General features: G+C 36.2%; 1 protein-coding gene and 1 pseudogene across 1 annotated transcript; both read right to left on the reverse strand.

Moving 5' to 3' along the window:
- Positions 1-10,540: 10,540 nt before the first annotated feature.
- LOC149828293 (fasciclin-like arabinogalactan protein 4 pseudogene) lies at positions 10,541-11,890 on the reverse strand (annotated as a pseudogene).
- An 18,515-nt stretch (positions 11,891-30,405) lies between these two features.
- Positions 30,406-55,553, reverse strand: LOC149828294 (uncharacterized). The gene is made up of 11 exons (XM_090016808.1): positions 55,492-55,553; positions 55,311-55,378; positions 55,152-55,200; positions 50,507-50,613; positions 47,662-47,707; positions 34,282-34,416; positions 33,979-34,068; positions 33,690-33,824; positions 33,532-33,615; positions 33,333-33,397; positions 30,406-31,083 (listed from the first exon to the last, which is right to left on the reverse strand). The coding sequence occupies exons 1-11, from the start codon at positions 55,540-55,542 to the stop codon at positions 30,897-30,899; spliced, it is 1,017 nt and encodes a 338-aa protein (XP_089872934.1). The 5' UTR covers positions 55,543-55,553; the 3' UTR covers positions 30,406-30,896.
- Between the last annotated feature and the right edge of the window lie 16,536 nt (positions 55,554-72,089).

The following is a 72,089-nucleotide window of genomic DNA, read 5'->3' on the forward strand; positions in this document are numbered from 1 at the left end:
ACCGGCTTGTACGAGTGGTGGAGTCTGGGTCGATTTCAGTGAACAAAAACTACTTCATATTCAACACACAATCTAACTACGATTTATTGTCTTGAAAAATAAAAGAATTAATTAAATAAGATAACTAAGAGAGTGTTGCCCTACAAAGAGCTTAAACAAATAATAAAGTGCCTTATTACAACCCCAAATGAATTGAATTGAATAAAATAAAGCTTATTCTAAAAATAAAAGAAAAGATCTTCAGTGCTCTGAGTCCTTAGTAGTCCCCTCCTTTTGCTTTGCTTATTTTCATATTACTTTGTGGTCCCTCTGAAGGCTCCCTAAGGGAACTTTTGAGGGTTTGAGGGAACCTCAGAGGGTACTTTGAGGGCACAACAAGGGTTGTACCGCACATTTCAACGCTCCCTTGCAAAACATAAAAACAAAACACACAGCAGACAAAGAAATCTACGAAAAAATCAAAGGTAAATATGAAGAAAAATAACAAAAACATGAACTACTTAACAAAAACTAATCTGCTAACATGAACTAACTAATAACAAACGACACTAAAAGACAAAATAGCAAAACAACTTAACTAGCAATCAAGAAACTAAATTGCTAAACAAACTAAAGAAATCAAGAACTAATACTTTCAGCTGAACCTAACAAATTACTTAATGACTTTACTCTAATATTACCAACTTGATAAAAACAGTTAACAAAAACTAAGAAGAAAAAAAATTGGCTAACAAGAAACTATGCTAATCGGCTAGCCCGAGTTAAGCAAAACGCATTATTAGACACATGCAAGATTCAAACTACTAACTAATTTAGTTACCAAATTTGAATTGAAACTAACCAAACAACTAGATCTAAGCCACTTAATTAAATATTGAAAATAATAACTAACTATTTAATAAAGACTAACTTAAACAAGTAATGATTAATGATGTTGATGTCTAATGCAAGAAGAACAAAATAAATACAGCATGATAACTTAACCTATCTAATATATTATAATCAACTAACTTATATACTACGTTGACTAACCTATCTAATATACTACATACTAACTAAAAAAATCAATCAAGAAATAACCAAAAGAAAAATGTTGCAATCACGAAACTAAAAAAACTATAAACATTGCTTGAAAGAAGCTAATGACAAGACTAAAAAAAATGTTGGTTAAACCGGCTATTACTAAGAAACTACAAACTAAAAAAAAAACACTATATGATAAAAATAAAAAATGCATGGATTGAATGAGGTAAGACGTTGAACTACTGATGAAAATAACTATAGACTAAATAGAAAAATAATAACATGCAGTAAACAAAACCCGACTGACAAAAAGGAAAAAAATGACTAATAAGAACACTACTAACGATAAAAAAAATGCTTTATATGATCTAAAGACAAAAAATGAATATAAGAACTTGCTGCGGTTTATTATAAGCTAGATCTATCCTAAATTTGATCAAGAACTAATAAAAAAACACGAAAAGAAATATAAAACCCACAATCTACCAAAATCAAGACTATGCTATACTTGAATCAATAAACAGCTAAACTACTTAAAACAAAATATATTTTTTTCTTTTTATTTTATTTTCAGATGCAAGATATGAAATAAACTATATTAATATGCAGATGATATGAAGATTTAACAAAACTATATGTGATGCAATGCTTTATGCGATGCAAAACTATATCTACGATGAAAAAAGTTTGAAAGAAATGATCTGTCACAGATCGCCTCCGATGGAAGGGTTGAGGAGAGAAGATGGTCAATCCAGTTGCATCCACGTTGTTCTGACGAAGAGGAAGAAGTTGCCGATGACGAAAGGGTTTGAAGCTTGAAGAAAAAGAGAAAGAAGAAGAAGAAAGAGAGAACAAAGAAAGAAAGAAATCGGCAAAAGAGCGAGAGAGAGCAAGGGAGAGAGAGAAGAGAGGGGCAAGAAGGAGGGGGCGTGAACTCTAATCTGAAAAAAATGTGTTTCAACCCTTGAACATAACTATTTATATTAAAATATTAGGTTAAACATATTTTTCAAAAAGAGTCTAATAGTTTTCAATAATTTCCAAAAAGGGTCTTTTAAAAAATATGTTTCCTAAAACACACATTCCTAAACTAATTAAAACCTTTACTTAAACCTTTTTAAACTAATTCAAACATTAATTAAAAATTCCTAAACTAAATAAAACATTGAAAAATGCAGGGCAAGCTTTGAAAAACAAGATTGTCTGATAAATTTAATTTTAATGCGATTTCTCAAAACTAATAATAAAAATGGGGTTTTAAAGTAATTTTAACACGGATCATGCATAAAATAAGATAAATAAAATGTCAAATGTATGCATGATCAATGTACATTAATTGAAACTTTATATATTATTGAAGTTGTTTGAATTTTGTTATATACATTAATTAATAAATGTGTGTTATGCATATTAGTTAATTAATTAAGGTTGCTTATGGATGAAGTTGTTTGAGTCTTGTTTTTGGAGGAGGATAAATTATGTATATTATAGAGAATGAAGTTGTTTTTGGAGAAGGTTGAAGTTGTTTGAGTATTGTCTTTAGAGGGAATGAAGTTTGAGTGTTGTTTTTGGAGGGAATGAAGTTGTTTGAGTGTTGTTTTCAATGTTGCTTTTGATATGTGTGACTTTTATAAAATGTGTGAGAAAAATAAGGAATGAACAAGTGTTTGTAACTGGCAAACTTTTGTGTGAGAAAGGAATTTCGTAAGGTGTGTGTGAATTTTCTTTTTGGTGTTGTTTAAATAACTTGTAAATTTACTTTCTCTTTTTGAAAAAAATAATAAAAATTCACATGCACCTTGCGAATTTACTTTTGCTTTTTGAAACTAAATAAATGGAAAATCACATGCACCTTGCGAAATTACTTTTTGGTGCAAAAAATCGTTAGTTACAAACACATGTTCATTCTGTATTTTTTGCAAATTTACTTTCTCATTTTAAAAAAATAAACAAAAATTTGCACACACCTTGTGAAATTACTTTATGGTATGAAAATTTGCCAATTACAAACACATGTTCATTTTTGTATTTTTTGTGAATTTACTTTCTCATTTTAAAAATAATGAACAGAAATCGGCACGCGCCTTGCGAAATTCCTTTCTAGTGCAAAAATTCACTAGTTACAAGTAAAAATTCACTAGTTACAAAAACAACACATATCTAAAAACTACACTCAAACAACTTCATTTATAAAAAACTTTAATTAATTAAAGTACATAACAAAATTTAAAGAACTTCATTTATAAATAGGTTAAAAAACAACACTCAGACAACTTTACTCCCTCTAAAAACAACATTCAAGTAACTTCATTCATGAATAAGTTCAATTAAGTAATGTACATAACAAAATTCAAACAACTTCATTCATAAACAAGTTCAATATAAATTTCAATAATATACACAGATCAATTAATGTACACAAAATTCATCGCTTTAAATGCTTGATGTAATTTTGCAAATTAGTCATAAGAGCACCTTGAGAGATAAGCATCTCCCTTAAACAGACAATTTTTAAATCCGCCCTAGTAGCACTTATTGTAGCCCCAACTTTCTCTTGGGCGTGAGCCTCATCTCTCACTTCATCCCTTTGTACATCAGCCATGAATTCCATGTTAATGTCTTCCCCACTATTGTACCAATCTTCCATTTCGTATTCAAACTGAGTAAGGTAATCCTTCATTGTGCCATAGATTGTTTTACTAACTACTACATGGAAACAATGTTTTGTTGAATAAAGCTAAATTGGCAGACCACTCAGTTGGCCAGTTGTGGCTCAACTTTGTTCATGTTGTGAAACCGAATGTCACTCCTTATAAGGTCTCTCACATGCACAACTACATCATCATGATCCTTATCTACCACGTGTATGTAAGGGCACCATGTTACCTAAAATATAATAAACATCACGAATGATTCTAATAAAAGAATGAATACCTCCAATAACATAATGAACACTTCAAATAGATTATTCGAAAAAAACATATATGTGTTTCAGTGATGTTTTGTATTTGTGCTATGCAAGATGCCCTATTGATATTATGACCCATCCACTTTGATCATTTATATCATCATTGTCACATGTTTGTCTTCACATTGCAACAAGTGAAAATTTAAGAAAATGGTTATGTTTCAAGGGCCTTCCAATGGATATGTGCTCACATATTCAAATATGTAAGGATCAATACAAGGATTAGTACCACATCAACAATTTATAGATAACGAATGCAAAGAAATGTCAAATAGGAAATATAAAAGAATGAATATCTATAACAAAACCAAAACGCCTATAATATTTTTTCTACAAGTCTTGCACTCAGACAAACATGCATATATGTGTGCAAGAACGTCAGTTCTCCATGCATATTCATCGATGGAAGTCAATGCTTTTATCAATTTCAAGTATGATCCATAGATCATCTTCACACTTGAGTTGATAAACAAGCATGCACTAAAATTGTAGAGCAAGAATGCTCTGATGTCGTTCTACATATTATTTTTACCCTTTCTACCATAACTTTTTGTCAATGTGGGGTTATAGTGCTATCTCAACCATGATAACTTGACTCCAGTATCGTCTCATGCCTCATCATCCGCATCTATAAGGACATGACCCAAATCCTTGAATGACCCCAGCGACGTCCGGTCACTGGCTTCCCATGACACTTCAATCTGGCGATTAGTGTCACGTTCTCCATCGTAATTGTCATCTCAATGTCTCCGAAGATAAATATGTTTGAAGATGAAGTCCAAAATTGCACAATAGAATCTACAAGACTATGGCCAATGTTTTATGGAATGATCTGTAAGAATTTTCAGAAATGCATATGATCTAGCAAATCTTTGTGGGACTCTGTCAGAGCTAGAAACCACAAGTGTGTCTTATGCAAGATGAATCAGTGCATGCGGGTTGGTGGAGACTGATATAGTTGCAAGTATACATACAGATATTCAATAGTTATAACATTTTCACTTATTGAAATGCAAGTACAAAAACCCTTACAAATATTGAGTGGTTCCTCAATGTTATATAAACCATGACTTGAAGATGTTGTTTTAAACCTTATTTTTATGAATTAAGCTTACACACACATACACAAAAATATCAAGTGGTTCCTTAATGCTTACAAACATCAAGTAGCAATTATATACAAAATAAATGTAGAAAAGTATATGTCCCTTAACATTAGACATTGTTTGTTGTTGTGACCTCCTACTCGAATGAGAGAGAGAGAAGGAACCTTCTGTGCATTAAGTAGTATTACATTGCTCTCCTCTGCCTGACCCTCACTCTGGGGTCATAATCACTTCTTTTACTTGAGAACCCTCCATAATTGCTCCAACCGCAACCTCACTCCCATCCATGTCTGAACGATTACTCTCCTTCAATTCAAAGACATCCTGAAGAACTACCTCAATCTCCATCTCGCCACTACCACTAAAAGTGATAATGTCTCCATCTTGTTCAAGCCAAGTATCGAGGTTGGGTACAACCTCACATCGAGCTAATGGCTTAAACTGCTTCACCAATGAGTCCTCCTCCCCTCCATTCGATACTTTTAGGATGAAAGACAAATATTTGACCGAAATATCATCAACTTTTTTTGCAGATTCAACAACATTTTTGGGTCAGTTTGAAAATTTTAGCATCTCATTTGTTGGAATTGCATCAATGAATTGGATGAGTGCAGATCGTTGAGGCTGTATTTTTTATAGATAAGATCTGATAGACAGTTTTTTGGTGTTGGGGCAGGATCCCTCTCTATCAAAGTGCCAAGCATATTGTATGTGTCAAGATATGTGGCATGAAACATGTAACCATCAAATGCTAAAGGTCTTTCGGGCTCATTCTATATATTAGGCTGATTTTTTCTGTTATTTTTCTTTTTTGTGTTGGCAGGTGTAACATGTATTTTTTTTCTTGTTTGGTGTCATCCCGTAACAAAAAACTTAATTATTATGATAATAATAATAGTAAACTCGACAATATACATGCAAAAACTCATAACACCTATACATACAACAAACTTTAGTGTCATCTTGTAATAAAAATGATAACAGCTCAGTAAACTAGATAATATACATGCAAAAACTGAAAAAAAAATTTAAAAACTAACATGCAATATTCTACACACCGAAAAAATTAAAAACAACTTATTAAACTGGATAATATACATGCCAAAAATAAACTGAGGGATGTAATTGACACATACAACCAATTTAAAAAAAATATATTTTTATCTCAAGAACAATAGTGGAAAACTATTCAGCGAAAAACCTAGTCGTCGGTAACCTTACCAAAAAAACCTTTTTTGAGGGACACCGATGAAGTCATTGCCAATGGTTTTATCAGAATATTCGAAGGAGATTCGCTGAAAAATTCGTCAGAGGAAGGTCAAAATTTGAGGTTTTCCATTGCAGGTGAACCGTTGTCGATGAGAATTTTTGCAAAGTCGTTGCTCGCCCAAATGTTCTCCTGAATATCATCAAAATGTCATCAAAAGATCATAAAAAAGATTGGCGACCATTGGTTGGGGACCACAAAATGAAGGGATTGCAAAAGTAGGGCATTTGGATGAAAAAAGAGTTGTGAAACGAAGCATCATTTATATAGGACAAAATTTCGCAAGAAAAAATAATTTTGCAACACGGGTGTGATTCGAATAAAAGATTTCATAACTATTTTATAATTTTGCAATACTTCATGTGATAATCATCAACATTTTCGCAATTATCAGACTTGCAAATTTTAAGATTTTTCGTTGGTGATCGCTTGAAACTTGTCACAAGTTTCACAAATTGTTTGAAATTTTGCAATCTTTTTTGTAATATCACAACATCCGATACGATTTTGTTAACGAGTTCTGTGAGTGTATTATTTTAACGTCATGACATGAGAAAATAAAAATTTTGCACATGTGAGGGATAAAAGCGATAAAAAAAATTGGAAACCTGCAATATTGCTCATTCTCACTTTTTTCTCGTTGTTTTTTATTTTTTTCGCTTTCTTCTCTCTTTGCTCTTGTTGTTTTATGTTTCCTTGTTTGCTTTTCAAACGTAGGGGTGTCAACCAGTCGGATTTACCCGGACCCAACCCAAAGCAAACCCTATAGGGTCTGAGTATGGTGAGAAATAAGATGACCCAATTAAGACCCAGGTCTGGGTCCGAAGGTCGAATTAACACATGGATCCAAACATATTTTGTGAATTTTTATACCAGTCCCGGGCCCGACCCGAGTTTTGATTAAGGCCTGCAATTTTTCAATCTAAAAATGATAAAAAATATTATTTTACCGGGTCTGGTTCATGTAGTTCTTATCGGGTCCGAGTATGATTTATCTTATAGAAGACCAGATTTGACCTAGGTATGGATCTGATACCATGCCCGAAAATCTGGTTCAAGTCGGGTTCTACCTGGGTCCGAACCAAACCTGACCCGTTGACACCCCTACTCACATGCTGCCAAAGTGAATCCTGCTTCCTGCTTCATGCTTCATACTTGTTAACACTTGCTTTCCTGTTTCCGCTAAAGGATCCGTATCCATTTAGTTATTGGTTTGGACAATTGGAGTCCAACATATATGTACTTTAGTCCGAATTGAACACAAGACATCTAGTTATTAGTGAATCTGCTTATGATCAATTGGAGATCAGATTAATGAAGTTTGGCTCGTGGATGGTTCCAAATGAACATAGTGCCCCACATATATGTACTAGCTTAATAGGACTGCCAATGAGTTGGATCCAGCCAGAGTTATAGCTTGTGTTCTATCTAGATCCAGATGTATAACAAATAAAAGTGGTGGCATTGTACCAAATTCTAATGTGGTACGAGAGTTTAGAGGGTAGTGCATGTTGCAAGAGGCAGATCCATCTTCTATTTGGTTCACCCTTGAGAGAGATTTGTGACTGAGATCCATATCCACTTTAAACCCAACCTCTTTACAGGCCTTACATAGCACGGCAATTATTTGGCCATGAATTTTAGAGATTTTAAAATTTTTAGTTTCCAATTTTTTATTGGGAAAATATCAAAGAATAGGCAAGTTTCAAAAAATTAAAGTTTTAAAAACATAAAAAAAAAAACTTTTTTGAGATTTTCTGAAATATTGCAATAAAACCATGATATCTTCATTTAAGAAATAATATCATAGCATTTTCAAAATATCTTGATATATTAAGCGTTTGAAATAGATGGCATTATATAGTTTTGGCCAAATATGGTCAGTATTTCTCAGAGTGTGATAGCATCATCAAATTCATCGGACCTTCACATGGAATTGCATTCCAACTGTTGTTAATTTCTTGTAGTCAATCAATCAAAAGTGAGGATATCATAGGGATGGCAGTGGACCGGGGTGGGTCAAAGGACAAGGTCTCTACCCCTGCCCCAACTCGAAATCCTGCCCTCCATCCCTGATCGAAACAGGGCAAGGCAACGCCCCCCCCCCCCCCCCCCCATTTTCCCTAATATCCATTGCCATCCCTAAAAGAAGGATTAGGGATAGGGCGGGGCGGGGCAAAGCAAGGATCGGAATGGGGGCGGGGCGGGGCAAAGCGAGGATCGGAATGGGGGCGGGGCAGGGCAAAGCGAGGATCGGAATTGGGGCGGAGCGGAAAAAAGTATAAGTTCATTCCCGCCTCCATCCCTGCACCGGTTTTGATTTTAACCTCCATCCCCAGTCCAAACAGGGCGAGGTGGGTCCGTTCTACTGCCATCCCTAATCATATCCACTATCAAATTCAAATTACGATCCGGCTTTCGAGTTTACATCAGAATCTCAATCTGGCTTGTCGGATTAAGATATGGATTCAGTAGTAGTTTATTTAATCAGAATCCAGCTCCAACCCGATTATGTCGGATTCAATAATATGCCCAAAAACCAAACCGAATCCAACCCATGTGTCCCTATCAAGACCGATCACTGAATATGAATGCCTTTTAATGTGTCTGCCCCCTGCTTCTTTATTGATGAGAGTGAAAACTAAAAGCATGCCAGTTGGATCCGGGTCCACATCCACTGGACCACAAGCGATGTAAAATCTCGTTTGGTCCATTTTCTTGTCCGAGGAGAAGGTTTTCCGATCAAAGTCGGATAAACCTTGAGGAGTGTTTGGCAAGACATGAGAAGTAACCGAGTTCTTGAGAACAAGTGCGAATGGCAAGTGTCATATACTTGAAGTTCACAACCTTGATCATGCTTCATTAATAGCCAAACGCACTCTAAGGGGCGTTTGACTTGGGGACGTGCATGGACATGATAGCGAGTCATGGACGTGCTGTCCCACCCTGTCCACGTGCTCTGTTTCTTTTTAATGTACCGGTTGTGTCCCATTCTCGGATGTTCTGCGGAGGGGCACGAAACAGCAGCGGACAGAGAAATCATGTCCACAGGATGCACCCAGCGCGCATCCGCACGTCCTGTGTTTGCGTGGGTGCACAGATGCAGGCTGGATATCCAGCAGACATGCGCGGACGGCCATTCGAACGCCTAAGGGCACACTTTACCTGTTCATGGTTGTGTTGTCGTGCCCTAAAAGCATTCAAGGTCACATAATCGGTCTGATTTGATTTTAACAAAACATACTAAAAAAAAACAATTTCATTAAAATGTAAATTTAAAAAAATACAAAATAAATCTCAACAAAGCAAATACAATTCTTTTAACATGAAAAAGATATTTTGAGGACTAGACGGTTTGGTTGCACTCACTTAACCCAAAGGTAAAAGAGTCGAGCTTGGTCTGTTCGGGCTGAGCTCGTTAAAGGTGCACCCATGCTCGGGCTCTGCTCTTGAGATTTCACTAGCCGAACCGAGCCCGAGCTCATTACAAGCCCATCACGAGAACGCTCGTTTTATAAAAAAATTGCTTTTAAGTACTTTTTAAAAAACTTTATAATATATCAAATTTATGTAATAATACATATATATATATATAATACATATAAAATATACATATATATGTATACAAAATTTTAATACATATAGGAAGTGACATATAAAAGTTTAAATAAAATTTTAATACATATAAAACATACTACCATTTATACAAAAAGTATTTTTCTTTACCAAAAATACTCGTCATATACTTAAATGTAATCAAGAAACATAATTTAAAGTTTATAATCTTTTTAACATAGAAATGTGCACGCCCAACATCCGATAATAACTCATAAAAAAAACAAACTCCTCTGCAGAGCAAAGTTATAAAGCCCAAGGGGTTGAGGCAGTCAAGGTTCGATTCCCATGGGCGTCGCTCCTATGTGCAAACCAATGGGTAGCATAGGGTTATAAATAATAATAAAAAATAGAGAATGTTATAAAGTTTTCAGAAAACTTCTCATGTATACAAAAAATGATACTTCAATTCCACACAAAAATCTTCCAAAAGAGAAACAGAGTGACGTTCTTTCTTTTTCTTTTTCTTTTTATATTTTTCTCGTCACTATTTGGAATACAAAATATCAGGAAAACCGCTACTCCCCAAAAAAATTCACTGCTTTTTCGCAGCGTGTTTAATAAAATTTTAATAAAAAAGTGACCTAAAATGGAAAAAGAAACAAAGAAAAAAAAGAGGAAAAAACAGAACGCTTTTCACATGGCGATCCACCACAACCCTAAAACCCCCAAAATCATGGCGAGACGAAGACTCATTCCTCCTCCGCCACCACTCGATCCGCCGCCGCCACCGCCGCCGTCGCTGTCGCTCCCAGGCGGAGGCGCGAACGGAGTAACGCCGGCAACCGGCGACTCAGCCGTCAGCTCCGGAGACGGCGGCGCGCCTTCCGTTGCGCTCTGGTCGACCTTCCCGGGGCCGAAGATCTCCCTGGGGAGGAGCACCGCCGAGACGCCGAAGATCGCCACCGGGTTCTGGTCGAACACCGTCTGCGTGATCGTCGCGACGACGGTCCCGGTGTCGATTGCGACGGAGCCGTTGGCCCTCGTGATGTTGAGCGTGAAGCTCCCGGCGCCCCGCTCCTCCGTCGCCAGCGTCGGCTGCATGGGGTTCACGATCGACTGCAACGAGCCCAAGGGGTAGTAGGAGTGGAGAGCGTGGTACCTGAGGACGACGGCCTTCATGTCGGCCGGAAGGCTCTGGATCCGGCGGCCGGCCAGCGAGGAGAACGCGTCGTCCGTCGGGAGGAAGGCCGTGATCCCGGCGCCCCGCTCGTCGGCCTCGAACTCCGCCGTCACGCCGGACGCCGCCAGCATCGATCCGACGACGTTGAAGTCCTTGGCGTCGATCAAGACCCTGGTGATGTTGATCGGAACCGGCGGGCCGCTCTGCGACGCCGAGAGGTCGAACCCCGACGGGAGCAGCAGGCCGTCGACGGCGAAGACGGAGGCGACGTACGGCAGGGCGCGGACGAGCGAGACGACGGTGGCGTTGGACGGGGCGAAGGGCCCCGGCGACCGGACTGTGACGTTTCCGGTGATCGGGTCGCAGGTGAGGTTCACGGCGCCGTGGTCCGCCTCCGCGCGGCCGGTTGTCTGGAAGAGCGTGGTGACGAGCTTCCCGGCGGACGGGATCTGGCGGAGCGCCGGCCAGTCGAGGTACTGGAGGAGGACGTGGTAGCGGAGGACGTCGGAGATTTGGGAGGCGGGGGTGTTCCCGAGACGGGAGGCCTTGAGCGCGGGGTCGAGGAGGCGGTTGGGGACGGCGAGTATCGTGAGGGACGATCGCTGCGCCGTTTCTCCGGCTACCCCCGTGGCGGAGAGGAGGCGGTTGAAGGAGGACAGCTCCGGGAAGGACGAGAGAAATGTGGTCACGTTGAAGCCGAGAGCCGGCGAAAACGAGAGGAGGAGGAGAAGCGGAAGGAGCGCGGCGGAGAATCGTTGCCGGAATCCATTTTCCGGCGATGGCGGCATTTTTCCGGCGAGACAGCCCAGTGGTTTCCGAGTGGCGAACAGACTGAGGAGGAAGGGCGAGTTTTTAATTTTTATCATATTTGTTTATTTATTCGCTGTTTCAGTCGGCGGGGAGAAGAAACTAAACAAAAAGACGTATTTATCCTTGTGTTTTCCATCAATGGCGAGGTTTTCTTTTAGATTGGATCAGATGAACGGTGGATCGTTGGCACTCGTGCGGAAGAGAGGCTTACGTAAGTCATTTTGGTAAATGTTCTGGTGTATTCCGTGCTCGTGATCTTTCATTCTTGTCAGTCGGTCGATCTAGTATCTAGTTTTACTACTGATCCAGATGACAGATTTGCCCCTACGATTGTACTCAAAAAGCTGGATCCGTAACATTTTGTGTCGGGGAGACTGGGAGGGTTTTTTGGTAATTTGGAAAGCGTGAAGTTGATGCATGGATAACACCTGGTTGGTGGTGTTATTAATTTTAAAAAATAATAATAATGATCTGTGAGGGGTAAAAATGTAAATTGAGTGGACAAATAGTGGATGGGGTTTAGCATTTTAATATTTGGTTAATTGAAGATTTCAATGTCATTGTGGGGTTTTATTGAGAAGAAAATTATGAATAAGGGCATTTTAGACCTTTTTCAAAAAAAGAAATTAGTCTTTTTCTTTTTTTTCTTCTGTCAGTCAAAAAGAACGGCCAACATCGGAGCGTAGTGACCACCACTGACACGCGTCACTCTGCAGTGTTCCCTCGTGTCTGTCTCAGGCTGACTCTTAGAGTTTGTCCTCAAGATTCTTTTTATTGACTAAGATGTCCTTCCGTTTCTCCGGAACGATGGTTACCAACTCAAGAAGAAAAGTGCTTAAAAAGTAAACGATAAAAAAGGTGCAACGGGCAACGTACAAAAAGTTTCTATAGCTTGTTTATTTTATTAAAAAACATAATTATTGAATCTTTTGCTTCAAAATACATAGCTTACATATTTTACCAATTATACAACTGAACCATTTGGAAGGATTGGGGATGGGGCGGGGTTTGGCGGGGACGGGGGGAGGCACGGAAAAGTGTAAGTCCATCCCCGCCTCCATCCCCAAACGGGGATGAATTTTAACCTTCATCCCCGCCTCCATCCTCGTTTCATACCCTTCATTCCTTGTTCAAACGGGGCAAGACGGGTAGGGCCCCGCTTTCCCTTGGTCTACTACCATCCCTATCAGGGTGGGGGCGGGGGACAAGGTCTCCACTCCTGTCCCGTCTCAAAATCCGAACTTCCATCCTTGCCTTCATCCTCGCGTGAGGATGGATTTTAACCTCCACCCCCGCCTTCATTCTCATTTCATGTCCTGCATCCCCAGTCCAAACGAGGGCAAGGCGGGGCGGGACATTGTTTCCCCTCGGTCTATTTCATCCCTTAAAAGGATTGGGGATGGAGCGAGGCGGGGATCGAGACAGGGACGGGGTGGAATGGGAGAAAGCGTAAGTCCATCCCTGCACAGGGATGGATTTTAACCCTCATCCTCGTTTCATGCCCTTCATTCCCGGCCCAAACGGGGCAAGGTGAGGTGGGGCGGGGCTCCGCTTCCCCGGGTCCACTGTCATCCCTAGATGTAAAGGCGTTGAGATTAGGGCACCCGATCAAACCCAATTGGCACATGAGTGTGTCCGTAGCTTTAGGAGGTAGGCCACGTAAGCTGATGGTCATGGGGCCCCACCAGAGGTTTTCCTCGCTTAGCCAAGGTTCTTCATAAAAAAAAAAAAAGCACACGACATTGGAAATTCGCAAATATACAACTACATTCCACCTAATCTTTCCTCGGAGCGACTGACAGGGCACTTTCATAATTAAAGAATTTGCATAATAACACAAAGTACACTCACAGTCTTTCTGCTTCTCAAAGGTATTGGCAATCACCAAAATGACCTTAGGTCCTCTTTTTTTAGCGACGGACCTCATGAAAGCTATGTTATAGGTACTTCAATTTGCACCCGTGTAGCATCGCTTTATACTGTAGCTAATGAGAAATTGCACATGAAATGACGTGTTTTCTTTCCTTTTCAGTGTGTCCATGTGACATATCATGAAAGAGCGTTAGGCGCAATGAAAGTGATCTTCCATGTCTTTCTCTTTCCTTAACGTGGGTAGTTTAGTCATTTAAGAGAACTATCCTCTTTTAGGGACGCAAACGCTCTTTAAGCTCTGTTTGGGAGAATGTCCTTGAGGATTTGGGACGAAAGAGAAATTCTCAGCCACTCCAACTCTTCCAAAATACACATTTGAACTCATCTTGTATTTGCGATTACTGAATTCAATAGGATTCAGGTGAGTTCAGGGAAAATGCCTACATTCTCTCCGGTGAGTCTCGAAGGATATGGTTGGTATTCTTAAAAAGAACAACACCATCATCGATTTGCTTTTTTTTTTTTTTTTTCATTCTCAGTTTTCTCTTCCTCCAATAAATGAAAAACAAGAAAACAAAAAATATTATATAATTTTTCTTTTTTCAAAAGGCTGTGCTAATATTACAATGTATCAAGTATGATTATTAGGGAAAAGTTTAACACACAACCAACATTTCATAGGTCGTTTTACATTGTAAACTAAGTTAGCTAGTTTACACACTGGATATTATGCTAGCTAATGGGAAAGTGGGTTCTGCCAATGTTACATGGACACCCTTAAAAGAACACTTAAAGGGGGCATGTCATTTTTGAGCAAATTCTGGTTAAGAATAGTATAAATAGGGATAAAGAGTAAATTAAATATTACTTTTTGATATTTATGTGTAATTTAAATATTACTTGTTTGTCAAAAAAATTAAATGTCAGTGATGCAATTAAATATAATATAACTTTTCTTTACATTCTTTGATACTCAAATACCATGCTATGGGTTTTCAAACAAAAGAGTTGTTTATGCTTCCAAACAAAAGAGGGAGTCAAAAATCCATTTCTCTTGAAATCCAGTAGTTGTACTTTCACTGACGCTTATGCGAACAGTCGGAGGGATGGCTGGATGTTACTCTTTTGTTTGATGATGTGTTGTGCGGGACGAAAAAGCTGCTTAAAACATGTTTTCTAACAAACTTTGAATGCAGTGGATGCGCAAAACGCTGTCTGTCGGCGTTCATAATTGGGGCGCAACAATGTTGCACCTAGGGGTGGCAATCGGGTCTGGTTGGCGGGTCAACCCGGCGGGTTGGCAGGTCAGCATACCTCAACCCGAACCCGAACCATTTATTAAACGGGTCGACTGTGGCAAACACGAACCCGACCCGTTTATTAAGCGGGTAACCTGACACGACCCACCAACCCGTTTAATAAACGGGTTGAGTCGGGTAAATGGGTTGGTGGGTTGACCCGCCCGCCTAACCCGTTTATTAAATGGGTCAGCCGGGTTGGCATACCCCTAACACGAACCTGACCCGTTTAATAAACAGGTTAAGAGGGTTGACCCGTTTATTAAACAGGTTAATTTAAGCCCAACCCGAACCCGCCTAAGAGGCCGGTTGGCCGGTCATGTCAGGTTTTGCCACCCCTAGTTGCACCCTCCTGACACTAAAAGAACATGGATTGAGAACAAAAATGCAAAATATATATATATATATATATATATATATATATATATATATATATATATATATATATATATATATATATATATATATATATATATATATATATATATATATCATCCTACCCCATAGTTCCTCTCTCTCCCTCCTCTTCCTTCCCAAAAGACGATCATTGCTTCCACTTCTTTCTATCCATAATGTCCCGTTTGCTATCCGTCTACCATCGTAGAAACATGTACTCAGGTTCTCTTGAATTTCCATAAAAAACAATCAGGTGAAGACCCTTTTCCCCCTGTACCCATATTGTCTTCACTCCTCCATTGATAGGGGGTTTAGTGCTTTTGGTAGAGGCTATTAGGGTTTTGGAGGATTAAATACATCATTAGAGAGGGTTTGGACTCGGAACATGTCTTAACAATTTGAAGGGCTCGTTTGGTTAAAATTCCCGGAATTTAATTTTCCGGTTTTATATTTATAAAGATTTTTAGAAACTGATTCTTTTAATTAAAAAAAAAAACTATGGTGTTTGTATGTATTTTAAAATCTGGAAAATTTATCCAGCTTCCAGTTTTATCATGTTTGGTTAGTTTTTTGAACTATGGTGTTTTGGATGTATTTTAAAATTTGTCCAATGTTTGGTTAGACGCCGGATCTTCGTGTTTTTCTGGCTTCTGCCATAAATTTCAAGGTTTGTCTGTCGATTCTGTGATTCTTCACCTTTGATCACAAATTTTTTTTTTTTGAAATTTTTATGGAATTTAGAGTTTTTCAAGTGTGTCCATGCTATCACATAAGGAACACAGGGGACGAGTATAGTCAAAACAAACATTGGACCAGTACAGTTGTTACAACAGACAAAACATGTGTTATGTTTGTTCTTTCCATCCTGGACGAGGACCCGCTTCTTTTAAGGGAGCATTAATGAGGTGATCACGTCTCTCACCTAGTTTTGCTAGCACAAAAATATTTCGACCCGAATCCGAATTGGAAGTCCTTTCGGATTCCATTGTTAGATCTGAATTTGAAGTATATGTGAGATTCGGTTGGAAGCCCAACTGAATCCAGTCCATTTTGAATTGCAGTCATACCAATGTCATCAGTATCGTCTCGGGCTCTGAATCAATTTCAGGTGACTCGGGCGATACCGATTTGGAACTAAATCGATATGTATCGCCCAACTTTTAACCTGAGAATGACACGTAAAAAAACTAACATAATATATATATATATATATAATTTTTTTATTTATACAAAAATTAGTCGATTTAGGCCTGTTCCGTACCTATTTTCTGGCGCTATTTTACGTATCGGACGATTCAACCCAATTCAGGCCGATACTGGTAACAATGCCCCCTACTCCAAGATGGCAATTATTCGGCTGAGAATTTCTAGTGAGATTTTCAAAATATTTTTTTTGAATATTCCTATCAATAGAAAAATGGATTCAAATTTTGAAAAAATATGAACCATCAAATTTAAAAGATAAAAAACAATTTTAAAATTTTAACTATAAATATCATGACAAAATTATGCTACATTCCATCAAACAGTGATGTCCCACTAATTTGGAAAATACCATGTTAAATCAAACATTTCAAAGGGGGGTAAGATTTCTCATTTTTTTTTTGTGAAACTTTTGAATAGATACCTTATCTTTATCAACTATAATTATACGAAAAATGATGGTATTGTACGACAAAAATGAAGTGTTTTATAAAATATCCTACAGTTTTTTAAATTCACGTGAAGTGCAAATTTGTAAATTTTTGAATTTTAAAAGACCTTTTTACCCTTTTCTGAAGCGAACTTCTTGCATACATGTGAATTTCTACCTAAATATGAGATTTTCTCTTAAATATGCAATTTTTTTATCAAATATATAGATTTCTTCTTAAATATGTGATATTCATCATAAAAATACAATAAAATAGTACATATAAATACTTACATGCGAATGTCCCTTTGTATGTGCCTATTATGAGATTTTATTAAAAGGAGGCTCATATATTTTGAGAACATTCAAACCATGAGTTGCGAAGGTCCTTAAAATGTATGCACCTTTTTTTAACTAAATAACCTTTGCACACGAATGTCCTCGTATATTTGCCAACGCCCGTGCCAATTATATGGTTTTAGCAAAAGGAGGATCACAAATTTTAGGGACCTTTGCAACTTATGGTTGGAGAATGTTGTATTGTATTTACGAATGTAAAGTAAAAGGATTCATGCCTGGTATTTGCAAAAGTGTCTCTAAAGCCTTTAGTGATACTTTAAAAGTGAAAAGTGCATTATGCTTGGTATTTGCAGAAGTGTGGCTATAGCCTTTAGTGACACTTCAAAAGCACCACTAAAGCTTTTAGCTATGCTTTAAAAGTGTAAAGAGCCTCCAGCTTGGTATTTGCAAAAGTGCTGCTAAAAGGCTTTAGCGATGCTTCAAAAGCATTGCTAAAGGTCCTTCACCTTTTAGCGTGCACGAGTCCACTGGCATCTCTCTCTCTCTCTCTCTCTCTCTCTCTCTCTCTATATATATATATATATATATATATATATATATATATATATATATATATATATATATATATATATATATATATATATATATATATATAGTCATACTTTTTGGTTTGTGAATGTCCTCATACATGTGTGAAGCTTCCTAAAAAGACAGAGTGATTGTTTATTTCTTGCAAAAAGTAGCCTTATGAAACTAAGTTTTCATAAAAGGATATTCCAAACAGCTTGGGGCATGGCATAAATGCACCCATAGATCTTTAGGGCGCATTTGGTTGTCATGGAAGAGGGTGTTGGAGCAGCACCTGCCGCGACACCTTCTTCGCAGAAAGTGAATCAGTTCCCCCCCGGAAGAACTGATTCTTTGGAAAGAGGGGTCCAACATGTAAAATGGGGGCTGCTTTCCGGGAGGAACCCATTAGGATCGAGGGCTGCCGAACAACAAACCAAACAGGACAAGTTCGGGCTCAGCTTGTTTACCAGTGGATTCAGCTTGTGACTCGGCTTGGGCTCATGTTTAGTTGCGCAAAGCTCGAACTCGAACTCGAGCTCTGCTTATCCTTGAACGAGACAATCCAAACAAGCGCTAGCTCATGTAAAAATATTTTATATTATTTATATATATATATATATTTATTGCCCCTAATAATTCATATTTTATATATGTATATATTTTCCATGCAAACTCTTTATGTGTGTGTTAGAGAGAGAGAGAGAGAGTTCATACAAACTGCGCTGAACACCCTGTGTTTGAACTCAGCTCGTTTAAGCTAAATGACCTGCTCATAAATAGGCTCACTGATTAGGAACGAGTTTGCGATGAGTCAAACCGAGCCAAGTCATGAGCTGCTTGATTTGTTTACCAGCCCTAGCTTTAGTTGGATTCAAATGTACTGGTAAACCTCATCGGATCAGATCTGTAGTGTTGTTTCATATCTATCGCAGGGCAATCAAACTCACCTGACATATGGGGGCCCTGACCAACTGAGTGATCAAACGGGGCACCATTTTGTATAAATAACATAAATGTTTACCCTTTAAATCTTGGACATGTCATCTGTCCTTTTAACGTTTCACTTGGGAAACTTAAATTGACCTCTTTAAGATATGTTTTCCCTGCACTAGAATATGAGAACTAAAAATATTAGCATTTCCAACACTTTTTTTGCAGATGGAACCATGTGCTAAGAATCAACCACTGGATCATGTATTTTCAATGAAAAAAATGTGATTTTTGAATGGTTGAATATTTAAGAAGATTACCAGCCATGATTTTAAAGCCTTAAAAAGAACTGGTTCATGCATCAAAATGGGATGATTCAAGACCACTGCATTGTGTATTTTCCATGAAAAAATATGATTTTTGAATGGTTGAATATTTATGAAGATTACTAGCCATGATTTTAAAGCCTCAAACAGTGTTGTGAGAGGCGTACGCCTCAGTACCTGAAGCGTACGCCTCAGAGACGAAGCACACGCTCAAGGTACTGAGGCGTTGGAGTGATGCGCCTAAGGTAAATATAAAAAAAAAATCTGATTATGAGCATTAAACAAAGGTCGTTCTGAACTTCTGATGCAGTCGAATACGCATTAAATTCAATCCATTAACATCCCTACAAAAATGCCACATATTTTTACGATATTTTAGATATACCTCGGATACTTGAGAGTCTCATGTTGTGAGAGGCGTACGCCTCAGTACCTAAGGCGTACGCCTCAGAGGCGAAGCGCAGGCTCAACGCCTCGCTTCGCCTCATCGCATTTAACAACCTTGGCCTCAAAAAACTAGTTTATGCATCAAAATCGGATGATTCAAGTGCTGGTTCATATAAAACCAATAATGTAGATCATATCCGTACGGTGAGATTCACACATTAGTTCTCATATTCTAGTGACTCCATCATATACACATTTTCAAGACTAAGAAATAGTCATCAAAACTGGTGCTGTCAACGGGTCCGGTATCCAACCCATCAAGATGTACCCAAACCTGTTCAGATAATTGGTTGCGGTATTCAAGTTCCGGCTTGGATTTTGTCAGGTCAAAAAAATATCTCAAACCAAAATCCATATAATTTCAGGAGCTTACTTTCTCTAAAAGTTTTATATAAATGCTGGGTTCAAGTTGGATCAAGCCCGATATTTGACAAAGTCATAACCCAATTCTGACTTGCATATTATTTGAGTAGGGTTCAGGTCGACCCAAATCATATTTGGGTCAGCATTTTCTGTCCCCAAACCCAGTAATTCAAGTTTGGGTCAAGTTGGGTACCCGATACAAACCCAATCCATTGACAACCCAATTCAAAATCATAACTAACGAGACAGGTGGAAATACTCATATACGTTCAAAACAAAATAGGATAAGTCCTCTCACTTCTCCGTAGAAGTGGATGCACCCAAACAAACTTTGAAAAGTGGGTGCACCCAAACATACTTTGCATCCACTTATGCAGAAAATGAAAAATGATTGTACTGTATTGGCTAATTTGATGTATTTTTCTAAAAAATATAATTTTTTATATTCTTTTCATATCCAAAATCATAAATATCTGGATTTAAAAAGACTTTTTTACCACATGCAAACTTTCTAGTATATATATATACGAACTTCATCCCAAATATGATTGTTTTTTACAGAACAATCTTTATTATCAAATCTTTATCTTTCCGATTCGACGTCAAAAGCTTGTGTTTTTTCAGTTGATGAAAAGTTGAGACATAAACTTATAACTTTCATGTTTTTAGACAGAACTGAAAACCCCTCTAAGGTTTCGTTTCTCAGTTTAAAAAAAGAAATACAAACATGCTTTGTAAACTGCAATAACCAAATAATATATCTTTAAGAGAATGTTTTGAATCGAAAAATGAAGGATTTCAGAAAAATACAAAAAAGAACAAAGAAATTAGACAAAAACATCTTTTCAACGACACCTGATTCATTGAGAAATGATGAAAGAGCGCTGAGATACATCCTTGACAGTGTTCTTAAAATAAGAGATTAACAAAAGTGGATGGGAGTTTTTCGTCTGTTTTATGTTATTTTCTGGCCACCTGTGTTGAAAATTTAGAAAAACAGAAAAAAAGAAAAAGACAAATTGGGATGTTAACTTTTTACTGCCACCAAGATCACCTTGATCTGATGAGTGGTTGGGAAATTTTTTATCTAAAAGATATATTGTTTCTCTGAAACATGAACAACGAACATAGGCACGGCTAAGGAAGTCCACATCAAATATATGTAAACTTGTGAACCTCATTTTAAGTGAGAGTTTGCAGCACTCGACGAAGCGATATTTCACACGAACTTCGTAAGTTCTGCACATGCAAAAGGTAAAAAGGACATTTGAAAGCTAGTTATTTGTGATTTTGGACATGGAGAGAATATAAAAAATTATAGGGCATTTCAGAAAATGTGTCAAATAAACTGTATAGTATTGTCATTTTTCACAAAAAAATTGTATAAGTTGAGAAATTGTTTTCTGCCCTACTTAGGGCTCCAAATGGATTGAACACAAGCCAATCCCACTCGATCCAAATCTGAATCCAAATTTTGCGTTGATTATTTGAATCTAAGTTTGATTCCTGATAAGATCCGGTGACGTAAGATTGAATCCAAATCCAAATCCAAATCCAAAATATGTATATGATGATTTTGGATTTGGTATAAAAAAGACCCAAATCATGGTTTTTACATGTAAAATGTGCAAACAGATTCTTTAGATCCCAATCCTGACATGTATCCAATATAAATCTGTGACCCAAATCTGACTGCCTTTTGGCTCTTTAATGATCTGTGTCCACAAATAAAGTATTGGATTTGAATTGGTGGTCCTACCAAACCCGATCTCTTTGCACCCCTAGCCCCACTGTACAAATGTCTAGCTTGTCCCACTTTTTTGGGACAACTATGCATCAGGACACCCTCCTTTAAAAGATACTTTTTCGTACATGTGCACTAGAGAATGGATCATAACCTTACGTTGATCCAAGCCGTCCAACTGTTGCATCTGGATGGCTAGTATTAGTCTACATTATAAGTGAGAATACAGACTAATCTTAACCGTCAGTTGGATTGACATATGACAGATCCCATCGAATCCGTTTTGTGTACTCTAGAATAACAAGCCACTCTTTTGAGGTGATGAAGGGGAGAATAGGAAAATTTCATTTCTTGAATAATCAATAAAGTCAAATAAAAGAACAAAGTGGGGGTAAGGCTTCTACTTTTTTCTTTGATATAAAAATCTTCACTCGCCAGGTCATGTTAACTTTATATTTTATATAAAATATATAAATATATGTATATGCTATGCAAATTTTATAATATGTTACCAATATATAATATGCATTATAAGATACTTTTTTATAATATATATTTAATGTATAATTTTATTAATATATGTATAACCATATTTTTATATATAATATACATAATATTTATATTATATTATATTTAATATATATAATTATATACAAAATATATTATAGGCAAACTTGGCTGAGCCATGCTCAAACTCAACATAGTCAACCCATGAGTTGGCCGAGTTTTGCACAAAATGAGTTTGTACTGGTTTTTTTTGCACAAAATGAGTTTTTCCAAATTGAGTTGATGAGTTTTTTTGATAAATGAAGAAAATTTGTCAATTTCTTTTCTGCCAAAAGTACAATCAGTTGACCCATGCCTTGTTCATTAGCAATATACCCCTGGTCCCCCTTGCTCACCAAGAAGTACACCCAACTTCAATCTTGCAAGTTTGCAACAAATGCCGATAACTGCAGGTTTCAAACTCTTGATATCACTTTAACTTGGTGATGTTACAAGTCACTTCTCAGCCTGAGCGGGGTCTTATCATGCTTTTAGGACTTAAACTATCTTAGAAAATGACTTTATCGTATGGTCAAAATGATGTATTTTCTAAAATGCCTCATATTTACCAAATTTGTTGAATGGACAATATGTTCTCAATTTTCTTGTTACTTTTACCCCTCGTAGGTGCAGATTTTTTATTTTTGTACGTCATGATGCTAAAATAATACACTCACATAACTCCTCAACAAAATTGCATCTAAGGTTGTAAAATTTCAAAGAATTTGTGAAATTTGTCACGAGTTTTGCAGTGCACGTTGCAAAAATCATTTCTAATATTGTAGAAGTTCGTATTTTGCAAATTTCACGACAATTATCGCACTAGTATTGTAAATTTCTTTTTTTTGTGAAATTCTCTATGAATAGTATAAAAGCAAGGCTAGGGTTTTAGAGAAACTAGGTTTTTTTGGTATCCAACCAGTGAGAAATTATAGTCATTTTTCATGACTAAGCCGTGATGCTTTATCAATGAAAATTATCGATGCCCAGAAGATCGACGAAAAATCATCGACGGTGAGAAGATCGACGATGCTTCCAGTAAGGGCATCTTATGGTATCAGTGAAATAGGAAATGAAATCTGCAATCAATGTTTGATCACATGGTATGGGTGGGATATGTAGCATTCTTGAGGTCGTCCTGCTTTAACAAAATGTTATAGTTGAATAGATGTATTTTCTCTCTATCAATACAAAGTCGACGTATCTTACACTCAGTGTTTGATCACATGCTATGGGTGAGATACTTTGTTTTCTCTCAATCAAAGACGCAATGAAAACCAACATTCTTGTGAAAGAATAAAGTGAATGCAATGTATGAGTGACTTCATTTTATTAAAAAATTTAATAAATATAATGTATGAGTGACTTTATTTTATGAAAAAATGAATAAATGCAATGTATGAGTGACTTCATTTTGTGAAAAAATGGAATGAATTAAATGTATGAGCGGCTTCATTTTGTACAAAATGAAATGAATGCAATGTATAAGCAACTTCATTTCGTCAAAGTGCATGCTTGGTTTCTCAACCCCATTTTTTGCAGATGGGTGCCCTGTTTTCGCAATCCTTGAATTTTGGCCCCCTCTAACGAATTTTTTGGCAAATTTCCTGCAAAAGAAATTTTGAGATTTCACAAGAAAAAAGACTTTTGCAATACCAACACGATGTGATTAAGAATTTTTGCAATATCGAAGACAAATTTTTTTTATTTAAAAAAATTAAATTAAAATTTGCATATACCTTGCGAAATTCTTTTCTAATTAAAAAAAAATAAACTGAAATTCATATGTATCTTGCGAAATTTGTTCCTAATGCAAAAATTATCAATTAAATAACATGTTCATTCCCTATTATATATACATTATACATAATTGATTCTAATAAATAAATCAATCACCTGTTACATAAACAACACATATCAAACAAAAAACCAATATCAAACAACTTCATTCTCTGCACAATCCATTCTCCTTTTATATAAATAATTCATTATATTCAAAAAAAAAATAATCAAACAATTTCATTCTCTCTCTCTCTCTCTCTCTCTCTCTCTCTCTCTATATATATATATATATATATATATATATATATATATATATATATATACACACAATTCGTTCTCTTCAAAAAACAAAAACCAGACTTTAATTGTCATTGTCGCAAGCTCAATGGTCACCTTCATCCACAAGTGCAAAGTGCATCCTCCAACTTAGACTTTTCATTACCTCAAACTAACACGCAATACAACATTAAATTGAACGAGTACTTGAACAAAAGAAGCACAATATTCAAAAAATATCATATAAACTATAAAAAAGCATGGCATTGACTACTATGTAAATGCATTGTACACGCACGCATTACTTTCTAATCATGTTTTCGCCTATTGTGGCCAAGCTTTGATTCTACCTTGTTCTCATCATCGCTGCTAGCATAAAATTACTTATTGGTTGCATAAAGTAAATCAAAACTCATCATATTTATGATTTTCTTTGCTTCGAAAAATACAACATTCCTATAATCCCAACTTTCAAGATTAACAAAAAAAAATAATACATTCAGTTCAAGCATAAATTAAAAAGAGCTTCAACCTTTACCTAAATTTGTCATCTACATTAGAAGGTTGGGTGTCATACAACATCCTATGATGAAGATTGTTGGCACTAGTTTGTCCAAGTAGTTTCACATTGCTTGCAGTGATCCTCTCATCATTAACTATTGAGAGTAGTGAGATGTTTGTCAAAGGAGTGAGCTCAATAGCTGGTGGCTGAGATAAATGCATATTATTCACAATATTTTCATCATTTCATTCTTGTACATCACTTCCGACCACGTCTTGTGTAGCTTTTCTAGTAACTAAGTAAATGTTGCTCCTATATAAAATTGATTATACATCATCGTCATCCAAAAGATGTATCCGTATATCTTCATCAACTAATTTTGAAGTGCACTTATATCGAATGACCATTAACCCTTCTATATATTCAATTTTCTGAGACATTAATACTACAAATTACTTATAGTTGTTATTTTTAGAGACCATTATAGATCTTTAAATGCATACACCAACCACACTATTTAAAAATATCATTTCAACAGTTATTATAAATGCTTATACCAACCACACAACGTATCACTCAGTTAACAACTCTAAAAACTAATAACTCACAATGAACCACAATACCCCACACAACCAACCCTTAGCCCCAATTAAACAAAGATAAATATTGACAAAACAACCAAATATTGATAAGAACAAACAAAAATAATTAATTATATATGCATTTATATGGGATGAAACCCAAAAAAAATGAAGAAACTAACTGGCAAATCGCTGAGGGATTTTCACCGAAAGGATGGAGGACCACAAGAACGGTAGGTATTGTAAAAATAGGGCATCCGAATGAAAAAATGGGTTGCAAAATGAAACATCATTTATATAGGACAAAATTTTGCAATAAAAAGTAATTTCGTAATACAAGTGCGATTAGAATAAGAGATTTCAGAATATCTGACTTTTGCAAAAATTTTAGAATTTCACAATACTTCATGCGATACTCGTCAATAATTTCACATGTATCAGACTTTCACAAAATTTATAATTTTTGCGTGAAACTCTTGATGAGTTTCATTGTTTAGAATTTTGCATTTTTTTTTTAACTTCACAACCTCAAATGTGATTTTGTTGACAAGTTCTGTAGGTGTATTATTTTAGCATCATGATGTGCGAAAATCGAAAATTCGCACCTGCGAGGGGTAAATCATTCGACAAATTTGGTAATTATGGGCCATTTTAGAAAACACATTAGAAAATGGTAAATACTATGGTTATTTTCTGAACTATCGTGTTAGAACAAACCATAGTTGCCAGAAACAGGTACCCGTATGGGTAGAGGTGCTGGTATGGGTACATGAGGGTTTAAAATGTTTTGTGTGGATTTTTATTTGAAATGCATGTTGATGTGATTCCAAAAATATACCTATATGAGTTTCTAATAAACAATGTTGTAGTTTCTAAAAGAATAGGTATGAATTTCTAAAAGTTGATAAAAATGTATATTTTATAAAGATACCGACAAATTAAAGTAATTAAACATAATGTACAATTCAACATTATTGTATAATAATTATCATATGTAATGCTAATATTTAAAATCTTAATAGAAATAATGACTTTTAAAATGACATTATTGTTTATACGAAGAAATATTAATAGAAACAAACTTGATACTCATTTATAATCAAATAGAAAAGTGTTTCTACATAAGTTGGTACGTGTTTTTTTATAACTGAGATGAGTTTCTTGAACATTTGATACTTCTTTCTATGGCTTCAGAGATGAGTGTATCGAGTACCAATGCAAGTATGGAACAAACTGTAGCACAAGTGCACTTGAGAGGCATAACGTTAGTAGGGGTAGGAGTCGGGCTGCGCCGGCCCATGCCTGTTTAGAGCTCAACCCATCAGGTTTTAAGTGTGGCTCGACCCAGAGATAACCCAGTTCTTAACAGACCCAGGTTTGAAGAGCAACCGGCCAATGTTCAGCGGGTCGGTCCAGCCCGGCCCAAACCTATATGTAGGTTATTTTTTAATGAAGTTCATAAATTAATTCTTATAATACCAAAAGCAATGAGTTAAATGAAAGATTAATGCATCCATCTAATTATCTTTTTATTTTCTATATAATCAATGCAACTAATTAGCTAAATAATAATAGTTATCAAGTTACTATGCAACCAACTACTAAAAAAATTAATTAGGTAGCTCAGGCCCATTGGGTCGGCCATATAGCCCTTGGCCCAACCCAGCCTCAGCCAATTTATATAACAGGCCAAGTTTTGGCCCGGTAGTTAATGGGTCAGGGCTTAAAACCTTGACTTAAACCCGACCATGCTGGGCTAGGACGGCTTGGCCCACTGGGCTGCCCTCCCCATTTCTCACCCCTAAACATCAACTGCGATCATCAAGGCTTAGTCAGGCTAGAAGGGCTGTTTGGATAGAGTTTTTGGGAATTTCCATTCTAGAGCAATCCCAATGTGTTGGAATTGTTCAAAGGAAAACAAAATGTTGCAAGAGGAATGATTCTTCCTGGATATCTATATCAAGATTTTGGGGGTTTATAAGGAAATGATTTGATCAGTTTGCAGAGATCAGGAACTAAGGAATTCATGAACCGACCAATTTCCTTGTGCCAGCATGATGTGTCATCGATGTGGATGCTGATCGGAGAAGGAACTGTTAAGTCCACAATTGTGACAAACAAATAAGATGACAATTAAATGGCATTAATTTCCCGTGATAATTTTAAAGTTTTCATATTTAGTCTGTTATATTGGCAACGTACTATAAATTAATAAGATCCGTGTAAAGAAGAAAAATAAAATAAAATTTTAAACGCCATTTTTATTTTGAGATATTGCCAATAAAAATGTCATGATATTTTTGCAAAAAGTTGCAACATGCTGACATTTCTATAAAATCAGCGGTCCCTTTTGGTCTAGAGCTTTCAAGATTGCATGTGGCAGAAAATCGATTTAGATTCCACAGTAGCACTTGGGATTTTGGGATCAGACCCCTTCTCTCAGGCTTTCCAAACAAGAGCATTTTCATCACCAATGTGTGGGTCCCAGATGATTGGGCCATCCCCTGGGACTTGTGCCTTTACTGACAGCCCATCATCTGACCACACCCATGTATCAATTTCTTGGTAGGCAATATTGCAACATGTCATGTGGGCTGTTACAAGCATGCACTGTCAGAATTTTTCCACTGCTCATGGTTTAAATGGTGGGATTACATATGGTGAATGAGCTAAGGCTTAAACTTCAAACCCAAAACCCTTAGGCAAGATAACGGGACCCTGTTGATTAGTGATAGGTCAGGATTGGATTGGATCTAAGCATTACTGAATCATACTTAATCGGGTTTGACCTAATTGGATTCAGATTTAGTCATTTACACTATATGATAATACCTATGCAGTTCATGTTGTCAATCAATTTATGAGTACTCGCAGAATTATCAGGTATGTAAGAGATACAATGCAGTATGGCATGTTCTTATCATCTTCTAAAACAGAGCTATGTGCTTTTTGTGAAGCTGACTTTAGAGGTTCTACTCGATATAGACTTTTCACTACTAGTTTTTTGTTTTTTTGAGTTCTTTAATCTCATGGAAGAGCAAGAAACAGATTATTGGTTTATCCACAAGCAAAATACAGAGCAATGACTCAAGTCACATTTGAGATAGTTTGGATATGATGGTTATTGAATGAGTTAAAAATTTCTAATGCAGACAAAAACCAATTGTATTGTGACAACACTAATGTTATCCATATTGCAAGAATCCAGAATTTTATGAGCGCCACATTGAAATAGATTGTCACTATTTAAGAAGGGCTTATGAAGATAGAATCATTGCTTTGAATCATGTAAGCTTGAAGAGTAAGATTGCAAATGTGTATACAAAAAGTCTGGCTCCTGCGCATTTCAATACTTTGCTTTTCAAAGTTGGAATGATTCCCTCGTATCACTCCAAGTTTAAAACATATGTAATTTAACTTTTACTTAGTTTATATTCTTTTGTATATAGTCCCATAGGCAAGGGATAAACTTGTAAAATAGCTCCTTAAGTTACTTTTCTTTGTAACCCTTCAGAGAGGTTGACCCATATAAGAGGGCACACTCTCATTCACTCTAACTATGAAGTTTTCTCCTTCCTCCACCCCCCCCCCCTTTTTTTGTGTTCTTCTCTTCTTGGTCTCTTAATGCTTTAATAGATATTTCACATCCAATAGAAGATACTTCAAGGGTAACAGTATTTCCAAACAAAGAAGGTAACTCTTATCTAAAATGCCTATTCTTTTAGTTTCTGTTGCTCAATATATTGCTCATTGATATCCCAAGCTTTTGAAATAGTCAATATTATACCCCATTGCAGGTTCAGTGCAAAATCCAACATATGACAAAGTTCAATGAACAGGATCCACAATCTTATTCACAATAGCAGCCAATGGATCCTTTATTGTTCAAAGAAGTGGAATATCTACCTACAGGTGGCATTGCAGGAGGTGATGTGCATACTAGTTGCAACCACCAACTATAGTTTGACTGCACTGACAAAGCATTACTGGAAATATATGAAAGATCATTCAAACATTGTCTCTGGCTTTCTTTCTAGACAGCAAGTGCCTGGTCGATGCCTGTGGGAAATTAATCCCTTATGGCTTGAAGCTTGAACTCAGTTGGCACCTTGAATCACAGCCACAGTTGGATCCATTGGTGGAGTCTAGTGTGTCAAGGGAACTTGCTAAGAGTGACAGTTGGATGGATATGCAAGCAGAAGTAGAGGGTATAGTGATTGAGCAGGAAGCACTAATTACAAATGATTTGTTCGATGATACACTACCAGATTATCATCTAATTCACACAGCAAGTCATTAAGTTTATTCACATGTTTTCGTGGAAGGTGATTTGCTTTACACAATCCTTACCTAGTTCTGTACACAATACACAATACGGCATATTAAGCACATATAACATCATTGAGAAGTCATCCATTTTTACATAAATATATTGGCAGACCTGTAAATATGCGCTGCAGATAGCAGCACTAAATCAATTACATCGAGTCATGTGGCCTTTCTGTATTTCATAACAGCATAATTTATTAGGTTGGAAGGGCTCCCTACCCCTTCTTTCAACAGTTTTGAAGTTTTCCCACCATTAGAAAATCATTATCTTAATGGCAGCATGCATTTTACAATATCAGCATCTTAACAAAGTCAGACAATTCATTTATAGCTGTTGCAATCTGAACAGAACAAAAGCATTACCAGATCATACAACAACAACAACAACAACAACAACAACAACAACAACAACAACAACAACTACTACAACTACAACTACAACTTCATCCCAAAACAATTGGGGTCGGCGATATGAACCAAAAAAGAAAATCATTCTGGGTCTTCCACATGAATCCTTCTCCTCCAATCATTTCTATCCAATGCCATGTCCTCGGTGAGGTTCAAAGCATTACCAGATCATACTGAACAAAATATATAATTGGAAACTGAACCCCAGCATGCTGGCTATTAACTGATTATGATATCATATACCATCATAGTTGCAACATTTACAAATTAGCATAGTAACTAGTCCACCAAGTGTGGAGGTTAACATGTATTTTTGAATGAAGTACTCTACCTCGTGGAACCAAAATAAGGTCATGGCCAACGGAGAGCATAAAATATGATAACAAAAATGACCAACAAGGTCAACAATTTAAGGATACTAGTAGAACTGCAGACTCTATCTAATGATCCATATCTTTCTGATCGATTAGTATTTCCTCTCAGCCAAGACCATGGAAATGACCACTCATAACATGACCAAACAGCAACGCACATGAACACCAGCTGAGACAGTGAGCAGAAAGATGAGTGAACCTTCCATTTTATGGCAAAAGTGGGTTCCTCTGTCAACCCTTACACTATATTTTAGCTTGCTTGCGTTAGAAAGGGCTTTGTTTTACAGAAGAACAAGGAATACCAGTTTCAGGTATGAATTTTCCACAAGCCTAATCCATAACCAAGACGAACAAGCATGAGCTCAAATAGCATGTGCATGATACTTGTCATGCGCACTTTGGATCCAGGAATTTCTGTCCAATTGACAGATATCTCAAGGATGGGGGTATTAAGTCGTTTGCATAAATACACCAATTCAACATCAAAGCACCACCTGAAGCAAAAACTTAATGCTTAGTAAATAAAGAAAATTATTAGTTCAACAAAATGCAAACTTTAAGCACCACCAACCAAAAAATGTAATGCAATTTCAGTTTATGGCTTGATCAGGATGTGAATTATACAAGTCAATGATATAACCAACTATGTCAATGATATAACAAACGATGTGCAGTATATGCAACTGGTATGGATGCATCTAATGGTAGGTCACATTCTACCAAGTCAATGAGCCACTTGATGAGTCCAGCAGATAAATCAATCCAAGCATGGACTCATCTTATGAATTTTAAAGGTGTAAGGAACAACAAAGCATTTCAAAAATTATAAACAAGGAAAATGTCTCATTCTGTTTTTGAGAGAAAAGTTTTTAAGAAAATAAAAAATAAAAATGTTCAAATTATGTTATTTAAACCAATGTTGTAAGTATCATATGATACGTATCGTTACTATGGGAAATAATGATACGATAGACACTCATATCGCGATACAGGGTGTATCGTACGATACACCTTCGGCGCACTTTAAAAAGGGTCGAATCATAATTTTTTTTTTTTGCAAGACCTCTTGAGGGCCAACTCTCTCATTTGTGTAGAGGTCATTAGAGGAGCATCTATGCATCCTAGGAGTTGTGAGAGCGATTTGGAGGCCAATCCATGCGCAAGGAAGAGGTTTTTACGGTTTGCTCTAGTAAGAGCGTATTTCCACCAATTTTTCACTCAAGGAAGTGGATTAAGATAAAAAATCTCTATTATGAGTAAATTTACAAAACTACCTGCCAAAAAAAATTCCACCTTGAGGGGCGCTGCCCCCCTGCAACCTCCGCCAACTTATCACAAAGTTGGATCCAACAAAATTAGAAATTTATATCAAGATAGAAATCAGGCTTCACACTCCAACAAAGATGGCATCAGATGATCCGGCATGGCAAAGAGACACTCAAGTAATGAGTGAAAACTGATTGAAAATCGAGTGCAACTATTGCCATAATATTTTTATTTATATAATATGTAAGTATTCTTAATTACAAGATATTTAATATTTTGCATTGTTTCGTGAGATAGTTGATGTTTGATGATGTCTTATGCAGCTCATAGAGACATAAATGTTTCATATATGATTTTTATAGTTGTATTTTGTACAATTCATCATTGTTTCATGTGTTATAAATTTTTTTTGAATTTTTGCTATTTTTTTGTTTTTGCATGATTTTTTTTTAACTTTTAGAAAAATTATTAAAAAATTACAATTTTTAAATTTATGAAATAATATAATACACCAATAAGCAAATAGATACATGTCATTGATCATACTAAAGATAATGATCAATGAAAATAACATATCTGAAAAAAGACTAAATTAAATACTGAACCTTTAAAGAATGAACAAAAAAAAGAAGCAAAAGAAAATCCTCATCCCTCAAAAAATTACTAAAGAATGAGTAAATCTATTTCAGAAGAAAAATAAGGAAACATAAAACTTACTTTTAGTTGGTTGTTCGATAAGATGAAACCCCTCTTTTTCTTTACTTTTTAATATTTGTTTTTATTCTAAATTTAATATATAAATCATTTTTCCTCCATAAAAATGCATTTGAAATGGATTTATTTGTTTATTTAGAGAATACTGCATCAAATAAATGTACTCATACAAGGTATCAGCCTCTCATAGAGGCTTAGGCCTCTAGGTAGGAGGCATGAGCCTGTAAACCATGTGGACCAAGAAGATAATAACGGTATACACCTTTAGCCAAGTGGACCAAGCAGATAATAACGGCATACACCTTTAGCACCTGGGAAACTACCTTTAAAAGAGAGGGTGACACCTTAGCAGAGATGGAAATTTGGATACATCAATCAAGAACACAATAAATCACTATCTAAGAAGTATGCCAAGATGCACAAGCAGTCTACAATTTGTACAGGATTCAACATAATGGACAACTTAAGGGTGTGTATTAAACATTCCACCAGTCACATATCTGTAATTTATGTGTAATATGTTATGATGCTTCATTTTTCTAGTTATGTGTCATCTGTATTTTGTATTAACATTATTATTGTTAATTTCAATTATGATAAGATTGCTGCATGCAGTCCCTCTCTCACACAAGTTTCTTTCTCTCCTTTGTTCTTCCTCACTTTTCTCGTGTTAAAAACTGTTAGCAATTTAGAATTAAATGATCATATAAAAAGTGTGTAACGAAAAATAGAATGATAGCTAGTAAGAACATTTCTGACTTACCTCCTCAAACGCATGTTAGTGAAAAGCTTCTGAGCAGCATCTCTTGTGAACATCTTAAAGCCACACTGAAGGGCACAAGATGTTGCATCAGAAAAAGAAATACAAGCATTTTTGTTTTACTTAAGGATACTAAAACTCATAAAATGGTTAGTTATGGTATTGGAACAAATATGACAGCAGTTATTAGTGAATTAACAACCTGCGTGTCCCGAACCCCTGGACCAGCAGTAAGTAAGACCACTAAATGAAAGCCCTTCATCAACAAATTCCGGTACCATTTACGCTGAAACAAGAAGACAAGCATACCGAGAGAATGAAAAAGGTGAGGAGTGAAAAAATAGGAAAAAAATAACTCACAGTAGCCAGAGCTTGCTTCTCAAGGTGAGCACGAGAACCAAATGCAACAACTGAAACTTCAGAGAAATTTGGAACCGAATTGATAGGAGAAACACCTCCTCTCAAGCAAGGTTGCTTCTTAATTGATACCAGTATCTGGAATGGCATCACACAACAGTGGGTAGGTAAAGATCTCGCATTAAAGAAATTTTCATGAACATCTTAGAAAGTACGAAAACCAAGAATCTTTAACTGGCATAGCATCAACAAGACAGAAAAACAATAACATAGAAAAGTATACTAAAAGAACCTGTTCCTCCAATTTCTCCAGGTCAGTGACTTTGGTGGCCCCATCAGCATCAAGCATTAAAAGAAGCTCGCCACGTGCATGAAGAATTCCCTGTTTTGCCATGCTTCCCCAGAATTTAAAAACCATAATCAATGACCATACTAAATGAAAACATAAAAACCATGCAGCCTTAATGAAAGCTGAAATTACTAGAAAAGCATTCATTGCTCAACAGTAAAACAAATTAAGCAGTATGTTAAAAAGTGTTACACAGCAGTTCCATATAGTGCTTTCAAAAAAGAAAGAAAAGTTAAGATGTCTCACTTTTCTGATAGCTGCTCCTTTCCCTTGATTTCTTCCAAGAAGGACAACCCTCACATTGTCAACTGTGTACTTCCTTACCTGGTCAAGGGCTACTCCAGAGGTACCATCATTACTGCCATCATCAACTATAATGACCTGCTTTTTTAACCCCATATTGGTAATAGAAAATTAGTCTTTCCTTGACAAGATTATAGAATCTAGCTATTTCTAACATAATATTCAAAAGGTAAAGGTACAAAGGAAATGAATCTAATGGCACCGATGTCCATTAGGGGAAAAATTCCCCAAAAGCTGTGTGACAAAAGAGAGAAACAGCATTTCATTATTCACAATAAAGCCAAAGGGCTAAATACCACATAATGCTAAAGAAGAAAGGCTCATTAGTATGCAAGGTAAAAGAAGTGTTTCTTATGAAACATATGATTCGGCCTATAGTGATAAAGCATGAAAGAAGCTATGTTGTGAAAAGAAGTCATCATTATGTATATGCCTGATCCGACCCGATTTATATACTGGATCGGGTCCAGACCCAATCAATGTATCATGTAAATTAGCATGTTATTAAGGGGTATTTTTGTACCCTAGTTTTATACACTTAACATATTAATAGAATGAAAGGTGCAGCCATGATGGACTCTCTCTCTCTCTCTCTCTCTCTCTCTCTCTCTCTCTCTCTCTCTCTCTCTCTCTCTCTCTGTGACAGGTCTGTGTAGAGATCAAGGGCTCCTTTCTCACATGGTATCAGAGCCAGCGTCACGTCTGGGAGTGAGGGCTGCCTCGTTTTCACCCTATCAACGGGAAAGTCGACAGGCGCGTGGATCTGCGTGGATCTAACCAAGTCTGGGTGTAAAAAGGTTGATCTTGGTTTCACGATGGCAGGTTCCCCTCTCTTTCTGTGAGAAACTCGACTTCCACGTGAATCTGGAAACGTAAAGTGCAGGTTCCTCTTTCTTTCTGTGAGAAACTCGACCTCCACGTGAATCTGGAAACGTAAATCTGTTTTTATTTCAGATCACTGTGATTCTCTCTTCCAGTAAATCTGTTTTTATTTGAGATCACTGTGATTCTCTTTGATTTTCTACAATCTGCACTTCTGAAATTTATGTTAATCTGTGAGTCTTCTGTTAATCTCTGTTGTTTTCGTGGGTTCTGAAATTATTTTTTATTGCATTTTCTGGAAACGCATTATTCCTTTTTGTTTTTTTCTCTTTCTGTCTACCGAGTATCACCTGGTGCATCAGCCTGCCAAGTATCACCTGTCGAGTATCACCTAGAAACCACGTTAACTTGTTTTCTATTATTTGTCAGCCGAGTGTCCTGTTAGCTGAGCCCTCTGTTTTGTTTCTCATACCTAAGTGTCAGTTCAGGTTTTCTTTCAAATGGATGTTACTCATGCGCAGTCATGTCTGTCCTCAAGTTTTCTCTGTCAACTAGTCTCTGAAAAACTGAATAACTTCAATTTCTTAACCTAGAAAAGACAGATCATCCCATTTATAAAGAGTCAAGACCTCTCTGGTCATCTGGATGGATCGGTTCCACCGCCTCCAGAATTCTTTTCACAGGAAAAAGCGGACGATAAAGGAGAACAATCTGTTGTTCTTCACAAGAATCCAGAATATGTTGCTTGGATGAAGAGGGATCAATCGCTAGTGGCATACATCACTTCAACTCTCTCACAAGAGGTCCTTATTGCTCTTCCTGATGATTGTTCGGCCAAGGAACTGTGGGATAAGTTAGTTCAAACATATTCACAAATTTCTGAGGCAAGAATTATGTTTCTTAAGCGAGAGTTTCAAATGCTGAAGAAAGATTCCATGTCTATTATGGAACACCTGAACAAAATGAAAGGCATCACAGACCAACTGGTTGTTGTTGGGTGTCTTGTCAGTGAAAAAGATAAAGTACAACAAACCTTGAGTGGATTGGGGCCAGACTATCATGTTATGACGACAACCTTACTATGTTTACCAGAACTTTCAAAGTTTGAATATCTTCGTGCGAAATTATTGCAATATGAGATGACTCTGAAAGGATCTTCTGAAGATTCTCATGGACATTCAGGAACACAAGATGTGCTGGCTATGGGAATGAGTTATGGTCGAGGACGAGGAAGTTCCTTTCGAGGAAAAGGAGGCCAAGGGAGAAATACCTATGGAGGTCGTGGCATACTTCCAACACCCAATATACAAGGACAAAAACCCATTCTCACATGTTTCCTATGCAACAAGAAAAGGCACATTAAAGCAAATTGTTGGTTTAATCCTCAAAACAAAGGGAAAGCTCCACAAGTAGAGGCTAGGAAGGATGGAGAAGTAAAGGAGTTGTTGGCAGGATTGAATATGAAGCAAAATGACAAAGGAATTTGGTATGTCGACTCTGGAGCAGCTACTCATGTCATTATACCCATGTCAAAGTCCTCTCTTAAACTTCCAAGTGTCATCTATGCACCTAATATTCAAAAGAATATTGTTTGTCTTAAATCTCGTTGATGATGTTAATGCTTCAGTAGAATTTACTCCCTCTTCTGTTTATGTCAAGGATCTTCGCACGAGGAAGACATTCGCTGAAGAAAAACGATGGGGCAACATGTACATCTTTCAAGAAGATCCTTCCTCCATTCATTCCGACTATTCGTCCTTGAAGCCTCACCAACGTCAATTTTTTTATCCTGATTTTATATTCACGTTATACTTGAATATTTTTTATGAAGCACAAATCAAAAGTTTTTTGTATTGTTCCAGAGATTTCATTCTTTTGTTCAAAATCATTTCTCTACCAACATTCTCAATTTCCAGTGTGATGGAGGAGGTGAATTCTCCTCGAGTGACTTTGTTAGTTTCCTTCAACATAATGGGATAAAGAGAAGAGTGTTTTGCCCGCATACACCTCAACAAAATGGGATTGCTGAGAGGAAGCATCGACATATTGTTGAGACTGCAATGAGCATGATGCACGGGAGCAATCTCCCTGTATCATTATAGACTGAGGTTTTTCACTCCACAGTTCATGTGATAAATCGACTGCCCATGAGTATCTTAGAAAATAAGTCACCATATTTCTCTCTTTTTGGCATACAACCTGATTATCATGAATTACGTGTGTTTGGGTCTGTTTGCTATGTTCACATTGACAGCTCACTCAGGCACAAGTTCCAAGATAAAGCCTTAAAATGCAGGTTTATAGGATATGCAGAAGACTACAAAGGGTACATGTGCTATGATCCCCTGAGTAAGCGTGTTAAAATATCAAGGAATATAATGTTCGATAAAATGAACTTTGATGATCAGGATGCTAATTCAACCCTTTATGCTGATAACTCAAGCCCCAGCGTTGAGGTATACTACCCATGGTTAAATTCAGAACTCTTTTCCAATGGTAAAGTAGACTGTCCAGCAAATTGCAGTAAGGAGACACATGAGGAATCAGCCAATGAAACTCAAACGGAAGAGACTGTCACACATGACTTGGAGCCAACAAGGTATAAGGGTATTGTGTACACCTGGCGAGAGAAAGAGCCCTCATTCATTTCTTGTACAAGTACGGATCCATCTGGATCATCCGCTTCACAGACGATGGATATCAGAAGATCCTCACGGATTCGACATCCGCTTGACAGGTGGGTAAGTTATAAAAAATTTTCATTGGATTTTCAGTTGTTCTTGACATCCATAAGTAGAGAGGATGAGCCCCTCATGTTCTATCAAGCTGCGAGCTCTAGAAGATGGGTAGAAGCAATGAATGAAGAAATGGAGTCCTTACATGAATGTGGGACATAGGAGATTGTACCTAGACCACTAAACAGAAATGTTGTTGGGTCAAAATGGGTGTACAAGATAAAGTATAAATCAGACGGGAGCATCGAAAGGTACAAGGCTAGACTTGTAGCCAAGGGATTCACACAAGAGGAAGGCCAAGACTTTGATGAAACTTTCAGTCATGTAGTTAAAATGGGGACCATTCGCATTGTGTTGAGTCTAGCCATTAAACATGGATTGACATTGAGCCAACTGGATGTAAAAAATGCATTTCTGCATGGGGATTTAAAAGAGGAGGTCTACATGGAACAACCCACTGGATATGCAGAACGAGACACCAAAAAATATGTATGCAAGTTAAAAAGAGCACTCTATGGTTTGAAACAAGCTTCTCGTTCCTGGTTCGACAGTTTTTCTCTAGAGATATAACGGCATGGCTTCTCGGTCCTTTCTGGATCACTCATTATTTATTCACAATGAACAAGGAGTCACTACTCTTCTATTGATATATGTAGATGACATCATCATCACAGGGAACTGTAAAAGTCACATTGAGCAGGTGAAGAAGTTATTAAATCAGATATTTAAGATGAAAGATTTGGGAGAGCTGCGATATTTTCTTGGGGTAGAAGTTGATAAAAGAAGTGATACACTCACCCTTACTCAACACAAATACACGTTGGACATTCTCAGCAGAGCAGGCATGACAGATTGTAAGTCGTTAACAACTCCAAGTGTTATTCATCAGAAACTGAGTTCAAAGGAAGGGGATATATATGGAGATCCCACTAAGTATCGCAGCTTAGTTGGCATGTTGCAATACCTGACTTTTACTAGACCTGATATAGTATATTCGGTTAATCAGGTATCCCAGTTTATGCATGAACCTCGTATGTCACATATGGAGGCAGTCAAACGTATACTTCATTACCTGAAGGGTACAGTTGGTGATGGGCTGGTATACAAGAAAAGAGAATTAGATCCAGGCGGGGGGCATGAAATCGTCACTTATGCTGATGCTGATTGGGCAGGTGATCCAGATGAACGACGATTAGTATCCGGTTATTGCAGCTTCATTGGACCAAACTTGGTATCCTAGAGCAGTAGAAAACAAAAGGCGGTTGCTAGATCAAGCACTGAGGCTGAATACAGATCGATGGCCACTGCCACGGCTGAGGCTACATGAATAAGACATCTCCTGACAAAAATGGGAGAACCGATTGCTCGGTCACTGTTGCTGTGTGACAATCAAAGTGCCATCAACATGTCCTTCAATCCCATCCACCATAGTCGAGCAAAGCATATTGAAATAGATCAACATTTTATTAGAAAAAAGGTTGAAGATAAAGAGATTGAGCCCACGTATGTGCCAACTGAAGAACAAGTTACTGACATCCTCACTAAAGGGTTGACAAAGGACAGATTTTGGTTTCTGAAAAGCAAGTTGTTCATGGTTCAGCACCATGCACAACGTGAGGGAGGCTGAAAAGAAGTCGTCATTATATATATGCCTGACCCGACCCGATTTATATACTGGATCGGGTCCAGACCCAATTAATGTATAATGTAAATTAGCATGTTATTAAGGGGTATTTATGTACCCTAGTTTTATACACTTAACATATTAATAGAATAAAAGGTGCATCCACGATGGATTGACCCCCTTTCTCTGGAATCTCTCTCTCTCTCTCTTTCTCTCTTTCTCTCTCTCTCTCCCCTCTCTCTTTCTCTCGGTGACAGGTCTGTGTAGAGATCAAGGGCTCCTTTCTCACATGTTGTAGACATTGTATTGTATCGTACAAGGAAATTTCTCACAATAATATCGGGTTAGTTGATAAATCTCAGAAAAATATCGGTACCTAAAAATAAATAAAAAAACATAAAAATAGCAGAAATAAGAAAAAAACATTTTAGATAACAAAATACACATAAAATGAAAGAAATAAGCAAAAAATATAAAAGGAAGAAGAAAAAAACATGTTTAAGTTATAGAAAAGAAGTAAAAAACAAAAAGTAAAAGTAACTGATAATATTGTGATATTATTGCAATATAAATCTCTGATATTTTCAAAATATCATGAGATTTTACCTTTAATATCAGTTTATGAATTTATAATGATATGATTCTGATATTTTCAAAATATCACCTATATTTTGTGATTGTGGACATAACCCTCCAAATCGAAAAACATTGAGTATCGCACAGTACAAACTATATCACATTGTATCAGACAGTATTGTATTGCATAATATGATATGTCATATCATGAGATATGACTTTTTTATATTTTCATTAAAATTTTCAGGCATTTTTTAGATTTTTTTACTTTTAATGACACCTTTTGAATAAATAAAACTTTATTAGAGTCTATTCACTATTTCATAGGCTAAGAAAATAATAAATTTTCTTCTTAGTTTATTGTGATTAGCGAACAAGGAAAAAAAAGTTATTATGGGAAAACTACCCATTGTTTAATTTTTGTGTTTACTGTGCTTAGTGAAAGTGATCAATGAAAGATATTATAAAACCTTTTTTCTAATGTTAATATTTATAAAGACTTTGTATTTCAAATAGTCTAACATTCTCTAAGACTTTTTATGTTCTTATAATAAATATTTGACAGTTGATAATTTAGTTATAATTTTATATGATGTGACTCATTATCCCTTTTTTTACTTTTTAAGGTTTAACACATCAGACCTTTTTGGTACATGCAATAGATACAGTTTTATAAGATCATAATTATGGTTGTTCTTATTTGATAATCGTTATATAGACAGGCATGGCTTCGTAGTCAAAGCAACTTTGTCAATTTCATGTACTTGTCTAATGGTAGCCCTTTTAGGGGATCCTTAGAGATCGCATTGTATTGGACCATATTGCACTGCATAATATGATACATATCATATCATGAGATATGGATTTTTCATATTTTCATCAAGAAATTTCTTTTAGAATTTTTTTTTACTCTTAACGACACCTTTTTGAATAAATAAAACTTTATTAGAGTCCTTTCACAATTTCATAAGCTAAGAAAAAAAAAGGAATTTCCTTCTTTGTTTATTGTGATTAGTGAACAACAAAAAAAGAAACTATTAAGGGAAAACTGCCCATTATTTAATTTTTGTGTTTATTATGATTGGTGAAAGTGATCAATGTAAGATATTATGAAACCTTTTTTCTAATATTAATACTTATGAAGACTTTGTATTTCAAATAATCTAACACTTCTCTAAGACTTTCTATAATTTTATAATAAATATTTGATAGTTGATAATTTATTTATAAATTTTATATAGTGTGATTCATTATCATTTTTCTTTTATTTTAGGTTTAACATCAGACCCTTTACTAGATCATGCAATAGATACACTAGACTAGATCAATATTAAGGTTGTTTTTATTTGCTAATCATTACATAGACATGTTAAAATGTAAACTGTAATATATATATATATTATTTAATATTATTATATTTTCTTTTATTATTTTCTTTTTCTATTTTTCTTTACTTTCTTTTTTAGCATCTAGTTCAATAGAAACTAGATATTTGATCCAGTCAAGTTCCTGTTGGAACTTGACTGTGCAAATAGTTGTTGGACTGTAGTCCAACAGCTATAATAAATGTTGTTGGACTGTAGTCCAACAGCTATAATAAGAGACGTTGGACTACAGTCCAACGTCTCTTTTGGAGAGCTCAAAATGAGCTCTCCTCTCTCTTCCACCTTTTTGTATATATAGGGGTGAACCCCTTCAATGTAAATTACTATGCTTCTTAAGCATTTTGTTCATGAATAAAGTATTATTTATTTTTCAAGTGTTCTTCCTTTTATACCCTTTCAAGGGTCATGCTTATAGTGTCTCTAATAGACACTTGTTTGTGAGTTATTCGTGCATTTGTTGAAGACCACCATTTCATTACATGGTATCAAAGCTACGAAATCCTTAGATCTTGAAGTGCTTCCGCCTCGATTTCCATGCCACATTTACAAAAGGTGCTTCATCACCTTGTTCTTGGCTCAAGAAGATTTGTTTGAAGAAAGGCGAACTTGTGCTACAAAAAAATTTGGTTTTGTATCCTCTCTTATTCCCTTGTCTACTCTTTTTCTTTTCTTTTTATTTTTCTCTCTCTCTCTCCTATTTATTCCTCTCTTACCCTTGTAAAAGATGGATGACAATGATAAGATCACCATCATTCCTATGAAGCTAAATGATACTAACTATGTAATGTGGGCTTCGATTATGAAGCACCACATTTGGGGAAAAGTTTTATGGGGTATAATGGATGGTTCCGATTTGGAACCTAAACTATCTTTTACCAAGAAAGAGGGTGATAAAGAGGTTCTTCTAACGGAAGAAGAGAAGAGTAAGGCGTTAGCCACTTATGAAAAGAAATGGAAAGAGTGGAGGATAGGGCATGCAAAAATTATGTCATAGCTCATCAATAGCATAGACATTAAAAAATGCTCTAGTCTAGCTAAGTTTGAGCATGCCGATAAGGCTTGGGAATACCTCAAAAACATGTATTCCCTTAAAGATATTGCACATGTATGCAATTTACAAGACAAAGTTCAGACAATGACTCAAAAAGATAAAACTAATCGAGAATATTATAATGAGTTGTCCGAACTTTGGGAAGAGTTGACTCTTCTTGAGCCCAAATGGCATTGTGCCGAAGATATCGAGTTTCGTCAAAAGCAACTCGATATGGAACATTTCTATCAATTTGTGAATGGTCTAAGGCCGGAGTTTGAATCCACCAAATCGGCTCTATTACATCGTGGAAAAATTCCTTCTATTGTTGATACTATAGAAGAGCTCACTATGGAAGAAAATAGACTTAGAAAAAGTACTCCAAAAGTTGATGATGACTCAGTTTTAGCTGTATCTAGATCGGGAAATCATACTCGTACTTACAAGCCGCCTCATTTTGGAAGGCAAAACGGCGACTTTGATAAAAGAAAAGTTATTTGTCATCATTGTCATGAACCGGGGCACTATAGGCCTCAATGTCCAAAGTTAAAAAGAAGAGAAGAAAAAAGAGTTGCATCTGTTGAATCCGAGTCAAAAGATCAAGATGCACCTGTGTCTATGGCTCAACTGATGGAAATCCTTCAACCTCTTCTCAAAGGGGTATCCTCCTCAACCGAAGCCTCAACTGGAGCGACAGTTGTATCTTTCTCCGGTCCAGGTAACTTTCCTTGGCTTTTAGATTCTGGTGCTTCTTTTCACATGACCCCAAATGTTAATAGTCTATCCGAATGTCTTAAAAATAACTCAAGTGTGTCAAAGGTTTTTACAGCCGATGGCACATCTCTTGAAGTAAAAGGAATAGGATGTTTTGAAAATCTTCAAAAATCCAAAAAAAAAATTATCCCAGAAGTTAGATATATCCCTAAACTTAATTTGAATCTCTTATCTGTCTCGCAAATATCTGATTATGGATGTAATATATCCTTCTCTTCTCATGCTTGTTGGGTACAGGATCGCCAGTCAGGGAAGCTGATTGGGGAAGGCCATAGAGAAGGAGGACTCTATTACATGGACTTTTTGGAATTACCCAAGAATGCATTTTGTTATAATATTCAGAAATTATAATTGGATTTATGGCACAAAAGACTTGGCCATCCTCATATGTCTAAAATTCAATATTTTCCAAGTTTGGAAAAATTTTGTAATTCTGAAAATTTTTCTTGTAAAGACTGCATTCTTGGCAAAATGAAAAGGTTACCATTTCTTAGTAGAACTTTTGTTTCCTCACGACCACTTGAGTTAATACATTCGGATAATTGGGGCCCCGCACCAGTTATTTCCAAAGGTGGTTATACATATTATGTCATTTTTGTTGATGACTTTTCTAGACATACTTGGATTTATTTTCTTAAACATAAATCTGATGTCTTTGCTAACTTCTAAATATTTCATAAAATGGTTAAAAATAAGTTTCAAAATGATATTTCCGTTTTTCGCACTGATTCAGGGGGAGAGTTTATATCCAACGAATTCAAAGACTATCTCAATTTACATGGTATTATACATCAAAGATCATGTCCACACACTCCACAGCAGAATGACCTAGCCGAACGCAAACATCGGCACATTATGGAAACTACTAGGACATTGCTAATTGCAAATCAAGTTCCAAAAAGTTTTTGGGCTGAAGCGGTCCTAACTGCCACCTACCTTATTAATAGGATGTCATCTTCCTCATTAAAGAATACAACTCCAATAGAAAAGCTTGTTAATTTAACTCCAGATTATTCTAAATTAAGAGTCTTTGGATGCAAATGTTTTGTTTTCACCAACAAAAATGACAAACTCTCTCCTCGTGCAATCCCATGTGCCTTTTTAGGATATGTTGATAATCAAAAAGGCTACAGGTGTTTCGATTTTCAAAATGACAAATTATGTGTCAAGAAATGTATCTTTTTTGGAAAAAGAAAGCTTCTTTGAATTTGAAAAATCCAAGGATGCCACTGAATACTCGTTTTTAATTGATCCAACTTCAAAATCCAATGAATGTGATGTTGGATGTGACCTTAACAATGATCAAAGTCCTATTGTTGTTTAAAATGATGATAATGAAGAGCAAATCTATAAGGATGTTAGTCTACAATATTCAAGACGTAGAGAGCAAAATCTTCCATGTGCATTACAAAAATACTCTGAAGTCTCACCTAGAAGAACATCTAGAATCTCTAGACCTCCAGAAAAATTTGTGTCTTATGAATCTTTTTCACCCACGTATAGGGCCGCCATTACATTAATACAATCATATATTGAACCATCATCATATTCTCAAGCCAAAAATCATATAGAATGGATAGAATCCATGAAAATAGAATTGGATGCACTAGAAAAAGCTCTGTATGGTCTTAAACAGGCTCCAAAAGACTGGTATGACCGATTTAGTCATGTTATGCTTGATATTGGTTTTCAACCTTGTTTAACTGACACTGCTTTGTTTGTTAAGAAATCTGATGCAGGCATCATTATTCTTCTTTTCTATGTGGACGATATGATCATCACCGGAGGCGACAAACAGGGAGTTGCAAATATCAAATCTCTTCTTAAAACTCACTTTGAAATGACTGACTTAGGTTTATTAAGATATTTTTTAGGCATTGAAGTTGCTTATTCCCCTCGGGGGTATTTGATATCTCAATCTAAATTTGCTCTTGATATCGTTTCTAGGTCTGTAATTACAGATGATAAGAAAGTAGACACTCCAGAAGTTGTCAATGTTAAAATGAAAATTGATGATGGAGAACTTCTTGATGATCCTACTCCTTATAGACAGCTTGTTGGAGCGCTTTCTTATTTTTTCATTACTAGGCCAGATATAACTCATGCGGTTCATACAGCCAGTCAGTTTCAGTATGCTCCCACCTCCGTGCATATGGGAGCAATTTTGCGTATTATTAGATACTTAAAATCCTCTCTTTCAAGAGGACTCTTCTTGTCTACTTCATCTTCATTAAATTTAATTGCATATACTGATGCTGACTGGGGAGGTGATCCCAATAATAGACATTCAACTACTGGTTTTTGTGTGTTCCTAGGTGAAGCCTTAATTTTGTGGAGGTGCAAGAAGCAGCAGAAAGTCTCTCTTTCCTCCACCGAAGCTGAATACAGAGTCATGACAACCACCACTATGGAGGTTGTTTGGCTCAGACGATTGCTAGCGGATATGGGAGCTAAAGCAACACAAGCTTCAAAGATGTGTTGTGACAACAAAAGTGCGATCTACATTGCAAGCAACCGGACATTCTATGAGCGCACTAAACACATTGAGATGGACTGTCACTATGTCAGAGAGGAATACTTACATGGAACCATTGATCTGTCATATGTTACATCAGAATATCAATTAGCAGACTTCTTCACCAAGCCTCTCGCTGCTCCCAGATTTCACTTCCTCTTAGACAAACTTTCGCTCATTGTACCGTAAGTTTGAGGGGGGAGTGTTAAAATGTAAACTGTAATATATATATATATATATATATATATATATATATTATTTAATATTATTATATTTTCTTTTATTATTTTCTTTTTCTATTTTTCTTTATTTTCTTTTTTAGCATCTAGTTCAATAGAAACTAGATATTTGATAACTTGACTGTGCAAATAGTTGTTGGACGGTAGTCCAACAGCTATAATAAGAGACGTTGGACTACAGACCAACGTCTCTTTTGGAGAGCTCAAAATGAGCTCTCCTCTCTCTTTCACTTTTTTGTATATATAGGGGTGAACCCCTTCAATGTAAATTACTATGCTTCTTAAGCATTTTGTTCATGAATAAAGTATTATTTATTTTTCAAGTGTTCTTCCTTTTATACCCTTTCAAGGGTCATGCTTGTAGTGTCTCCAATAGACACTTGTTTGTGAGTTATTCGTGCATTTGTTGAAGACCACCATTTCATTACAAGGCATGCATGGTTCCATAGTCAAAGAAACTTCGTCACTTTCATGCATTTGTCAAATAGCAGCCCTTTCAGGGGGGGCTTAGAGATTGATTTACAAAATGTAGAAACCCTATAACTAGTAGACAATCTTTATTCATGTTCTATTTATTTCATAATTACGTTAATATTGTAACTTGACTTCAAATTTGTTTGTTCCTCTTACTAGTCATCTTTTCTTTTATAATTTTATTTATTTTTTACTTTTTATTCAAATTTAAATAATTTTTGTGCATCTTAAGATACAATATATATGATATGATAAACCTGTACCTTAGACACTTCCAATACATCTTAGTATATGCCTTTTACAACATTGGAAAGAAGCATATCTATAATCCAATCAGAATATATGGTTATTTCTCAACCTGTGCACAATTAATTTAGAAATTAAATTTATACTTCCAGCTACTATATATCATACTTAAAGGGCCACATACCTTTTAGCAATTATGATAAAATTGGAAGCTAATAAGATAGATCCCAAATCATTTAACATAACCATAAACAGCAATTGGCAAATTATACCATCTAATTTCAAGCAGCAGTGCTACAAGATATCTTGGCTCCTTAGAAAGAAAGGAGAGCATCACCCTTCACATCACAATTTCAAAGATTATGAATGAGAACACAAACTGCATTTACCAAGTAGACGCACATACTTAGTGATATCTGATAACAAACCTTAACTTTGAGGTAATACATTTGGTGGGCCCAAAAGCTCGTGTGTCAAAAATAGCAAAGAACTGAAGCTATGAAAGATATGAGGGACAGAAGGATTTTGATGAAATCATGTCAAAAATATGAAGTTGCCACCACACAACTATATGATAGTTCTCATGTTCGGTGTGACAATAGATAAGGGCTCACGGATTTCAGCTATTACGTAATTCAAATAGACTTCGTTCTAAATAACGGTGCAGCATCATAGACATGAATTTGTTATTTATAATATTAAGCAGCAATAGCATTGACGAATTGATGTCCTAGAAACCAAATACCAAAAAGTTGCATAAGAACAATTTTCTATACCAACCACCTGTATCTTGCAATAGATTATCCAACCACAACATAAACAAACAGTGAAACTTCTGGCTGTATGATATATGGTACGTCATCTACATTTTATCAAGTAACTTGAAGATGGAAAGAAGCAAACCTCATAAGAAAAAGATTTCTCTCTTGTTGCACGTTGTTGGAGATAACTGCAAATGACAATATAGCTAAAATCAGTGGTCGTATGCAATATAACATATCTCCAAAACTTTTACCACCATGGATCCCCTTATCCCACACCCCCTTTTTCTAGAAAAAAACTAAAATAACATTTAAAGTTAGAGCAAAGAAACTAGCACAACTTTACATAAGAAGTTCATCACATAACCAACAGAAAAGGAAATTGTGGCAACAAGCCTTAGTGCCATATTGCTAACCATTGTATGAATGATTTGCATGTATAGAATAAAGAAACAATTGAACATCACAAGAATATACTTTTTTAAAGCTTTATTTAACCCGGATAACAAAACTTTTAAGTAAAATGAAGGAAGCATCAAAGAGACAAAACAAAGTATGAAAGTAATGATTACACATGAGAAAGATTTACAAGAAAACAAGCTCATTGGAAAAATCCCTCACGCAGGAGCTAACCCTGCATAGACCAATCCGCATTGCAAATCCAGGACAAGCCATCTCCATGCCAATGAAAGGAAGCAGACGCTATAACAACATCAGCATGCGAGTGTACAGACTACAGAGCATATACGCTTTTCCTTGATTTACTTTGAACAAGAGATGAAACATGATGGCATGAAGAAACAGTCTATGGAGCACACAGCCCTCCCTATCTGTAGGAGTTACACAACAGAAAGCAAAAAGTTGCCAAAGTTCCAGAAAAATAAATCCAATCTGAAGCACGATATCATCCACCGACAACCATTTGATGTCAAATTCATCTGTAGTGCTTAACTGTATGCAGCATTATAAGTAGGGACAAGAATGCATAGAACCTAGGCCAAATTCAGGTCTTGGACAACTGGATTCAGGCCTCAGCATGAAACATGGACATGGTCCAAGTCAAAAAACAGTCTCCATGTATTGGAATAAGTCACCTCTGACACAGATTTGATGCATATTTGTGGTTTCTAGTCCAGATCTAGATCCAGCCAGATCAGACAACACCAACCAGGCGGATTCCATGTATAGATTCATATTGGAGAATATGGGGTGGTGTTTTGAATTATGTCTGGATTGGACTTCCAAGCCACTTTCAACCATATCACCATGTCTATAAAGGCCCTATAGGTATGCTCATGCCAAAAACACAAGCCTTCAAACTTCAAAGTTAAAGGCCATCTCCTAGTTATAGATTATGAGTCTAGGAAAGACCCAACTGGATCTTGCTTAGGTAAAAGGACTCCCAGATCAAGGATATTAAATCTTGCAAATTATCAGTCTAGGAAAGTACCAATCTAGTGTTTCTTGTGTAACTGTACTACTAGCCAAGTAAATCAAGTCAATGATCCAAAACAGACAGTAGACAGAGAGTCAATTAAACCCATTTTTACTCATACTGTTCTAATAGAAAACTATGCATCTATAGCTGTCCACCTGACACAGAATACACTGCAGATGGGTGCATGGATAAATGAGAAATGAAAACCAAATACTAAAAATTGACAGGTAAAATGGTTCGCTTCACCCAATTTTTCTCTTGGACAATGAACACAAAGTTCAGTTTATAAATGGTGCTTATACTTTTAAGAAAATGAGAAGACATACTGAAAGAAGGTTTTCAACATCTTGATTTGAGTGGTTCTATCTTGTAAGACCATGCCAAAAAACCAAAAACAAAACTGGAAAAAGGAAATTTAGATGTTCTCATCTATCAACATATGAACCATATGCACTTTTCATAAAAAAAAAAAAAACTCAAATCTGGAACTTCACCAATAGTACAAAAAAAATAACTACTATAGTTGCATAGTATCAGAATAGGGCCACCTTAAGTATCAGAACAGAACCATCTGAGTTACACAGCACCTTTTGCAATGTCGAGAGAACAATGTAATATATTGGTATAAGTCCTCATAGACCAAAATCTGACAGGAATCATCAGATCCAAACTTCACGGTCATCATCATCACAAATCAGGAGAAAATTTACTGTATTATTCTGAAAGAACATTAAAAATAAATTCCATTTGTGAGCCACCATTTGTTCAATCTAATACAGACCCTCTTCATTGTTTGCCCTTGGATTGAATACATCAATGAGTTCAGCTATGGTTACCCCAATCATCAAGACACCCTTATTAGTCAAGAATCATTTATAAGTCCATCAAAAATCTAAAAGCCACCAAACTCTCCAAATGTAGCTATCCTCCTGCTCTATGAAACCCCAAGATGGAGCTCATTGTAGATAGAGTTTGCTTCAGAAAACCACCAGGAAGGAAATCGCTGAGGGCTGAAGATGAAATGGGTGAAAAGTTTAACAGGATCATGTTCTTTGTTCAATAACCATAACAGGCACTTGTTTACAAAGAGACAAAAATGTCGTTTAGTGCCTCATCAAATGATTTCCACACATGGAGTGCAAGTGGTTAACTAGCAGCATATCAGAGATGGGTTACAAGAAGGCAGTGTGGTCACTGTGGTGCATGGTACCCAAAAGATAATGGACAATATTAATTTAGGCTAAAAGTTAAGTGATATCTGAGAGCACCAACATTAAACTTTTATGTGAAGTTTTTCTCTGATTGCATATTTGGGGGTTGAGGTGGATGGGAAAACCCTTCTTACGAGCAGGTATAAAAGCTAGATTAATAAAAAAAAAAGGTGGCATAAAAGCTAGAAATAAACTGTGCTGGTATTTGTAGGTTTTCTAAGTGCTAGCTGCTAACCAAGTAAAGTTTAAACTCCTAGTCTGTCAACAAGTTAATAATGAAGGAAAGGCATAAGGAACACATAAAGCTAAGTGCAGCACAGGCATGAACAAAATCTGACCTGATGGCCTCACTGAGAGCCTCAGGAAGTCTATGCTCCTCATTGAAAGCAGGGATTATCAATGATATATATTTCTCAGCCGGATCAAATATTGAAGGACAAACTACCTGAAAACAAAATAACTCCATTCATAAGATTTTTATGGACACAACATCACCATGTATTCAAAAGTATACATGACTACTGCTTTGAACATTATGCCTACCTATCATACATGAACCCAAATATATATATATATATATATATATATATATAGGGTTAAGATTTGCTACAGTCGATTTTAGGTGTAGTTGACCTAGCAAATGGAGCAGAACCCCCTTGTTTGAGATTTTTTCTCACATCTAACACCATAGATGTGATCTACCTGTTTTGTTTAGTGGGATCCGGCTTTTGGATCGCCGGAATCCGACCTGTATACAGATTTTTCTGGCCCAAAAATCAATGGCTATGCAGGCATCGATTTTTTTGACTCATAAAAACATGATCCAAGAGTCAATTCCTACTAAATCGAGCATGATGAACACATCTATGAGGTTATATATAATGGCAGCAATTTTTATGAGATCTTTTCTTCTTAACATAGCCTACCCTTTCTTCTCTGTTTGTATTCCACGACATCAAAACTGAAGCAAGAAAAACCAGGATCTCTGGAGGGCTCTTCTGACCAGACCAAAAAAACTTGTAATTGTCAGCAAAGTCGTTTCTTTTATTTCTTATTTCTTCAAATCCAAAAGAATTTTTTTCTCATTTTATACACATAGGTCATCGATTCAGCATTAGATAAAAAGGAAGGGGCGAGGTACCAGTTTTTTCAGTCAATGGTTCAAATCATTTTATTGATATGAGTGTTCTATATCAAATAAATTCTCAACTAAATTTAAATTATTCATGCATTTGGAAAACTCCGCCTGTGTATAACTGTTTAGTTATACACTGCCGGTCCCAAGCCCGGATAAAGGAGGAGGGTTGCGGTAGGCCAGTGACAGCCAGCATAAAAACTTAGTCATACCCTATGAATATGAACCAATATGAGAATTTCGTTGGGGTGTTCCCTACTGAGCGACGCGTTGTACTCTATAGGCCCGGAGGCAGTGATAAATGGGCAAGGGTTGCTAGGTCGTCACCCAGAAGCGACGCGTCACACCGGCGCCCGGGTGTGGTGTCAAATAGGCAAGGGTTCTCTCACTTTGTTGGACGGGTGGGGGTAAAGAAGTTAGTCCAAGACCATAAAATTAGGTTAGCCACTTGGAACATAGGGTCTTTAACTGATAAGTTGGTAGAGTTAGTAGATGTTATGTGTAGGAGAAAGATTGATATTTTATGTCTACAAGAGACCAAATGGGTAGGTGAGAAAGCAAAAGTGATAGAACCGTGGGGATATAAGATGTGGCATACAGGAATAAATAGGAATAGGAATGGAGTAGAGATTGTTATTAGTCGTGAGTTTATAGATAATGTAGTTGAGGTCCGTAGAAAGGGTGATAGGATTTTATTTAATAAATTAGCATTAGGTACGGATATTATTAATATTATTAGTGTTTATGCACCTCAAGTAGGTTTAAATGATTCCATTAAGCATCAATTTTGGGAAGTTTTAGATGGAGTAGTACAAGGGATATCTTATGGAGAAAAGCTTTTCATCGGCGGTGACCTTAATGGGCATGTAGGCATTAGTAGGGATGGATTTGAGAGTATCCATGGAGGCTATGGTATAGGAGAAAGAAACGAAAGTGGAGAAAGGATTTTAAATTTTTGTTTATCTTATGATATGATCTTAGCAAACACTTGATTTAGGAAGAGGGAGTCTCACCTAGTAACATTTAAAAGTGGGGTTAATACGAGTCAGATAGATTTTTTCTTACTTAGAAAAAGAGATAGGGGTTGTTGCATCGATTGTAAGGTTATACCGGGAGAAAGTGTAGCTACACAACATAGAGTCTTAATTTTAGATCTTAGAATTAGACAATGTCGCAAAAGGGATAGACATAGGATAGATCCTAGAATTAAGTGGTGGGCACTGAAAGGAGCTAAACAAGGAATGTTTGTAGAGCAGGTAGTTAAGGAAGTTGATTGGTGTCTCGAAGAGGATTCAGAATCAATGTGGAATAAGATAGCGGGTGGCATGAGAAAGGTGGCTAAGGAGGTATTGAGTGAGTCTAAAGGCGGTGCACCGCTAGGTAAGGATACATCGTGGTGGAACGAGAATGTCAAATTAGCTATTAAGGTTAAAAGAGAGTATTATAGAAATCTAAGAGTCGTGATAATGAGAATTTGGAGAAGTATATGATAGCAAAGAAGGAAGCTAAAAAAGTAGTTCGAAACGCGAGGGATAAGGTATATAAGGAGGTTTATGACAAGTTGGATACCAAAGAGGGCGAGAAGGATATTTATAGGCTTGCAAAGATGAGAGATAGGAAATCGAGGAATCTGGGTATGGTTAGATGTATCAAAGATGAAACACAAAGGGTTTTAGTCAAAGATGAGGAGATTAAGGAGAGATAGAAAGATTATTTTGATAAGTTATTTAATGAAAGTCATGCTCAGGATCTTGGAGACTTCTCCATTCCTTTTCATGAGATGAATCGTGACTTCATGCACAAGATTCAAAAGAAAGAAATTGCAGAGGCTTTGAAGAAAATGAAATCAAGAAGGGCAGTTGGCCCAGATGGTATATCTATCGAGGCTTGAAAATGCTTGAAAGAGAAAGGTTTAGAATGGTTGACAAATCGTTTTAACAAGATTTGGCGGACAAATAAGATGCCTAATGAGTGGAGGAAGAGTACTTTGGTGCTTCTATATAAGAATAAGGGTGATATACAAGATTGCACAAACTATCGTGGTATAAAACTCATGAGTCATACTATGAAACTTTGGGAGAGGGTGATTGAGTCTAGGTTGTCATGATATCGGAGAATCAATTTGGTTTTATGCCTGGAAGATCAACTATGGAAGTTATACCTCTTCTTAGACAACTTATTGAGAGAAATAGAGAGAGGAACATAGATTTGCATATGGTTTTTATTGATTTGGAGAAGGCATATGATAGAGTACCTAGGGACGTTCTCTGGTGGACAATGATGAAGAAAGGTGTTTCTCTCAAGTACATTAGTATAATTAAGGATATGTATGAAGGAGTAGTAACCAATGTCTGCACTTGTGGAGGGGTGACAACCAATTTTCCTATAACGGTTGGGTTACATCAAGGATCTGCTTTAAGCCTTTTCCTATTTGCTATAGTGATGGATGAGCTTACGAGATCAATTCAAGAAAATGTGTCGTGGTGTATGTTGTTTGCTGATGATATTGTTTTGATTGATGAGTTTAGAGTTGTGGTTAATGCTAAGATATAATTATGGAGACAGACATTGGAAGCAAGAGGTTTTAAGTTGAGTAAGAGTAAGACAGAATATATGGAATGTCGGTTTAGTAAGCAACGAAGTAGTGATGGGAGTGTAGTGAAGCTTGGTGAGCAAGAAATACCGGTGGATGATTTTTTCATTTATTTGGGATCTATCATTCAAAAGTATGGAGAAATTGATGGAGATGTGAATCATAGGATAAAGGTTGGGTGGATGAAATGGAAAAGTGCAACTAGAGTGTTGTGCGATCGTAGAATGCCATTGTGGTTGAAGGAAAAGTTTTATAGGACGACTATTAGGCCCGCTTTACTATATGGTACGGAATGTTGGGCTGCCAAGAGACATCATATTAAAAAAATGAGTGTAGCTGAGATGCGTATGCTTAGATGGATGTGTGGAAATACAATAAAAGATAAGATTTGGAACGAGGAAATACGTAAGAAGGTAGGCGTTGCACCCATTGAAAATAAGATGAGAGAGAATCGTTTACGGTGGTTTGGACATATTCGGCGAAGGCCTAATGATGCTCCAGTTAGAAGGATGGAGAAATGGAAAAATATATTAGTTAAAAGAGGTCGGGGTAGGCCTAGGAAGACATGGATGGATGGAGATGATAGGAAAGGATATGAATGCTTTGAACCTCACCGAGGACATGGCATTGGATAGAAATGATTGGAGGAGAAGGATTCATGTGGAAGACCCAGAATGATTTTCTTTTTTGGTTCATATCGGCGACCCCAATTGTTTTGGGATGAAGGCGTAGTTGTTGTATGCATTTGGAAACCATTTTATCTTGAACTCGTGGTCAGCCAATTTGAGATATCCAACAATAAAGATACATACATCAATCAATAATTAAAGTTGCTACATATATATGACTATGAGACGAGAAAAGAGAAGTATAAGACTAACATTTTCTTATATAACCAAACAGACAAAACTAACAAGGTTTTCACCCACTCAGAAAAACACATGTTTAAACTGAACAATAATACCCGCTTGAAATATTTTTTGTTATTACAAACTAAAACAGGAAAAAACACAGATAATCCAACTCACAGACAAGTACTTGTATACCCACATTTCATGCTTAACCTAAGAAACAAAATTTATAATCATGCCACCTCCCGCACTCAATCCAAAAAACCAGCAGAAGAAAAACGTGTAGCATCGAGCATGAATTGAGTACTGAAAACTCATCCATTTCCAGCAATGTGAATTCCTTCTTCCTACTACTTTTAGGGTTTCCAAGTACGAAAACAATGCAGAACAATCAAACGAGTTACCTGCTCTCGCGAATTAGGATCTACGAAGAATGTCTGATCGGCATCGATTCTGAAGCAACAAAAGGAAAAAGAAAAATAACAAACAAAAGCAAATCAGATAATCAAAGCGAAAGTATCAAAATTCCCACGGGCTCGAAGAATCGAAGCCCCTTTTCCGACCTATTCGACTCGAGATCTCTGATCGAGGAAAAGAGAAAGATCGCTAGGGCAACGAGTAGAGCCAAGACCTGCAAAACAAAGAAGAGGAACAATGAGAAGAAGAAGAAGAGGAATCAGAGCGATAGATGAGGAGAATTAGGGTTTCGGAGTGTGGGAGAGAACGAAGGAAGAAGAAGAAGACCAGAGTGAAGAGGAGAAACGAGGGAGAGATCGTCATCCACAGTGAGTCCATGGAGGGAAGCGAGAAGCGAGTTTCTGGCGCTCCTCTATACATATATAACGCCCCAAGTGGGCGGACCCAGGGCTCGGCGACTCTAAACCAATGCGATGACACGATCGGACACGTAGACACGGATACGGTACCAAAAAACTTTATTATAGTAGTTTTTCTTATGTTTTTTAATGTTTTAAAGAACTGTTTCAATAAAAATGCATTTTTTACATTAAATATCAAAAAATAGGTTTTTATTAATTAATAAAATGAAAAAAAAACCGTGTCTTCGTGTCCCACTTTTCCAAAAAAAATTCAAACTTGCTAGTCCAACCCGCGTCACGCGTCCTGGTGTCGATGTGTCTTTGTGCCATAGCTCTAAGCTCACTCGCCTCACCCCTTTCAAGCCCTGGCCCGGTCCGGTTTCAATCCGCCTGTTATCTGGAAAAAGTGGGATATATGGGGACCCTTTCTTATCCCATTTTCTGAAGTGGGTCTCACCCAGTTTACTGGCTTGTTTAAGCTAAGTGAGTGCACCAAGATCCATTGGATGAGGTTTGAAGTTGATCGTTAGTCAAAACTCAAGATCCATGCATGAAGTTGAATTGTTAGCTTAACCAAACGAACTCAAATGAGTTCTAACGAGCCAAGTGCAGCTCAAAGTATCTCAATCTCATGTCATCAAAAAGTATATCATTCACCAATGTGACAAATATTCATTATATGTTGAAAATACAGTTAAAATATGAGATTTTAGGTCTTCCAAAATGCTAAACTATCTTGATACTCTTGTTAAAACGTAAAAGGGAAGTATTTGGCACTAGGATTACAAACTATCGGATTCAAGAAGGGATTTTTGCAAATTTTGATAAAGAAGGTCATTATACGAACTTGGTTAGCATTGCTTTTAACAAGGATAGGAGCTTGAAGAGTTAAGAGCACGAGGGCAATTGTGATTTGATATAATTTGATAAACATTTGAATGTGTAAATGTTAAATTATAATTTTATGTTACGTTTGAATGTGTGAATGTTATTATAAACGAGTAAACATTAGGATATTCCCACTATGGTTTGTGAATGCCAGCACGTCATTCATCATCTTTTTTATATAAATGTGGTGACATCAAAATTTTCATCACTTGAGGCAGGCGGAATCGGATTCAACTAGGAAGATGTATCGATCGAGATATTGGGTCGAACGACGAACAAGTACTCTAAGAAGATGTATGTCTGCAGTTTGCAATGGATCGAACTTGCGAGACGAAGGGCCTAGGATTTATGGGTGACGGGTTCTAGGCCTTGCACCTCACTGGATACGATGCGGTAGAGGCCTTAGTTTCCTCGTTTTGACGGTTTGGGATTTGGACAAGAGAATTGACAAAACAGGCTAATCAGGTAATGGTGCAATTTCAAATTTTAATGTGAAACCAGGTCAAACGGCTATAGAGCTTGGTGATAACGTTTATATGGGGTCTAAGGGTGTGGAGGATGATGTGGAATGGGTATTTGGTCATGGGTTAGGTTGTTGGGAGTATGGGAGAGTTAGAATAGAAAAAATGAGTCTGTCGAGCTTCTGAGAAGTACAGTTTTGGTTTTCAGGGTCCCGAAAAGGCTCTAAGGCTTGGGTAAAGTCTTGGGTAAAAGTATTTAAAAGTTCTGAAACTCAGATACATGATCTACAATACTACAATGCCGAATCTCAGAGAAAGTTATATCGCCCGATCACCGAAGGCTTGGGCTCTTCGGAGGGGGTGAATGGCTAGTTCTTGGAGACACAATTTCAACTTAGTTTCAAAACCTCAAGCGAGTTATATTTCAAAAGATCCAACAACCATCTTAATGAAAATACCATATCATTCCAAAATATTCATTCATTTTTTAAGAGTGTTTGATTGAAAACCTTCACCGGATTCTCAATCCATTTACAAAAAATACAACTTGAAAGTTTGTATAAGACTAAAATATTTCAAGAAAGCAAAAAGAAGAAACTAGTTCAGGTCATTGTCCCTTTCACCCATCACATTCAATATCATTCTTCACTTAAATAAGTTAGAATATAATTTGTCAGACTCATGGTAGGTACGAATACTTCAAGAGGTTACAAGAATTATATCATACATGTCAAACAAGTAATATAACATGCATACCATAATCAACACTTGATGATTCATTGTATCATACATGCATGTTCGCTTACTCATGCATATTAATGAGAACCGGCTCCCATTTGGACCACTAAGCACTTAGTTGTGCATCACACATCGAAAACATGGTATACCCATGTTTTCTGACCTTTCCTCGAGTTAATTTGGTTGGAAAACCTCTCATGGCCAAAACTCCAATTCTAAGAATCATACTAAGATAGACTTTTAAATTCATACAATCATAAGGTAAATGTAACCATCAAAATCCAAGACAAAAATCATCCAACACGGGTTCACTAGCATTCAATGACACAATACAATTGTCAAAAGCTCATAGCTATACGAGGATTGATTCCAGAACAAAAGTATAAAGGAGAAGTAACATTCAATATGATAAATAGATGGAGTCGACACTCTTATTCCAAGGTCACTCCAAATATAATCCTCAACTACACCAATTAGAGAAGGTTCCACAACCCATGACACATCATAACTGAGTCATATATCATAGATCCCAAGCTTAATCACAATGATCAATCATAGAAGAACCTTACACAAGCAAAGAGTCAACCTTGCTCACTCAGGGGTCGAAGACTGCATTAGCGTATTTCATACAATCTGATCATCCATATAGAAATTGATTATATTTTGAAAACAAGTTTTTCATTGAATTACTTGTCCGAAAATGTATCTCTTCAGAGGCTCATCCTTGTTGGACTACCTAATATTGGGCTAGTACACCCTCACGAAGAACACCCAACCAGACTATTGGTATTGGAATTGTACATCCTCACAGGCTCGTCTCAATTGAACTATCCAGTATTGGATATGTAAAACCTCGCAGGTTCGTCCACTTGAGAATAGTTTCTCAATGAGTGATATATTCAATAACAATAGGATGAATCAACCTTTGATTCTAGGGTCAACCCAAGCAAAGAACTCAATCACCTAAGCTAGGAAGGGTCTCACTGACCACTTCACAACACAACTAAGTTGGGTTACTCAAATCCCAACTCACATACCTTAATCCGAACTCAAATCCATGAATAAACCTTTTAGAAGCAAAAGAGTAGATCCAAAGCACTCAGGGGTTGACTCAAGCGTGATAGGGGTCAACCCATAATTAGCTGAGGTTGATACAACACTGCAGGGGTTGACCCACCCACTGAAAGTGAGGGATTTTTAAAAGCAAGAGTCAATTTTTCCATGCAGGGGTCGACCCTCGAGGCCAACCGAGTGAACCAACACAAGAAGGGTCGACTTCTGAACTGCAAAAGTCGACTCTCTGTCAAACCGAATCCAATTTTACCACTTTTGAGAGACTGAAACATAGAAAATCTTTGTTCCTAATCTCTGGAAATCTTTCCCAATGTACACATGAAGAAAAACATTCATGAAGAAAGCTCTAAGATAGATCTTTTGCCAGAACCTAATTCATGTTACTCCAAAACAACATATTTGATCATTTTTGGCAAGAATATATATATATATATATATATATATATATATATATATATATATATATATATATAAACTTTTTTCAAGACAATCTTCTTCAGAAGCATGCTACATCTAGAAATCATGTGTAAACCCCTCTTAATTTGTTCCAAAATAGAATTCCAAATCATGCTTTCACAATATATGATGTTCTCATCAAATACGAAAAACATAATTCTCAAAGCTTGCGTAAATCCCCAAACAAAGCATGGTAACACACAACCATATACGTAAAACTATAAAAAAAACCTTGCATGAAATAGTATAAGCAATGTGTATGGGTTTCTCGCATTACTCCTACCTTAAAACCTATAAAGAAAATGAAGAAAAAGGAAAACAAAATATCGTGGTTATGCAACACTACCTTTGGCAACCTCTAAACTGACAGAAACAGAAAGTGTGAGGGCGAACCTCCTTTTGCATGTTCCTAACTGAGAAGAGAGCAAAAGAAAAGGGGAGAAAGTGGTCATCTAACCACTGTTTTTCACAAAACAGTAATAGAGGGAGAGCAACTGAAAGAGGGAGGGGGTGTGCTCCTTTATAGGCAACCGAGGGAGAGGGAGGAAGAGAGAACTCAGTGAGGGAGGGAGTGTGAACACAAGGGGGCTTGTGTATAGTAGGGAGGAGGTGGGAGGAGGTAAGGGGTTGATGGGAGGGGATCGACCCTCGTGGGTCGGCTAGGCTTCTTAATATAAAATGTCAAGGAGGGTCGACTCTCCCTTTCTGGAGGGTCGACTCTCGTGGGTCTCATTACCTAGCAGGGTCGACTCTTCTTGGTCAAAGGTTTTCTACAACATGTCAAGCACGCTCCAAACTCATTTTAACTCAGATTTTGATGAAATAAAGATTGTTCTCTACAAAATTTTAATACAAACTCAACCATATACTTAAAATTTATAAGAAATTTTATATTATCTCTAAAAAATCATGGGCATTACAAAGAGACCAACATAACGATGGTTTGATGTCTCAAAGAGGCGAAGAGAGAGAGGGGCATAAAAGAGAGAGAAAAAATTCAATCTCATTATTTGAATAAACTTTAAAATGGGTCCCCAAGCCACTCTATATAGTGAGTGAGCTTAGGTTAGGTCCATATCTAATCTAAAATAGCAAATCTAACCTATATCTTGCATGCACCCTCCAATTTTCAAAATTGAATCATTGACAGTCAGAACTAAACTAGAGAAAGAGTTAGTTAGCTCAACTAGAGGCTCTCCCTAGCCAAACCTAGTTATCCTAAATATGTTGATGAAAACATAATAAAATAATAAGTTAGGAGATAACAAGTGTCCTTTGACTTTTTCTCACATTCATATGTCACCTTAGCTCCTTGAGACCCACCTTGCCATGTCATAGCTCCTTGGTGGGGCTTTGGATTCTGAATCCCAAAAATGGGGTTAGCTTCAAAACCTGAAACGTAATAATAAACCTTAACAATTAAACGACATATGCATGTCATAGTGTGTGAATCTAAAGACATTCACAATCGAGAAGTTAAGCTAATTAATTGAACATTTACATGTTAGAGTGTGCGAACATGAGGACATTCACACATCAGAGTGTATGAATGTCCTCATGTCATTTGCATACTTTATTATATAAACCTTAACAATTAGACGACATCTGCAAATTTGTGACGTGAACGTGCAGACCGCGCCCTCATGAAGGATTTACAAATATCATACATGTCTATCTGAGATAACTGTCAGTACTCTTCTCTATGTCTTTATCTCTAAAGCCATCAAAGTGTATGCATTGTTTATTCAAATGCTTCAAAAACCATGCACATGACTTCTTAAACTCCTTATATACAACTAAAAATGCTATCAAAAATATCTCACCATAAGGATCAATACTATGAGCTGACAATAATATACACATGTATTTTTCTTTTAGAAATGTATCATCTACCATAAGAACTTGAGGACGTCATTTCAAAAAGTCATTGATACATAGACGACGAAAGAATAATAATAGGTATTTAAATCGATCTTTCTTATCAATCTAAATATATCATAGTGTTTATGAGTTTGCTATCATCAAATGATCCAAATAGGCATGAAGCATTTTAAAGGACTCATCATATGTATAATATATATCTTCTTTTAGAAAAGCATGATCTAAGAACACTATGATACATATGAACTAATTGCAAATGTCATTGATGTTCACACTGTGATACGACCTCTACAAATATACTGATTGTAAATGTCCTCAATGTTCACACTTTGATACGACCACTGCAAATATGGTACTACCTATGCAAATATAGTATGACCTTCGTGAAGAAAGCATGTGAACCTCCTTTAACTAAATATTCTTCATGTACGTCCATAAATATTTGTTTACATTCATCGATATTGAGATGCTCATTATGTTGGAAGGCATGATACTCAAATTCTTGCCCTCCCTAATATAAAACAAAGCACTACCCACTACACCAAATGACTAATCATTAGCAAATTTTTGAAGAAAAAAAATTATATAACCATGTTTGAATAAGCAAGCCAATCTAAGGTTGTCAATGGGTCGGATTTGTATCAGGTATCTAAACTCAAATTCTTAGGTATGTGCATGAAAAGTACCAACCCCAAAAATATTTGAGTCGAGTCAAACAGAACCTAAGCAATATACAGCTCGAGTTTGGGACATGAATTTTTTTGGGTACCTGACTTGACCCAAGTATTTTATATGTATTTTTAATATAAATAAATTTATGAAATTATATAAATACATGTTTAGGATTCCATTTTTGTGACCCAGCAAAACTCAAACCCAAAAAATTATATTTGGTCAGGTTTGGGTATATATAAGTTGAGTATCTGATCCATTGACAATCCTAAAACCAATCAACACAAAAATGACCCGTCCCACTAATAACACAACCAAGTCCGTGTTTAGAAACTTGAAACTTTGTGCGTACCAAACTCGGACCTGATTATGCTATGAGTGGATCAGATCATTATTGGATTGATTGACTTGCTAGAATTTAAACATGGATATATATTTTAAAAAAAAAAAAATTAATAAATGCTTATTTGGTATAGTGATTATTATTTTTGTTTTATATGGAAGAAGTCAAGAGTTTGAGTATCATCACAATCAATAGACTTTTTTATATTAAATACATTTTGTTGACAGCTCTACCGGCAAACTTTGTTCAGACTTATAGAATAAGGATAAATCAATAATTCATCTCACTGAGTAACAATGGTAAATTTAAAACATGAGTTAGTGTTAACCCAAGAACAACCCGCGTTAATTCATGATTGGGGGGATTTGATTAACCCAAGTAAAAGCTTGGGTGTGAATTTGCAAACTCAAGCTTTTGGTGTGTATATGAATTAAACCTAAAAGTTTTGGGGTATTTGAAGTTTTTCTAAATGGGTTTTAAAACTTATTCTTTAATACATCGGGTTATACCGATTCTGGCTGATTCTGGCTTTTAAAAGAGTTTGATTCAAAAACTTATTCTGGCAACATTGGCAGATAGACCTTTTTTGTTCTTTGGAAACAAGAGTAGATGAGATCGCCTTCAGTTTTGTTTGATTCCATTGCTTCAAGTGCAGTTGATCTCCCGGTCATGCTAAGGTCCTTGAAATTCACTGTTAAATAAAAAAGTCGTTAGGTTCAGGACATAGTGACAAACGTCAAAAACTCGCGAGAATTTGAAATTTTTTCATAAATCGTGCATTTTTCGGCAAAATCTCTGTAATAAAAAATAAATTAAGAAAATATTTAAAAAATTTAAGAAAATATTAATAAAATTTATTTAAAAATAAAAATGCATGGTTTTTCATGATAAATAGCAATTTAAAACGTAAATATTATGTTTAAATCATGGTATTTATGTTTTTTCATAAATATCGTGATATTTTAAAAATCTCATGAGAAATTGCCGTTTTAAACTTTCAGGCAATTTTTTGCGATATTATCGCAAGATTTTCATAAATCTCGCAATATTTGTCACTATGGTTCAGGATAATTTTTCTATAGATGTCTAACTTATGGCAAATTTAATATTTTTCACCTCTGGTTACAAATATTTAATATAAATTACTAACCTTTTAAGAAGTTAATCTGATGGCCTCTTAAGTTGCTTTTGTCTAATTTTTGCTCTGAAATTATAATTTATCCTTAAAATCTCTTATTTACACTTAATGGACTTTCTCTCACACTGATGGCATTTAATAATAAATTACTTTCTCTCAAAAAAAGGCATTCAATATTTTATAATAAAAGAAAAGGTTAAAACTGTCATTTCAAAAGGCTAACTACAACAAGGTTAAAAGAAATAACTCAAGATGGGGGTGGCCTGCGTGGCCAGCGGGGTGGTTGTGAAGGTGTTGAGTTGAAGAACCCGGATCAAATACCGCTGGCACATCCGTGTGTCCGTAGGTAGGCCACATAAGGCAGGGTGGTCATGGGGCCCACCCAAGGTTTTCCCTAGCTTCGGCAGGGTTCCAGATAGGGGTGACAATCGGGTCGGGTTGGCGTGTCAGCATACCTCAACCCGAACCCGACCCGTTTATTAAACGGGTCGGCTGTGGCAAACACTAACCCGACCCATTTAATAAACGGGTAACCCGACATGACCCGCCAACCCGTTTAATAAATGGGTTGGGTCGGGAAAACGGGTCGGCGGGTCGGGTCAGGTTTTGCCACCCCTAGTTCCAGATGGACATTTATTAATTTTCAAAAGTTGAAACTCAAGATGCTAGACGTAATACACCATGGGTTAAAATTTCTCTTTTAGTTATTTTCAGCTAACATGCAATGATACCTAAGGATTTGGCAAGGTTTTAGAGCCACCTTTTCAACTAACACTAGCAATCCTCAATTTGTATTTTTTTTTTATTATGATCAAACTGAAGGATTTAAGGCTCCCCCCTCCCTTTTAATAGACATGCCCTACTAGGTTATTCAGCCACTCATATTAATCAATGGGGTTTAAACTTGCAACATCCCATTACATTACATGACTATTTGCACAAACTGCTCTTACTAAATAGAGGGAGCCCCCCAATAAGAATGTGATCTAGACACTTGGTTTTATAGAAACAGATTTCTTGGACCATCCAATTGAGATGTATAGAAAGGATCTTTTAAGGGTTGAAAATCAATGGCTTAGAATATATATATATATATATAAGCATAAAAAATTATATTTCTTGATTCAATTAAGATGATTCAATAGTCTATTCCTAGCAAATGGACCACACTGAATGTATCTTAGGGTTATATTTGCAAAAAAACTAAGAAAATCTTGATTGATACTAGCAAACATGGTTGGTAAACGTGTGTGTATATATATATATATATAAAGGGTAGGTGCTGGCTTTTTTTGTGCCTACCCAGCTTGGATAAGGTTTTAGGTTGTTTTTTTAAAATCTGACCCTTCAGATGTGTTCTAGATGATCGATTTACTAGGAAATCACACTTGGGTCATGTTTTTTTAAGAAAAAAAATGAATCTTTAAGCATTGATTATTTTTTAAAATTGTAGACCGTGATTTTTTTTTTTAATCTTATAAAAACCTAACCTTGTGTTGGAATAGGATGATACAAAAGTTGATTCTCACAAAACCAAACATGTAGATCACATTTGTGTGTCAAATTTAAAAAAAAAATATAAACAATTTTTTCAAAGCTCAGTAAGCACTCACCTACCCCTATATATATATATATATATATATATAGATAGATAGATAGATAGAAAAAGAGAGAGTCACTAGAATATGCAAACTAGAAATATAGGCATTTTCAACATTTTTTTTGCAAATCCAACCATGTGAATGTGCTTGGCATGGTGAATTTGCTAGGAATCGACCATTGGATCATGTATTTTTGATAAAAAAACATGATTTTTGAATGCTTGAATATTTATGAAGATTATGAGCCATTGATTTTAAAGCCTTAAAAAGATCTCTTTTATGCATCAAAATCATGATTCAAGTGTGGGTTCTTATATAACCAAGCATGTAAATCACGTTTGTATGGTTAGATTCAAGAGAAAACAACAAAAAAATCATGAAAATTGTAGTTCACACATTTGTTCTCATAATCTGGTCATTCTATATCTCCTAGACCTCCCTAACAGAATTTTTTTGGTATTTTTTTTTAAATTCTGACCCATGCGTTCAGCATGAATGATTTACTGTAAATTTGGAGCCTAAAAAATTTATGAAAATTTTACATCGTTAATTTTGAAACTTATAAAAACTTATCCATGCTTAGGGATCAAATGCTCTAAGAACTGAAACAAACATATAGATTACATCTTCAAAACTTTGAAAAAAAATACCAAAAATCTAATAAAGCATCCATTAGAGAGGTTTTCCATTAGGGATGTTTTTATTTTCCTATATATATATATATATAGATATATATATATATATATATATATATATAACAAAACTCAGATAATCAATTTGAGGTGGGCCTGGATAGTAACTGTCATTAGGGTTGGCAAGCAAGACAATGTGTCGTGGTTCAGCTCATAAAAGGCTCCATCAAACTTGTGAAATAGCTTGGGAATCAAACATGTTTAGTTCAGCTTGGCTTGTATAGGCTCGTTAACTAGTAAAAATATATGTTATATCATAGAGCATAGTTGGAAAACTCTCGTGACTCAGCCAAGTTGACTTGTATCAGCAACAAACCGAGTCAAGAAATTAGTTGAACTCGGTTTAAACCAAACTCAGTCGAGTCCTTACATTGGCTTGGTTGAGTGGGTCCAAACTCAGATGAGTCAACGAGTTTTAGCATTAGCTCAGTCAAGTTGGCCAAAACTCGAACGAGTCAACGAGTTTTGGCATTGACTCGGCCAAGTCAGCCTAATCATAACCATAAACTTAAAAACAAAACTCAAAAGTATAAAATAAAACATTATTTACTTTTGAATGAGCAAAATGGTAAATTGAAGGCGCCTTTATCAAAAGTAGTATGTGTAGAGTTTGGGAGGATGGAAAGCCTATCTATAATACATGAGCCTTCCACCCCTTCCCATGGATACAAGATTATATTTTTGCACATACACATGACAAGAGTACTAATGTACCAACAGGTGGGGCTTCCCTTGTTTGGTAGGAGCACTTAGTGCAACTCACATGTTGAATGTTCAAAATCCAATGGTATAGTTGTATAACTGCTAGGGGTCTACCTAACCCAAGTTTGCCTTAAAAAAAAAGAGTACTAATGTACTATCATGAAGGCACGGTGCACTAGGCACAACTCTAGAAATATTGAAAAACTTATATAAAATATAATACGATCATACAAAGTTCTATTAATTAGGAAAAAATATAGAACCCATCAATCAAAAGATTTTATGGTATTGACATGATCAAATGTTTGGTTTATTTTTTATGAAAAAATAATAATATCTAAAATGGTTTGGACCCCGTTGGAGGCGGGGATGGAGGTTAAAATCAAAACTCATGCAAGGATGGAGGCAAAAATGGACTTACGCTTTCTCCCGGCCCGGCCCGCCCTGCCCTGTCCCCAATCCTTCTTTAGGGATGGCAATAGCTTGAGGAGAAACAGGGCTCCACCCTGCCTCACCCCGTTTGAACCAGGGATGGAGGACAAGAAACGGGGATAGAGGTCCAGATTTTGAGATGGGGCAGGGTTGAAGACCTTATCCCCCAACCCCGCTCCAGTCCACTGTCATCCCTATGTCACAATGGAGTATGATCCAGCCTTATTTAAAGCCTTTAGGAGGTGCCATTATGTTGGTCTTATTGGGCTAGACATAGGTAAGAACTAGGTTGTTAAATGCGATGAGGCGAAGCGAGGCGTTGAGCCTGCGCTTCACCTCTGAGGCGTACGCCTCAGGTACTGGTACTGAGGCGTACGCCTCAGGTACTGAGGCGTACGCCTCTCACAACTGGTGTGGAAGTGAAGCAGTGGGAGGGGAGGCATGGAGCGGCGGAGGAGCAGTTGGCCGGCACGTGGCGGTGGATCCACCAGCACTTGGGGTTAGCACAATCGACGAATCGGGCGGAGGAGGAAGACTTGGGGATGAAGGAGGGGATTCTGGAGGTTGATGAGGGGCAATTTGCGCATCACAGCACGCCTCAGTACCTTGAGTGTGTGCCTCGCCTCTGAGGCGTACACCTCTCACAACACTGGGTAAGAATCCAACTTATTGGCAGCCTTACACTTGGTCCATGGTTACATCTTATGGGTCTAAAGAAAATACTTATTAATTAGACAATGGGAGATCAAGAGGGACCAAGAAATACTCTTCATTATGAGTAAAGCTCTAGAATAGGAAAAGGCACTCCAATAATTTGTAGAGAAGAATCTAAACCTTAATGATGAATAAGCATCTTGACATTGAACAGTTGAGCACTGCATGTGTCATCAGCTTTAATTTGTAATCCCAGAAGTTGTATTCCATGAATAATGATCTTTTCATTGATAAATAGATAACTAATTTCAGTGATAAACTAATACAATATATATTTTAATAAAATATATATTTTAATATTAAAATATATCAAAATATTGGTTTTTTATTGATTAAAAAATTTCCATATCCTCGTACCCCATTTTTCAAACAAAATTGAACCTACGAGTCAAACCCGCATCAGCCATCTCGTGTCCACGTGTCTTTGTGACATAGTTTAGTTTTAAAAGAGCATGTTCTTGACTGTAACCAAAAAGTTCTTAACGGGTTGGATTTTTGTCAGATACCCAATCAAGACTTGGATGTCCGAGTATGCCCATGAAAGTTAATGCTGACCCGAAATGTTATTTGGGTCACTCTAGCCCTCCCCAAGTGACATGTGAGTCGGGTTTGAGTTATGATTTTTTGTCGGATATCTGATCCATTCTGGCTGATCTAAATGATTATTTACGCCTATTCTAAATGCCTTCTAAACTATGTGGGTTGGGTTTGGGATTCTATCTCTTTTACGCAAAACCCAGATGCAATAGCTTGAGCTGGCTCGACTGGGCTTATTAGAAAAGACAGGCTGTCCAAGCTTGGCTCGAGCTTGAGCTTGAACAGCTACTGTCCTTGGTGATCGGCTTGAGTTGAGCCCAATCTTTAGCTCAACTTGGCTCGAGATGCACATCTTTAATTTAAAATTTTTTGAAATCAACAAAGAAAGTGGAGGAATTTGAACTCACTACCTCAAGCCAAGCTTTGACAGCTACTATTAGTGATTGGCTTAAGTCAAGCTCAAGCTTAGCTTAGTTATGCTCGAGCCAAACATCTTTAATTTTCAAAATATGTGTAAAAAGCTTTTGAAATCAACAAAAAAAAGAGGCGGGATTTGAACTCACCACCAACCAACACCTTGCCCATCATGGTAAGTTCTATTTTATTTTGTTAACAAAAATGACATCAGTGATTGCTAATTTTCATAGGTAGGATTAGGGGTGTCAACGGGTCGAGTTTACCTGGACCCTACCCCGATGAAACCCTATAAGGTCAGGGTATGGTGACAAATAAATAGACCTGATTAAGACCTGAAATATCTATTTAACATGTTTCATTTAGCATGCTTTTGCCACTATATATATATATATATATATATATATATATATATATATATATATATATATATATATATATATATATATATATATATATATATATATATATATGAGTAATGTGTTCCTTAGGCCTCCTTTTTCATTAGGTCTCATTAGGCCCCTCCAAAAATCATAGTTTTCGGTATTTTATCTCATGTCTACCACTTCATAGGTTTTGTTTAGTGAGAACCAGCTTTTAGATCGCCGGAATCTGACCTCTATACAAGTTTTTTCGGTGATCCTAAATCAATGGGTATGAAGGTATCAGTTTTTTTCACTCATAAAAACATGTTTTTTCATCGAAAACATGAACCAAGAGTCAATTCCCACTAAATTGATCATGATAAACACATTGAACGGTTCATATCTATCATAAAACACTTAAAACCTATAGGGCAGAAAGAGAAATGAGGCCTAATATGTTCAGATCTCTCTCTCTCTCTCTCTCTCTCTCTCTATATATATATATATATATATATATATAGAGAGAGAGAGAGAGAGAGAAGCGGGTATTCATACCTCAAGTGTGACGGTCCCGCATGATCCATTTATATCTGAGTAATATTAAAAACTCTGCAAGAAAAAAAAAAGAGAATTTGTTTTTGTCACATTAATGTTGTAATAAAAATGGCATACTTTCTTGATATGAAAACTGTGATATTTTCAAAATATAAGATAAATTATAAGATTTTCTGTATAATATTGGAGTTTGAAAAAATGATGATAATTTTCCAAATATTGGCAATATTTGTGACCATGATTATTGAAAACTTTTCACTGATGTCAAGGTTGATATTTTCATACGGGGTCGGAATCATGAAAAAAGCACTGAAAAACCTAAAAACCATTTAGCATAATTGTGTCACTGTTATATATATATATATATATATATATATATATATATATATATATATATATATATATATATATATATATATATATATATATGAGTAAAGCATTCCTTAGGCCCCTTTTTCATTAATTAGGTCTCGTTAGGCCCCTTCAAAAATGATAGTTTTAAGTACTTTTTCTCACTTCTAACACGGTAGATGTAATCTATAGGTTTTGTTTAGTGGGAACCAGCTTTTGGATCACCGAAAACTGACCTCTATATAGGTTTTTTTGGTGATCCAAAATCAATGGCTATGAAGGTACAAGTTTTTCCTGGCTTAAAATCATGTTTTTTCATCGAAAAAACATGATCCAAGAGTTGATTCCTACTAAATTGATTATGCTAAACACATCTAACAGTTCAGATCTATCATAAAACACTTAAAACCTATAGGGCAGAATGAGAAATGCTGCCTAAAATGTTCAACTCTCTCTCTCTCTCTCTATATATATATATATATATATATATATAACAAGCCTTATTGAATCGAATAGAGGGAAGTTAGCGTTGCTTGAGCTTGGGCTTTATTTCTGATGGAACACAAAATTAGTGTTTGAGTTGGCAATGTTAGCCTAATAATAAGTATCATGATTTGATAATCGTTTCTATTCACAGTGGGATATCTGATGTTGCTTTTCATTGTTGTCATGGTTGATATTCTCATACTTGCATGCTTTCAGGGTTTTTTTATTTTTTCTTTTCTAAGTAGAAACCTCAAATGGGTTTGATGCTTTTGACTGCTTTTCTCTTTCTTCTTCTGCCATATGTAACATAGACCGTGGATCTATCTCTATTTTTTTATCTAATATTTTTGTGGGTGCAGTCACTCTGAAGGGCATGAGATGAATAGAGGACATGAGAATGAAGGATGCAAGTGGTAGCAACTGCACCTCTAACCAGTGCACTTGCAAATGACTCGTGAACAACATAGTCACGAGTACCTCTTAAGTATAATAATGGGCCACAGGGTATGCACTGACAAACTAGTGTGTTTTTCTTATATGAAACCTTTCATGTAACATATCGTTCTTAGATCTCAAGAGTCTGAGCTTGATTGGTATTACTTTTCAGAGGAAAAATATATTAAGTTCACATAAAGAAAATATGGTTAAAATATATATATATATTTTTAATAACTCACTTTTTTTCACAAAGTTCATTATTTATAACATAAGAAAATAACAAGTACATGAATGTTCAATAACAAGAAAAATAAAATTATTTACTCTACTGAAGTAGGAATAGTCGATCACGTCCGGCCTATACTAGTATGCTTGGAACCTACGGTTGTAATTATATATGGGGTGAGTCTACAATCTAATAAAAATAATTATAAGCAAATAAAGACTTTAACTTATAATTGTAGTGGAGTCTAAGCTCCTAGCCTCAGTTTCGTTTTTGACACACCACATAAGTTTGTATATTTTAATTATTTTTCATTTGACTCTCTCAAACGCTCAATCAAATCAAATTAAAACACTAGGTTAGTTATACCAGTTATAGTCGTCTATGGGTGTAGCAACCCGCGTAGAATACCTTAATTCTACATGTTGGCTAGATAATGAACCATACATTCCTAAGAATCCACAGACTATCAGACACTGCTGTAAAATAAAAAAGAGACCCTACCGGTAGCTAGCCAGGAGGTCAGGCTCAATCTCAATCTCGGCATGGTTCATGTTACATCCTAACCATGATCACTTTCAATCATCCATGGTTGTCTAGAGTCCCAAACATTGTATGAATATAACCTTAAGTCATATTTTAAGTTCAGTGCATTGAACCATATTCTTAAGCTCGTATTTCACACGTTCTCTCATGAGTGATATCGTGAAATGATCACGACAGATCTCATTCTCAATATCATAATGGTATTAGGGTTGACACTTATCTCGTACTAATCACGCAATGATATAGAATTCCTACATTGTTAAAACATCGGCAGCCCACTCTCCATAGTAGTTGCACTCTGTCCGTGAACCAACTAGCTATTTTCATAAGTCACCACTTTCGAGATTTAAGGGGTTATGCATGTCAATATCAATGTAAAAGTCATATGACATGACTAGAATAAAAGAACTAAAGTCAATCACAATCTCATCACAATGCATGTTATTTATAGATTTTAACATAGATATACTATTATAAAAATAATATTTTTCTAATATGCATGATATATCGCTACTAACATGTGTATTAAACATCTCATAATTTTATGCATGATCATTTTTATGCATATCATGTTCACACTCAAGAGCTATCTTTCTAATCATGTCAATACACAATATCAACAATAACAGGCAACACAATAAGATTTATTTACAACTAAAATTACTTATAATATCTCTTACCTCGAATACGAATGTTGTGCTTTAGTCGCGATCGAGTCTCAAGAGGCTCTAACAGTAGGATCTGATCATCACACAGACATGTTCGTATTAATACACATAACTTTTTATATTTTAACAAAATTACCAAAATACTTCTC

This window comes from Nuphar pumila, chromosome 9 (genome assembly GCF_984573655.1).
Source record: "Nuphar pumila chromosome 9, dmNupPumi1.hap1.1, whole genome shotgun sequence".
Lineage (NCBI taxonomy): Eukaryota > Viridiplantae > Streptophyta > Magnoliopsida > Nymphaeales > Nymphaeaceae > Nuphar > Nuphar pumila.

Bases quoted from the DNA above. Each gene is read 5' to 3' on its own strand.
- LOC149828294 (XM_090016808.1), bottom strand. From the start codon at position 55,542: ATGGACTCACTGTGGATGACGATCTCTCCCTCGTTTCTCCTCTTCACT. The intron at 55,201-55,310 runs GTCGGAAAAGGG...TTGTTGCTTCAG, and splicing joins AGAGATCTCGAGTCGAATAG to AATCGATGCCGATCAGACAT. The intron at 33,616-33,689 runs GTGAGTTATTTT...TTCTTGTTTCAG, and splicing joins AGAAGCAAGCTCTGGCTACT to CGTAAATGGTACCGGAATTT.